The 71,404-nt window shown below is 48.7% G+C and overlaps 1 protein-coding gene across 1 annotated transcript; it reads right to left on the bottom strand.

Moving 5' to 3' along the window:
• Nucleotides 1–17,702: 17,702 nt before the first annotated feature.
• STEAP3 (STEAP3 metalloreductase) lies at nucleotides 17,703–60,801 on the bottom strand. Its single transcript, XM_060301509.1, has 5 exons — nucleotides 60,758–60,801; nucleotides 36,841–37,340; nucleotides 34,379–34,906; nucleotides 28,939–29,103; nucleotides 17,703–20,225 (listed from the first exon to the last, which is right to left on the bottom strand). Exons 2-5 carry the CDS (start codon nucleotides 37,318–37,320, stop codon nucleotides 19,944–19,946), a joined length of 1,455 nt encoding a protein of 484 aa, XP_060157492.1. The 5' UTR covers nucleotides 37,321–37,340; nucleotides 60,758–60,801; the 3' UTR covers nucleotides 17,703–19,943.
• Between the last annotated feature and the right edge of the window lie 10,603 nt (nucleotides 60,802–71,404).

The raw sequence follows: 71,404 nt of genomic DNA, 5'->3' as shown, positions 1-71,404 counted from the left end.
TCTTTGTGTGCAGATCTGATAAACACTTCATATTAACATATTTGTAAATTAAGAAACAGTAATGGGAAGTACACTGTTAACACACTACATAGCTTAAGATAAAAGCTTGTGGATACCTTCCCATCCTCCTTGCTTCCCTCTAAATAAAACCCACGCTGAATTTTGTGTTTCTCATTCCCTTGCTTTTTTTTTTTTGTGGTACGCGGGCCTCTCACTGTTGTGGCCACTCCCGTTGCGGAGCACAGGCTCCGGACGCACAGGCTCAGCGGCCACAGCTCACGGGCCCAACTGCTCCACGGCATGTGGGATCTTCCCGGACCGGGGCACGAACCCGTGTCCCCTGCATCGGCAGGCGGACTCTCAACCACTGCACCACCAGGGAAGCCCTCCCTTGCTTTTTAAAACAGTAGTTTAAAAAAATCACATATGTATGTATTCCATCCTAAATCTTCTGTTTACCACCCTTACTTCCTTAAAATAGTTTTTTAAAATCACATATGTATGTATCCCCAAACAGTGTATTGTTTAGTTTTTGCTTGGTTTCTGAAGTTTATAAAAATGCTATCATACAGCTTATTGTTTTTTGCTACTTGCTTTTTCACTCTACATTATGTTTCAAAGTTTCACTGGAGCAATAGGTGGTTTATTTTCATTGCTGAAAAATAGGGCATCATTTGAACAGTACAGTTTATTCATGCAGTCCCCTGTCAATGGAATTTAGGTTGTTTCTAGTTTGGGGCAATTATGAACAATACAGCTATGAACATTCTGTTTTTTTTTTTTTTGTGGTAGGCGGGCCTCTCACTGCTGTGGCCTCTCCCATTGCGGAGCACAGGTTCCAGATGCGCAGGCTCAGGGGCCATGGCTCACGGGCCCAGCCGCTCCGCGGCATGTGGGATCCTCCCGGACCGGGGCACGAACCCGTGTCCCCTGCATTGGCAGGCGGACTCTCAATCACTGAGCCACCAGGGAAGCCCCAGCTATGAACATTCTTAAAAAATTTTTTAACTGTTAAAATAACATTATACACACATACGTGTACATATAGCATAAAAAATGAAAAGTTCATGAATTAAAAAGTGAGCCCCTCTGAATACCACATGGCAAGGAGACTTGACTCTGACCGCAAAGCCGGCAATGCTCACAGTGCCCTCCCTCCTCCAGCCTGACTTGCGTGCTAATCAGCTCTTCACTTTTCTTTGTTGTACTGTCGCCATTCCTAAACACTACAATTTAGCTTTGCTTGTTCTTTTTTTCCTTTCTTCAGACATCTTTTTTAGATCTCTTTTAATCTGTAGGCGCCCTTTCCATCTCTTCTTCCTCTTGCCATGTTGAAATATTAGGCTATTGTTTTCATCTGTGCATTTCATCTGGCATGCTTTTATTATCTGCTGGGATGTTATTCTGCTCCTTATTTTTTCTTTAAATAACTGCATGGGATTTGACTTCAATCCTTTTCTGTTACTTAGGCATACATAATATTAGATTTCCCTAACTTATAGAAAGGAGGTATAATTTAAGTTGTTCTACTTTTACAGCTTTAGAATATCCTCTTCCGCGGTTTTAAGTCTTAAAGAACTGTGGTACCTCACTTCCTGAGATCTCCTGACTACTTTTAACAGGATCCTCTTTTTTTCCCCCCTTTTCTCTATTTTCCTGACCTGCTCCCTTTGTATTCTATTCCTGGCAGTCCCTCCTCAGTTGGCATTTGTCCTAGATGGGAGCCTGAGCTTGTCAGCTCTGAGTGTTTCTCAGGTCCTGTCTCCACTGGCCCCTTCAGACTCCGCCCTTGTACTACTGCTCTGGGGGTAAGCAGACCCCTCCCTGCATCTAGTGCCCTTCTACAGTTGGCCTGCTGGATTACTTATTTGAGGTTCTTAGGTCTGTCACATGCTCTGTTGCTTCCTCTGACACAGCTGCTGGGATGTGCAGGTCTTGTAGGTGTGTCTCCACCCAGTCAGGTTTTAGGGTTTGTGGGTTCTGTGTCATTTAGTTTGTAGTAGTGATTGCCCTTGGGTTTTCAGTTTGGCCAATCCTGGCTGCTCTGTGTATCCTTATGGAGAATTTGAAGAGATTAAACAGTTACACTACCAAGGTTACTGCCTTCCCAGAATCCCCATGAATATTTTTATAGAGTTTATTGTTGTATACCTATAAGAATTTTTCTGAGTATACTTATGGGAGAAATTACAGGTTCTTAGGGCAAATATCTGATATTACAAGGTAATTGTAAATTGTTTTCTAGCGATGTTGTATCAATTTATGCTGTCATTGTCGGAATACAAAAGTCCTTGTTGATCCACATGCTTGCCAATACTTGGTATTGTCAGACTTCTTGATTTTTCATATTTGCTAGATGGAAATGGTTCATCTTCGTTTGCATTTCCCTGAATCATAATGAGGTCAGACATCTTTTCATATGTTTATTTATCCTGCATTCATTTTTTTCAATGAATTGCCTTTCATGTCTTTTGTCCAGTTTTCTTTTGGGTAGTCATTTTTTAAAATTAATTTTAGTTCTTAGAGAATATACTTTTCTCTGTTTTTACTTCACATATTTATGGTGCCTTTGATAAGAGTTCTTGATATTTTACTCAGGTAAAATTCATATAACATAAAATTCACCATTTTAACATGTGCAATGCAGTGACTTTAAAAATTTTACTCTAGTTGAATATATCACTATTTTCTATTATGCTTAGTGCCTTTTTTGTCTTGTTAAAGAATCTTTCTCTGCCCCTTTGTCATAAAGATGTTCTGTACTTTCTCCTTTGAAACTTGAGTCTTTATCTGGAATTGTTTTTAGTAAGTAGTGTGAGGTGGGATTCAATTTTTCCCTATATGTGTAACCAATTATCCCAGCACAATTTATTGATAATTACCTTCTTTTTTCCAGTAACCTGTGATGCTACTTCTGTCATACCATATTTCACTGACTCTAAGAAGCTATCCATGTAACATGTAACATTATTTTGGTGCAGCTAAAAAAGAAAAATTGCTGTCAATTAAAAGATGACATAATGCTTTCTTATTACTTAACATGGTCTATTTTATCCTTTTTTGAAAAGCATTTTTATCATCTATCACTCTTTTGAATCCACATAAGTAAAATATATGTGAATTAAATTGGTTAAAGTAGTCCTAAAATTTATTCACATTTACTTCTGAATCACTTTCTTTTAATTGGGATATAATTCACACACCATGAAATTTACCCTTAGGGCTTCCCCTGGTGGCGCAGTGGTTGAGAGTCCGCCTGCCGATTCAGGGGACATGGGTTCGTGCCCCGGTCCGGGAAGATCCCACATGCCGTGGAGCGGCTGGGCCCGTGAGCCATGGCCGCTGAGCCTGCGCGTCCGGAGCCTGTGCTCCGCAATGGGAGAGGCCACAACAGTGAGAGGCCCGCGTAACGCAAAAAAAAAAAAAAAAAAAATTACCCCTTAAAGGGTACAATCCAGTGGTCTTTCAGCACATCACAAGGTTGTATGACCATCACTAACATCCAATTCTAGAACATTTTCATCACCCTGAAAAGAAATCTTGTACCTATTTGCAGTCATTCCCCATTCCCACTCCCTTCAGCCTAGATTTCCATTCTGGACACATAATATAAAAGGAATCAATGTGATATGTGGCATTTTGTGTCTGGCTTCTTTCACTCAGTATAATGCTTTTTAAGGTTCATCCATGTTGTAGCATGTATCAGTACTTCATTCTTTCTTATGGTTGAATAATGTTCCATTGTATGGATATACCACATTTTTGTTTGTTTAGTCCATTTGATGGACATTTTGGGTGATTTCCACTTTTTTGCTATTATAATGCTGCTATAAGCATTCATATACAAATTTTTGTATAAACATGTGTTTTCAATTTTGGGGGGTGTATACCTAGGAGTGGAATTGCTGGGTCATATGGTAACTCTGCGTTTAACTTTTTGAAGTACTGCCAAACCGTTTTCTAGATGTCTAGGTCTTTTGCCTATTTAGATCCAAAAAACTGGGTTATTTGTCTTTTTATTGGTGAGTTGTAAGAGCTCTTTATAGGGGACTTCCCTCGTGGTCCAGTGGGTAAGACACCACACTCCCAATGCAGGGGCCTGGGTTTGATCCCTGGTCGGGGAACTAGATCTCGCATGCATGCCTCAACTAAGAGTTCACATGCTGCAACTAAGAGTCCACACGCTGCAACTAAGAAACCTGTATGCCACAACTAAAGATCCCGCATGCTGCAACTAAGACCCAGGGCAGCCAAAATAAATATAAATAAATAAGTATTTAAAAAAAAGAGTTCTTTATATATTCTGGATATAAGTTCCACATCAGATAAATTATTTGCAAACATTATCGCCCATACCGTGGATTGTTTTTTCACTTCTTGGTGATGTCCTTTGAAGTACAGAAGTTTTTTATTTCAATTCATCTATTGTCTTGTGTTGCTGTGCTTTACATGCCATATCAAAGAAACCATTGCCTAATCCGTGGTCATGAAGATTCACATGTATGTTTTAAGAGTTTTATCGTTTAGCTCTTTTCTTTAGGTCTTTGATCCGTCTGAGTTAATTTTTATCTGTGATGTGAGCTAAAGGTCTAATTTCTTTCTTTTGTGTGTGACTATCCAGTTGTCCAAGCACCATTTGTTGAAAAGACTATTCTTTCACCATTCAATAGGCACCCTTGTTTCAAATCAATTGACCATAGGTGTATGGGTTTATTTCTGGATTCTAAATTCTATTTCACTGATCTGTATGTCTATCTTTATGCCAGTCTTGTTTACTGTAGCTTTGTAGTAAGTTTTTGAAAGTCCTCCAACTTTGTTCTTTTCAAAATTGTTTTGGCTATTCTGTGCTCTTTGCATTTGCATATGAATTTTAGGATCTGCTTGTCAATTTCTGCAAAAAAAAAAGCTGGATGGAATTTTGATAGGGATTGCATTGAATCTGTAGATCAGTTTGGGGAATATTGTCATCTTAAAAACGTTAAGTCTCTAATCCATGAAGATGGGGCGTCTTTCTGCTTATTTAGGTCTTCTTTAATTACTTTCAATGATGTTTTATAGTTTTCAGTGTACTTAAGTGTACTCACACCTTTTTGCTAAATTTATTCTTAAGTATTTTAGTCTTTTTGGTGGTATTATTAATGGAATTGTTTAATTTTTGTATTGTTCATTGGTAGGACATAGAAGTACAACTGATTTTCACATAGTGATCTTATATCCTATAACTTTGCTGAATTCATTTATTAGCTCTAATTGTTTCGTGGATTCCTTAGGATTTCCTATATACAAGATCATGTCATCTGTAAACAGAGGTAGTTTTACTTCTTCCTTTCTCATCTGGATGCCTTCTATTTCTCTTCTTGCCTAATTGCCCTGGAAAGACTCCAATACAATGTTGGTAAGAGTGAACATCCTTGTTTTCTTCCTGATCTTAGGAGAAAATCAAGTAGTCTTTCACCACTATGTTAGCTATGGGTTTTTCATAGTTTCCCTCTATCAGGTTGAGGAAGTTCGCTTCTATTCCTAATCAATTGTGTGGTTTTTTCGTTTTTTGTTTTTGCGGTACGCGGGCCTCTCATTGCTGTGGCCTCTCCCGTTGCAGAGCACAGGCTCCGGACGCGCAGGTTCAGTGGCCATGGCTCATGGGCCCAGCCGCTCCGCGGCATGTGGGATCTTCCCGGACCGGGGCACGAAGCCGTGTCCCCTGCATCGGCAGGCGGACTCTCAACCACTGCACCACCAGGGAAGCCCAGTTGTGTGTTTTTATCATGAAAGGATGTTGGCTTTTGTCATATGCTTTTTCTTCTGTTTATATCTAGTGAGATAGTTATGTGATCTTTGTCCTTTATTAATATGGTGTATTACACTGCTTTTCCACTTGGTCATGATCTATAACTCTTTTTTATACGTTACTGGATTCAATTTTCTAGTATTTTATTGAGAATGTTTTGTGTCTATATTTATAGAAAGGATACTGGTCTGTAGTTTTCTTGTGATATCTTTGTATGGTTTTGGTATCATGGTCATACTGGCTTCACAGAATGTGTTGGGAAATATCGAAGTTTGCTAGAGCTGCTGTAACGAACTACTACCAACTGGGTGGCTTAAACAATAGACATTTATTGTCTTATAATTCTGGAGGTAGAAGTCCAAAATCGAGGTGGCAGCAGTGTTGGTTCCTTCTGAGGGCTCTGAGGGATGGTCTATACTAGGCCTATTCCTTGGCTTGTAGATGACCATGTTCTCCCTATGCCTCTTCATATTATCTTCCTCCTATGTGTATAACTATGTCCACATTTCCCCTTTTTATAAGGACACAATGATATGTTACATACAACTATAATAAGTAATCCATACATATTGGATTACGATCCACCCTAATGACCTCGCTTTAACTTATTACCTCTGTAAAGACTATATCCTAATAAGGTCATATTCTGAGGTCCTGGGGGCTTAGAAATTCAACATGTGAATTTTGGGGGGACAGAGTTCAACCCATAATAGGAAGTGTTCACATATTTTTTTATATCTGGGAAGAGTTTGTGAAGGATTATTGTTAATTTTCTTTAAACATTAGGTAGAATCCATTAATGAAGCCTCCTTGTCAGGGGCTTTTTTTAAAAAATAACTTTTATTTATTTATTTGGCTGCATCAGGTCTTAGTTGCGGCGTGTAGGATCTTTTGTTGCGGCGTGCGGGCTCTTCATAGCGGTGCGCGGGTTTCTCTCCAGCTGTGGTGTGCAGGCTCCAGAGTGCATGGGCTCAGTAGTTTCAGTGCGTGGGCTCTCTAGTTGTGGCGCAGGCTGTAGAGCACATGGGCTTAGTTGCCCCTCATCATGTGGGATCTTAGTTCCCCGACCAGGGATTGAATCTGCGTCCCTTGCATTGGAAGGTGGATTCTTAACTACTGGACCACCAGGGAAGTTCCAGGGGCTTTTTTTTTTTTTTTTTTTTGTAGGAAGTTGTTTTGATTACTAATTCAATCTTTTTACTTGTTACAGGTCTGTTCAGATTTTGTTTCTTCTTGACTCGGTGTCAGTAGTTTGTGACTTTCTAGGAATTTGTCCTAGAAGGCTATCTAATTTGTTGGCATACAGTTGCTTATAGTATTCCCTTATAATTTGTTTTATTTCTGTAAGATCAGTAGTAATGTGCCTGCTTTCATTTGTGATTTTAATAATTTAAGGCTTCTGTGTTTTATTTTTGATCAGTCTGTGTTTGTCGATTTTGTTGATCTTTTCAAAGAGCCAATTTTTTTGGTTTTGTTGATTCTATTGTTTTTCTATTCTCTATTTCATTTATTTCCACTCTAGTCTTTATTTTTCCTTCCTTCTGCTTTCTTGGAGTTTTGTTTGCTCTTGCTCTTCTAGTTTACTCAGATTATTGATTTGAGATCTTCTTTTTAAATATAAGTATTTACAACTATAATTTTCCTCTAAGCACTGCTTTAGCTATATCCTATAAGCTTTGGTATGTTATGTTTCTATTTTCATTCATCTCAAAATATTTTCTAATGTCCTGTGTTATTTTATTTGACTCATTGATATGTTATTTAATTTCCAGATATTTGTGAATTCCCAAAATATATTTTTGTTATTGATTTCTAATTTCTTTCCATTGTGGTTGGAGAACATACTTTGTATAATTTTAGTCTTTTAAAATTTATTGGAACTGGTTTTATAGTCTACTGTATAGTCTGTCCTGGAGAATATTCCCTGTGTACTTGAGAAGAAGGTGTACACTGCTGCTGTTGGAGTGTTCTATAGATCTGTGTTAAGTCTAGTTGGTTTATAGTGTTCAAATCTTGGATTTTCTTATTGCTCTTTTGTCAAGTTTTCTATCCATCACTGAAAGTGGGCTATTGAAGTCTCCAACTATCATTTTTGAATTGTCTGTTTTTCTCTTCAATTCTGACAGTTTTTACTTCATGTATTTGAGGGGTTGTTAGGTGCATATATGTTTATAACTGTTATATATATTTGATATATTGACTCTTTTATTGTTTTAAAATGTTGTCTCCATTAACTAATTTTGTCTTAAATCTATTTGTCTTTTTTCAGAGAGTCATGCTAGTTCACTTCTGGTTACTGTTTGCATAGAATATCTTTTTCTATCCTTTTACTTTCAATCTATTTGTGGTTTTGAATCTAAAGTATTTCTCTTTCAGCCAACAGATAGTTGGGTCATTTAAAGAAAATCCAGTCTGCCTTTTAAATGGAGTGTTCGGTCTTTTTACATATAATGTAATTATTGATAAATTAGGATTTATGTCTCCATCTGGCTGTTTGTTTTCTATATATCTTCTTTTTTGTGCCTCAATTTCAGCATTATTTCTTTGTTTTGTGTTAAATAGACATTTTCTAGTGTACCATTTTAATTCCCTTGTCATTTCTTTTACTATATATTATTTTCTTACTGGTTGTTTTTAGAATTGTGATTAACATATTAACTTATAACAATTTAGTTTGGGTTAATACCAACTTAATTTCAGTATTATACAAAACTTTGCCCCTATATGCTCCTTTCCATCCCCCCTCCTTTGTGCTGTTATTGTTGTATAAATTACATCATTATACACTGTGTGCCCATCAACTCAGATGATAATTACTGCTTTACACATTGTCTTTTAAATCAGATGGGAGAAAATTACAAATAAAAAATACATTTATATATTTACCTCTGTAGTTACCTTTATTGGTGTTCTTTGTTTTTCATCTGGGTTTGAGTTACTGTCTAGTGTCCTTTCAGTTCAGCCTGAAAAACTTCCTTTAGTATATCTTGCAGGGCTGGTCAGCTAGTGATGAATTATCTCAGTTTTTATTACCTGTGAATGTCTTCTTTTTTCCTTCATATTTGAACATATTTATAATGGGTATTTTGAGGTCTTTTCTGTAAAATCTGATATCCAGTTGTTTCCAGAGGCAGCTTTTGTTGCTTTTTTCCCATGGTGTGTGGGTTACATTTTCCTGTTTCTTGCATGCCTCATCATTTTTTGTTGGAAACTGGACATTTTAGATAATATACTGTAGCAACTCTGGGTTCTGGGTTCCCCCTTCCCGCCACCAAGATTTGTTATTTTTGTTTGTTTTTTAGTGACTAGATTATTTTAGTGACATTTATTTTCTCCCTCCCATAAAGTGTGAAGCCTCTGACGTTGCTCCTCAGGCAGTGAAACCAAGCAGGACCCTACAGGGCTCCTGGGCTCAGAAGCCTTTCTGTGTCCCCCATTCCTTGTTTGTAGGGAACAGACTCCAGCTTCCATGACCTTCCCTGAGTCCCAAAGGGCAGATTCAAACAGTTGCTAATCAGGGAAGGGAGGGGATGCAGAAACAAGGGAGGAACAGACAAGAAACAATAGTGCAGCCTTGGGGCAGGGTCCTCAAGAGATACACATAACAATATCTTTATAGAATGGAAACCCCCAACAAATGGAAGATGTCAACATTCTTCATTCCAGAGAAGACCACCTGAGGCCAGATTAAAGGAACCAGAGAAGCTCATCAAGAGATTATCTGAGACCAGATTAAAGGAGGGCAGGCCCTGCACACACCCTTATCTTGTCAGGAACCCCACCCTTGAACTATTTCTATAACACTCCTCACCAAATCCTCCCAGGTTGGGACACACAGTTTTCAAGGGCAGGAGCCCGCTGTGTCCCCCTTTGCCTGGCAAAGCAATAAAGCTATTCTTTTCTACTTCACCCAAAACTCTGTCTCCAAGATTCAATTAGGCACTGGTGCACAGAGGCTGAGGAGGCCCAATTTGGATATTCCCACAGTCACCTTGGGATGATAGTGGTATTTGTAGGGTTCTCCTTCTCTCTTTCCCTGACCACACCCAGTTGTTAAACCCCACTCATTGCTAGCTTATTGATCTATTGTTTCCAATAATGCCCCAGGGCATAAATGTTCTACAAACTAATCCAATCAAAGTGTGGCTCCTTTGAAAGAATAGTTTCTGAGGTCTGTGTTTGATATTTGTTCTGACTCCAAGAGGGTTCCTCCCAGCAGTCTTATTCCATAGTTCTCTCGTAAACTAGCCACCCTACAGTCTAGGTTGTGTTTTCTTTTAATTTTTTAAAAAATATTTATTTATTTATTTGGCTGTACCGGCTCTTAGTTGTGGCATGCAGGATCTTTTTTTTTTTTTAGCTGTGGTATGCAGGATCTTTTTTTTTTTAGTTGTGGAATGAAAGCTCTTTAGTTGCAGCATGTGGGATCTTTTTAGTTGCAGCATGTGGGATCTAGTTCCCTGACCAGGGATCGAACTCAGGCCCCCTGCATTGGGAGCACAGACTCTTAGCCATTGGACCACCAAGGAGGTCCCTAGGTTGTGTTTTCTTAAAAATCCATGAATCTCTCCCTCATTGCATTTCACCTAAACCTTCACTGTTCTTGACAGTGCTCTTAGGTTTGAAGTTTTCCATGCTCTGTTGAAAATCAGTTCCTTTGGGAAGAGATTAAGAGCTACCTATTTTACAGCCTGCTTCTCCACCCAGGCAAAATCTCTGAGCCAGGGCTCTAGAGCCGCAGGTGGGGATGATGACAAACTTCTCTTTGATCATACCCCTTCTCTAGGAGCTGAGCAATCACTGGAATGTGATGGCGGCAGCCTGAAGTCCCTTTGTCTTGTCTCTCCTGGCATGAAGCCACCCACCTCATCAGTTGGGGCAAGGGCAGTTGGCCCCCAGTGTTCTCAGCATGCCACAACCAAGGTACAACCTCTATTCTATAAGTGGGGGCTGAACAGAAGAAGGGAGCTCCCACCTCTCAACGACACTTGCTTGGAATCAGCCTCAGCAATAGGCAGCTGGGGATAGGATGAGAAACACTGAAGTTCCTTCAACTGAGTTTGAGGAGAGGGGGCCCTGTGTCCTTGGCTGCAGGAGTCTGGAGTCTTTACCTCACGGAGCTGGGAGAGGGAGGGAGGGAGTGGTCTTCGTTCAAGGACTGCACATTCTTGCCTTTCTTACCAATTTTGGGGGGAAGGTTTTCTTAAACACATGCTTCTCCATTTGCTATTTGCCTTTAGGACCATTTTCAGAGGCTTTACATGCTTGTTTAAATAATTTTCACAGTTTCACTGGGGAGTGGGAGCTCTTCACACTGATGCTGGAAGTTGATCTCCTTCATTTTTCAAGGATAGTTTTATTGGATTTAGGATTCTTGGTTGACTGTCTTTATCTTCTAGCAATTTAAATATATCATCTTTCTGCCTTCTTGCCTCCATGGTTATCTCAGTAAGGTCAGGCTTCCATAACAAATACCATAGACTGGGTGGCATAAACAATAGAAACTAATTTTCTCATAGTTCTGGAGGCTGGAAAGTCCAAGATCAAAGTCCAGTATGGTCATTTTCTATCTCTTTATTGATACTATTTGATGAGATACAATTCTCATGCTTTCTTTTAGTTATTTAGACATAGTTTCCCATTAAAAGAGAGTTAGCTATTAAAAAATAGCTAAATTCTCTTATTATAATTTGTAGATTCTTTTGGGTTTCTAGTATATGCAATTATATTATCGGTAAATAATGACAGTTTTGTGTCTTCCTTTCCTGTTCTATATACCATTTATTTCTTTTATTATTTTCTTTTTTTGCACTGGCTAGTACCTCTGGTACAATCTTAAATAGGAGTGGTGACAGCAGACATCCTTACTTCTGATTTTAAGTGAACTGCTACTAACATTTCACCATTAAGAATGATATTTGCTATAAGTTTTTAATAGATTACATTTATCAGGTTAAGAAAGTTCCCTTTGATTACTATTTTGCTAAGAAATTTAAAAATTAAATCATGAATAGGTATTGAATTTTATCTTTTTCTGTATCTATTGAGATGATAAAAATTTTAATGCAGTGAATGATATTTATAGAATTTATATTAAACTATACTTGTATTCCTGGAAAAAGTCAAACTTAGTCATGATGTATGACCTTTTTATATATCACAAGGTTAAGTTTGCTAATATTTTCATTTAGGAGTTTTGCATTTATGTTTAGGAGTGAGACTGACCTATAATTTTTCTTTCTTATATAATTCTTGTCTCTTTTTATTATTACTCATTCCCTCTTAGAATAAGTTGGGGAGTAGTTTATCTTTTTATAATATTTGGGAGGGTTTATGTAAGATGGAATTATTTGTTCCTTGAAAGTTTAGTAGAATTTTGCTGATAAATCATCTGGGCCTTGGGTTTCTTGAGGGGGTGTTTTGGTGGGAAAATTTTAAACTACTGATATGAATTCTTTAATGACTTTAGGAATATTCAGACTTTCTTCTTTTGGTAAGTTATATTTTGTCCATTCTAAGTTGTCCAATTTAATCACATAAACTCTGTAGTATTCTTTTATCATCTCTTAAATTTCTGTTTCATCTATAGTTTTGTCTTTTTATACTTAAAATTATTCCTTTGAGGCTTTTCTGTTTTCTTTTTCCCATGACCAGCCTTATCAAAGATTTATCTGTTTGATTAGTTTTATCAAAAAATCAACATTTGGCTTTGTCAGTCCTCTTGAATGATCTTTGTTTTCTATTTCACCAGTTTCAGCTCTTATATGTAGTATATTTCTCTTTTTACTTTTTCTGGGTTGGATTCTTAGTGCATTATTTCCTATTGAGATTATTGATTTCCTTCTAAGTAATATTTTTTGCTGCATCCTCAAATTTTTGGTATGGAGATATTTAATTACCATTTAGTTTTAAATTTTTGAAAAATTTCCATTATAATTTCCTCTTTGATTAATGATTTATTTAGAAATGTAATTTCAAAATGTGTGGGTATTTAAAATATAGCCTTTATTCTTGATTTCTAACTTTTTTGCACAATGTTTAGAGAATATATTCTATATGATATTTATTCTTTGAAATTTATTGAGATTTGCTCAGGTCTAATATGTTTTGAATTTGTTTTCTTGAGGGGAATATAAGTTCCCTATTTTTTATATGAAGCTTGTTGTGTTGTACACACACGTACACACATAATTTTTTGTATGATGATGGATTTGTCCACAGTGTTTTTCTTCTTTATGATTTTGAAGCTATATTATTAAATGCATACAATTATAAAATATTTAATTCTTCCTTTTATCATTCCATAGTGACTCTTTCTATCCCTAATAATGTCCCTTGTCATAAAGTATACTTTATGTGATTATAACCTAGCTACCTCAACTTTCATTTAGTTTACTTTTGTCTAACATCTTTTATTATACCTTTATCTTTACCTAAAGATAAAAATAAATAGCATATAATTATATTGAAAATCCAATCTAGTCATCTCTATCTTTTAATTCAAGGGTTTAATTCATTTATATTGATTGTGATTATTGATATATATATGTGGATTTGTTTCTAACACCTACTTTTTGATTTCAACATGTCCTGCCTTTTCTATGCTATTTTTCTCTTTTCTTGATTTTCAAGAATTGTTTGTTTGCTTTCTTATTTCATTTTTCCCCTCTTAAGGTTTTGGATGTTTTATTTTTAGCTTTTTAGTGATTTCCCCTGACATTTTTCCAGGCTTATTGAACAAAATCTAAATTAGTCCATAATTTTCCCCTGCTCCCAAATACAAGGGTCTCAGAACATTTTAACTCAATCCTTTACTCAATCAACTTACACGTCATTGTTATCTGTCTTTTAGTGTGCCCTTAAAAAAAAAACTACATAAATAAACATTATTATAATTTAAATAGATAAGGCTTATTTATATTTACCTTCACAGTCACCATGTCTTTACTCACCATACCTTCTTGCTTTTCAGATTCCCCCTTTAGGATCATTTTCCTTCTACATGAAGTGTACTTTTTAGAAGTTCTTTAGGTAAGAACTATTGGTAAACTCTCTAAATTTTTGTATTTTTCCTTCTTTCTTGAAAATCAGTTTTTCTAGATTTACAATTTTAAGTTGACAATTATTTCCTCTCTGTACTTTCAAGATATTAGTTTGCTATTTTCTGATTTCCATTAATTTGTTAAGAAGTCTGTTATAATTTCACAATTTTAAATGACCTGTCATTCTTCTCTGGCTACTTTTAAGGGCTCCTTAGTGTGTCTAAGTGTGGTTTTATTTTTAAAGTTTGCTTTCCTGCTTGGTGGTATGCATTGTTTTTTCTGGTTTTTTGGATTTCAGTCTTTATTACCTTTGGAAAATCCTTAGCCTTTATTTTTTAAAATTTGCCTCTCCTCCATTCTTTCTTTCTGGAGCTCCAGTTATTTTCATGTTAATCTTTTTATTTTAACCTCTGTCTTTTAACCTTTTATATTTTTTAATCCATTTGTCTCTTTTTTGCAATCTGGGTAATTTCTTCAGCTCCATTTTAGAATTCATTAATTTTCTTTAGTCTGTTGTTAAATCTCTCAAATTAGGTTTGTTTCCAACAGTTTTTCATTTCTGAAGGTTCTATTTTTCATCATGCCTGGTCCTTTCATAGTGTCTCATTGCTTACTTATTTTCATGACTCTACTTTTTAATTCCTTAGATATTTAGTATATCATTATTCTATTTTGATAATTCTTTTCCTTGGAGCTGTGTTTCTGCTGATTCTCCCCTGTGGTTTGTGGCTCTTAGATACTGAGTTCCTATTTGGTTAATCTGAACTGAGTTTGCTTTTCTCCAGAAAGGACTTAAATTTGCTTCTGCCAGGAGCCACAGAGAGCATTGTTTTGTTCATTTATTTGCATGTGCATGTGTATTCCCATTTATTTTCTGCCTGGTGATTTCCCTTACCTCCTGAGAGTTCAGCAGTGTATTAAAAAGTATGTTTTGTTTTGTTTTTTTGTCCAGGAACTAGTTGCTTTATAACAGATAGACTCTTCAGGAAGTTAAGCCCTAATAAATTCTTTAGTTGGGGAAAAGTTTCAACTGTTGGGTAAAATTAGATTTTCGAGAGTAGGCTCTGCATATGACGGATATTATAGAAATAAGCTAGGTTTCTGATCCAATAAATAAAATCAACACTCAATAAGCAAGGGGTTGATTATTCACTTTATGGGAGAATTAGCAGTGGAAGCTTTTGGTGGCCAGGTACATCAAAGGTTCCATTTATGACTGTTCATTTCTGAACAGAGAAAGCAAAAATGAAGCCAAAGCATTTTGAGTAACTATTGGAGATCAAAGTGAACTAAGATAAACTGTCTGGAACTATTACAGAAATTGGTGGGGGAAAATAGAATTTAACTGAACAAAAATTCTACTTTGCACACTCTCCAGGAAACACAATTAGTATGTTTCATCTTAGACAAAAACTGTTCTAAACAAGGTGTTTTGTTTTAGGTTAATCTTACCATGTTTCTCTGGTCAGGTCCCTTTCACTTTCTCCAACAATTACTTTTAAACTTCTCCTCCCTCTTCAACCCTCAGGGCCAAAACAACTTCCTTCCCTGTCACTCTCAACAGATGGCATTGACTACTTTTCTACGAAGGGTATAGACATCATCAGAAGAGAACTTCCACACCTTACATCACCAGGAGTAAATCCTTCCCTCATTGGCCCCTATTCTTTTCTCCTAATTTTAAAAGACAAGCTGGCACTCCTCGCTAAAGCCACCTGTTCTCTGGACCTCATCTCTTCCCATACCTTCTAGGACTTTGATCTTTCTCTCTCTCTCTCTCTCTCTCTCTCTCTCTCTCATCTTCAACCACTCCAGGTCATCTTGTTCTTTTCCAGAAACATTTAAAACAGGTTCAGGTCAGAACCATGGGAAAAAAATAACCAGCTCTCCTTCTAACCCCCTATATCTACAATCCTCTCTTCCCCCACTTCACAGCCAAATCTCAAGAGTATCTAGAACTAGCCTCCATTTCCTTACTTCTCACTCATACCCAATCTTGATTTTATCCCCAACATTCCATTGAAATTCTTACCCTAAAGTTTCCATATTTCAAATTCTGTGGACATTTACTGGTCTTCACCCTACTTGACTTCTCCATAGGATTCAACACTGTTTCACAAACTCACGTGAGCGCACACACACTCTCTTACACTTCTTTAGCCTTTATTTTAAAATGTCATTTAAAAAGAGGGTCAACAGTGTTTAGCTGAATATCGTTGTATTTCTCTCAATACCAACTTATTTATTGTAAGATTATTACTTATAATAATTACTACTCATTATTAGTATTATATGCATGTTAGTGTAAATTAGACTTTGGATTTATTTATACTTTATATTTGAATCAAGACCTTATATTGATTAAAAGAACTACACACATAAGTAGGTTATATTATTTCTGAATTTCGTCTTAGGTTAGTAGAAAGGAATTTTCAACATATTTGTTAGAAAAAGTTGGTGCTAGTCTGGTGGGATTGAGAGTTTCTGCTCTAGTGATGCCAACTTCCTCTTTCTAAAGAGATCCAGGGCAAGTGGGCTTCTGTACTTCCAAGGGTCCCCCTTCATCGCTTTTGAAACAGATTCAGCTTTTCAAGTAGCTGAATGATAATTCTTCTCTTTAACTAATATGAGTTATTTTGGTTGTTCTTTAGTTCTTATGTGAACTACCAAAATAATGGATACTTTTTCATTGATTTTATCATTTCTTTTTAAACTTAACTCTCCCAGCATTATGCGTGGGAGGATGCAGAGTAGAAAAACAAACCTTCAAGCGCAAGATTTTGTTTTCTTTTTGAAAATTATTTGTTGTGAAGTTTTTTTCTGCCCATGTTTCTTATTTTGGAAAACTCTTTCCATGGGCTCAACATGGCAAAACCATCTTTTGGTTATTATTCCCAAGAAATGGTTTTTAGTCACTAGGCTGCTTTCTGCATGTAGGTTTCCTTCTTATTTCCCAGTACAGTACGACACTTCTGGTTGCTTCAGTAGAAAAGCAACTGACTGCATGACAGGTGGGTGTTCTGTGAAGAGTTCCTGTTTTCCTGATGGACCCAGGGCTGATGTGTGGGTCTACCTGGAGGCATCCTACATGGAGCACACGGAGTGCAAGGCTGTGGCTCTGGTGGAGTGTTTTCTCCCTCTGCCTTTAAGAGAACAAGGGGCTTGCAGCAGCATCAGCAGTGTACAGAGGCATATCTCACCAGGGCAGCCAGGGAACCAGAGTCCAGAGGAAGCTTCATGGGGCAGAGATGCACTGGTCTGTGGGCCATAGACTATAGCACAGCAGAGACAAAGGAAGCTGTCTAAGCCCTTGTTACTCTGTCTGAGGATCAATACCATGTGTGTAACCTGGGAACTTATTAGAGATGCACAGTCTCGGGCCTCATCACTGAGCCATGAATCCAAACCTGTGTTTGAACAAGATCCTTATGCAACTCCTGTGCGCATGACAGTTTGAGAGGCACTGCTGCTGTAACCTACATTAAAGCCACAGCCTTCAGACCACAGCACAGACACTGCTCCCTCCAGGAAGCCTTCCTGGTACTCCTTTCACATATCTTGGCACTTCGTCACCTGGATCTCGTCCATATCCTTACTGGCCTTGTCTCTGCGGGTCTGCATGTCCCTTCCTCAGAGGTGAGCTCTAGCCCAGATCACTCTGTGCTCACTTTGCACGCTGCCTGACTCAGAGCAAACGCCGATCAGGAGGCTCACCAGGCCAACGAACGAATGAATGGGCGGGTGATCAGTGCAACAGAAATAAAAGCCTGAAACTCACGGGAAGTTAGGTGTTTATTTTCGCTGCTTCTCCGACAAGCTCTACAAGGTAAAAACAAAATACACAAACAGTTCCAGTAGCATAGATTTTAAATGTTCAACCTCAGACCATGGCATTTAGGGTTTCCAGAGCACTTTGGTTCAGGCACTTTTGTACCCAGAGGCACATAGAATGTCCCAGGCTGTAAGGGAGTGACTTGCTCTCATGGGGGTGCTGTTGCCAGCTGCCTGATGAGGTAGGGGACAGCAGCAGACACCAGGTCAAGGCCAAGCACACAGCCCACCCTGCCTCTCATGAGTTGACTGTCCAGTTTGGGGGTGGCCAGGTCCTCTGCTGCACCTGTCCCCGCCTGAGGAGCACCTGCGGCAGGGGGTGGGCGGGGAAGGGAAGGGAGCACATTAAACTTGGCTCTGTGTCAGCATCTTTGGTATAAGGAAACATCCTGGGCCTGGGGAGGGCCAGAGAAAAAGGGCAGCCAATACCAACCGGGGTTGATAATCCTTGGTGGGTCTCAGCTGCCCATGTTCTCCCTGCTTCCTTTCCAGCAAGCCTCTCTGAGGCCAAGGTTGCCACTCCATCAGGGCCCATCTGGGAGGCAAGCTTGTGCCGCTCAGCCTTTGAGCTGCAGATGGAACGCATCTGCAGGAAGCAGGCAGCTTTGCCTGCACTGCCTCGCCTCCATCAGTCACTGGCCCAATGAGATACGCTTGCACTTGGCTCTTTTCCCTTTTCGCTAAAGGACCCTAATGCGCTTCACAGTCATGAGCTAGTGCAGTCTCTGTGGGGAGGCAGGAGCATCCTCTCCTGTGGCGCTCTTGGGTCAGCTTTTGCCAGCTGCCTCTATTCCATCCTGAGATGCCCTCTGGCCCAGGAGACCTAAGAACATAAGCGTGACCAACACCCCCATCCTGGGTACGTCTCACTGATGTCCTCCATCAGGGCCGCACCCCTCTGTGTTCAAAGATGACACATCATCCTGATTCTGCCATGGGCTGGGGGTCAGCCGAGAACAGCTGATTCTCTCTACAGGGGAAATAAAAACAGTTTCAGTAGGAATCAGTGAGGGATGGCATGTGATTCAAGGATACACGTCCTGCAGCCTCTTGTGCTTTGGAGCAGCAGTGTTTCAGATTTGTGGCTTTGGAGGAAAAGGCCCTTCCAGCTGTTTTGAAACATAACCCTGCATTAGGAGGAACTTGGAGCCAGTGTGGTTTTCAGGGTGCTTGGAAGGCAGGCTCTCTGCCCGGTAGCAGCAGAAGGTATTTGAAGAGGTCCCCAGTGTCCTTCCACAGAACCAGTTCAGTGAGGACAAACCATCCTTCAGCCCTCTGGATGGGGTCCCAAGAAGGGCGGGGCTGTCACTCTCAGCGCTCTGGGTCTTGTTTTCCCCTCCCCCTGAACCAACTTTTAAAGGGTCTGCTCTAGGTCTTCCTGGGAGACATTCAAACTAATGATTTACAAGGTGAGAAGGCACAGCGGTTTAAAGAACGGGCATCACCAACTTAAAGGAAGGAAAGAAATTACACTTGTTCTCAAGACAGGGTTCATTAGTGGTTCTGGCAAGGAGGTGACTTCAACACTCCCAATTTGCAGCTGCCGTGGTGACTTCTGACTTTCAGGAAAAGATCTCCCAGCTCCGGGAGAATTAGGGGGAGCACGTTCAGCTCCAATCCCTCCCCCTTCCGATCCCCCAACCTGGCAAAGGATGGACCTTCAGGTGGCACCCAGGACAGACACAGGCTCACCCCCAGTGCCCTCAATCCCGCCTGGCCTCCTGCTGCAGCCAAAGAAGGAGCTGCACCCACTGCTCACTGGTGACTCGTCAGCCCTGTGCACCCAAATTGGGCTCCAGGCAGAGCTCCTGTCTGTCCTGCCACCTTGTAGCCCCAGTTCTGCAAAAGCCTTGGGAAAGTAGCAAAAAGGGGCAGGCGGGGAGGTGCACAAATGGATGGAAGCCACCAAAGTGCAAGCCTCTCACTGCCTTTTCTGTGCAAAAAGTCTGTGCATCTCTCTGTCAATGTCACAGTAGTGTGAGCTGCTGTTTTCCTAACATCTGACACTTGCTTTTAAATCTACAGGTTGAAATCTCAGGGACTCAACTTTTTAGCTAAGTAAGATAATTGCAAATCCTGTTTTATATATATGAAATACATATGGACATACATATCACACACAGGTGTGTCATTCTGAATACTACCACACACGTCCCAGGAATTCAGACCTCAACCCACCAATCCGTGTGTAATTCTGCTGTCCTGCATGATCAAGGCGAGAAGTCCTGAGAGACTCTGGGCACTGTCCTGCCTGTGTCTGGCAGCTGCCTGTGTCAGGCACCTCACACATGGCTTGTCTTCTGGGCCAGGGCGCAGTCCACTGGCAGCGTGAACTTGACGGCGCCATCCTTCTCCCAGCCCCTCCGGATCCTGGAGAGTCTGCGGCTGAAGCAGGGCAGGAGAAACAGGCCTTTGGCCAGGATGACAACACAGGGCACCAGCAGGGTTAGTGTGAAGGTGGGGGGCAGGTAGAACTTGTAGCGACTCTCCTCGAAGGCGCGGGTCCAGCCGTAGGTGAGCGTATGCAGGGTGCTCAGAACCAGGCCCACAAAGCCCAGAGTGGACTGCCGGAGAAAAGAAGGCTAGAATGAGGGCCAGGGTGAGGACGGACACAGTGATCCTACCAATGGCTCGTCTGCTTATCTGGCAGAGGGGAAGGAAGGAGGGCAGCTTTAGTGGGGCTCTGTGTTCAAATCCCAGCCCCGTCACTTACTCTCTGTGTGATCTTATTACTGTCTAAACTCTCTGAGCCTCAGTTTCCCCAAGAGAACAATGCTCATACATCAAAGTATATAAGGACTCATTGATTCATAAGAATGCTATAAAATAACAATGCTTGGGGACTTCCCTGGTGGTGCAGAACCCGCCTGCCAATGCAGGGAACACGGGTTCGAGCCCTGGTCAGGGAGGATCCCACATGCCACGGAGCAACTGAGCCTGTGCGCCACAACTACTAAGCCCTCGTACCACAACTACTGAGCCCGCGTGTCTAGAGCCCGTGCTCCGCAACAAGAGAAGCCACCACAATGAGAAGCCCGCGCACCGCAATGAAGAGTAGTCCCCGCTCGCCGCAACTAGAGAAAGCCCGCACGCAGCAACAAAGACCCAACGCAGCCAAAAATAAATAAATTTATTAAAAAACAGAAACAAAAAAACCCAATGCTTTTCTCCAAACTGTACTGTTCATAACTCTGGTGGCTGCCAGAGGACTTAAGATGGAATTAAATTTAAAGAAGTTTAAAAACATGTTACTAGTTTTGTGTATCTTTTCATGTGTACAGAGTCATGTGTCTGCTGGCATATCAAAATCATAATTTCACAGATAATATTTGGCACAAGATACAGCCAGGTAAAAAGTGAGTGGATCTTAAGTTGGTTTAAAGATAAACACAAAGGGGCTTCCCTGGTGGCGCAGTGGTTGAGAGTCCGCCTGCCGATGCAGGGGACGCGGGTTCGTGCCCCGGTCCGGGAAGATCCCACATGCCGTGGAGCGGCTGGGCCCGTGAGCCATGGCCGCCGAGCCTGCACGTCCGGAGCCTGTGCTCCGCAATGGGAGGGGCCACAACAGTGAGAGGCCCACGTACCGAAAAAAAAAAAAACACACAAAGGAAAAATTTACTTGGCACATGGATTTGGCACCAATGGTGAAGGTGACTCACAAGGGCTCGCAGGCTAGTTGTCCTGACGCTGTATATCAAGCCCACAGCATCACAAAGATGCTTTCTGTGGGTGCTGGTCCCTCACCTCCTGCCCATGCTCTGAGCTATGAACACCCCAGGTACAAACCCCGCCAGGATCACTCTCCTGCCTGGAAGGAGATTAGCGATGCTGGGGAGATCAAGACCGTCACACATCCAAATGGAAATGGTCCAAGCCGTCGAGCGGCAGAGCACCTTGCCCCTTGAGCCAGGTGTGGGCTTTTGTGGGTCACTTCCAGCCATGAGCAGCTCCTTGTCACCCCAAGTGCTATACAATCATGACTTTCTATGGGAAGTGTGATGTGAAAATAGCCAGGAAGTGATGATCTGTAACTCTAGCCTCTGGGAATCTTTTGCACGTAGGGCTTCTTGCAAACTACAAATGATGCCTTCCGGATTCTACTGTTGGCGCTAGTCTCAACTGACACTGTGACCCTCAGCAAGTTGCTTAATTAGTCTCAGTGAGAAGGAAGTGATTACAAAAGTAAAGTCAGAATTGTAGGGAAAGTGCTGTATAGATGCAGCATTCTCCAGCCCCCAGACCCGGCAGGCAGTGGTGCAGAGCAGAGGGCAGCCGGGGTTAGGACTTCGTGGAGGGTCGAGAGGAGGGGCACAGGGCACCAAGAGATTCCGGGCGGGAGAGACCTGTGTTTATTACACAAGGAATGAAGAGAGCAGTGACCCATCAGGCGATGAACACATCCGCATTTTCTCCAACGAGACACTGCAAGGGTTTAATTGAAACGTGGCAGCATGACGATCCCTCAGGGTGCTCTTTACGGGTTGGTTTTGAGCTTTCCACAGAGAAACTGTAATCAGGCCTCCTGGATTTCCTTCCAGCCCAGCTTGTCAGCATCAATCCAGGGGCTTGGTTGAGGGACACTGTCTTGTTTGCACTCCCCCCAGACACGGCTCTAAGTGGGTCTGATTCTGCTACCATGTCTCATTCTCAGTCCTCCCTAGCATGAGGGTCGCTTTGCTGCTTACACCTTCTCCGGTATAAACACCAGGGCGGTGAACCTCAGTAAGTGGAAGCACATGGTTCAGAAGAATTGTTTGTAATGCTTTTACTAAAAATAATAATGGCTATACATACAAGTTCATAGACAGGTTCACAAGTATAACATTTTTGACCCTAAACAAAATGCTAGCTGCCACAAGATCCCCAGTCTCTATCCTTCCTAGCCATCTCTGGTTCTCTTTGGCTTTGTGACCACTTAAGGATATGTTTATTACATCCTTAACAACTTCCTGGCTCAGCACAGCCTGTTGGGAAAGGCCATGGTTGGCTCTATGCTCCTATCCACGGCTACTTCACATGTCATGTGCAAACGGTCAGCCCCCAAATGGAAGCCTCTTTGACTGTGAGTCACGTGTAACCAAATCCTTCTCACCTCCAGACGTGTCTATCAAGATTCCAAATCTCGTAGCAACTTCTGAACTACACCAACTTGTTCTAAGTTCTGATCTATTGAAAATGAAGTCTGGGGTTAAAAAAGTCCCCAGCATTGAGAAAATATTTGGGATTAATATCCAGACTGTATAGAGAACTCTTAAATTCAACAACGACAAAAACAAACAACCCAATTCAAAAATAGGCAAAGGACTTGAATAGAAATTTCTCCAAAGAAGATATATGAATGGCCAATAAACACATGAAGAGATGCTCAACATCGCTCATCGTTAGGGAAATGCAAATCAAAATCACTTCACACCCATTAGGATGGCTACTGTTAAGAAAACAAGTGTTGGCGCAGATGTGGAGAAATTAAAACCCTTATGCACTGCTAGTGGGGATGTAGAAGGGCGCCGCTACTATGGAAAATGGTAATGGAGGATCCTCAGTGAATTAAAAATACAATCACCGTGTGCTCCCGCAATCCCACGTCTGGTATACACCCCAAATAACTGAAAGCAGGGTCTTGAAGGGTTATTTATACACCCATGTCCACAGTAGCATTATTCATAATAGCTCAAATATAGAAGCAACCCCAGTGTCCACTGACAGACAGATAAGCAAAATGTAGTATCTCTATACAATGGAATACTATTCAGCCTTAAATAAGAATAAACTGCTGTCACATGCTACAATATGGATGAACTTTGAGGACATCATGCTAAGTGAAATAGGCCAGTCACAAAAAGACGAGTACTGGATAATTCCACTTATATAAGGTGCCTGTATGAGGTAGTAAAAATCACTGGCCCAGAATGTAGAATGGTAATTGCCAGAGGCTGGGAGAAGAGAGGAATGGGGAGTTAGTGTTTAACGGGGACAGAGTTTCAGTTCTGCAAGATGAAAAGAGCTCTGGAGATAGATGGTGGTGACGATTGCACAACAAAGTGAATATACTTAATATTACTGAACCGCACACTTCAAAACGGTTAAGGTGATAAATTTTGTTATGTTACTTTACCACAATTAAAAAAAAAAATTGGGGGGCTTCCCTGGTGGCGCAGTGGTTGAGAGTCCGCCTGCCGATGCAGGGGACGCGGGTTCGTGCCCCGGTCCGGGAAGATCCCACGTGCCGCGGAGCGGCTGGGCCCGTGAGCCATGGCCGCTGAGCCTGCGCGTCCGGAGCCTGTGCTCCGCAACGGGAGAGGCCACGACAGTGAGAGGCCCGCGTACCACAAAAAAAAAAAAAAAAAATTGGGGAAGGAAAGGCCCCAGCATTGACCATCCGGAATAAATCTTGAACTAGCCTGACAACCACCTTGCTATTCCCTCACCAGCTTCCAAGCCCCAAACTGCTGCTCCCCTCACTCAGGCGAATTTACTGGGCTTTGCTGAGATGGCTGGGACGTGCCTTTTTACCCCTGAGAGTATAGCGGCCTGAGGCGTGGTTTGCAAATCTGGCTACGTGGTAAAATCATCTGGGGAGCATGGGGAAAATCTTAATGCCCAGGCGCCGGTCCCAGAAAATCGGATTAAATTGGATAGGGGTGGAGCTCAGGCATGGTAGCTCTTATAGGCTCAGAGATGATGCTGACATGCAGACAGGACTAAGAACCACTAATTTAGGAGACTCTTATCACCTGAGTCCTTCTAACTTCAGGTTCAGAAGTCTTCAGGGTCCCTCTGCCCAGGCTATTTGACTGGGGTGGACCCGGTCCTTCCTGTTCCTTAGACAAAGACCCATTGAGGGCCTGAACGGGCTCACACTCTGCATCGTGAAGCTCTCCCAGATGCTGCAGCAGTGAGAAGCCACCCAGGCCTGGGAACTGAGTCCTGGTGGCCCCAGAAAGGCCTTAGCACCTCCCTCAGTGACCTGCCCTGGGGCGCCAGTGTTTGGCCCATGTTCACCACTGTCCCCTGCCCTAATCTGGAGAGCGATGGACTGTGCTGGGCAAACAAGACCTGCCCTGGGAGAGTATGAAGACCTTCTCCCGCCCATATATCCGCTTCCCTTTGCCATCCAGAATCCCGTGTGATTCCAGATGGCAGGAGGCCCCAAAGACCAGCCAGTAACAAAGGGCCTTCTGACTTTCCAATCCCAATGGGAAGCCTGGGTGATTCCAGCACGTTTGTTTCCCTAAAACTCTCTCTCCTTGGGAACAATTTTTAAAATCCCATAACAGTCAAAGGAAGCCAAAAGAAAGGGAGGCATCCTCACGGGGCAATTAATAACGCCCACAACAAGCTAGGGCCATTTTTATTATATGTAAGCTTGTTAGCAAAAAAGAAACAGCCAGGTTGTTGTTGGCCGCTGGTGGTGATCCATTACCGTGGCGGGAAGGGGCTTTGGACAATTGCTCACAAAGCTGGAGTCAGCACAGGGTTCTGTTATTATCTCAGGCAGGTGGCAGGAGTGGGCAAGGCCCCAGGAAGCTCCTCTAATGGTGGGGCAGAACCGAGGTGCTAAGAGCCGAACACTAATTTCTCTGTCCAGGGGAGCTGCACCGACCCGGGTATTTGGCAATCGAAGAATGTTTAACTGGCTTAATTAGGAGCAGTTAGCACAGCCGAAAGCAAACCAAAACAGTAGGAACAAAAACACCCAGACAAACAAAACCCCCAATTAAAAACTTCGAAAACAGCCTCAGGAACAAAAGGATACACGTAAGCACAGGTCACGTCTGTGGAATCCACACCCTGTTTTGATGGCTTTCTAGCTCAATAAATCATTACAGACCCAGGGGTCAGGCCAGGCCCACTGAGAACCACGGTGTCTCCACAGCCACTTTCTAAGCCCTGGTGACCTGTCGCAGTCATTCGTGGCTGGGAAAGGAAATGGGGTCCAGGTAGTTCCTTGTTCTAAAGCAGCGCTCACCTTATAGGAGAAGGTTGCAGCTCACCTCAAAACCTGTACGGCCACTACTGGGTGCATGTATACATGTCGTCAGCACAAATCCTCCCAACGACTACAGGAGGTGGATACAGACAGGTCAGGATGCAGATGCTTGGAGACGCTAAGGAACTGTCTAGTGGTGCAGGGCTGGTAAGTGTGGTCTTGGGACTGAAACCCAGGTCTGCCGGCTCCACAGCCTGCGTCCCCCACCCCAGAGATTGTCACCTACTGCATCACGTGCACTTAAGTCACCCAAGGAGCCTATAAAAATAGACTCCAGAGCCGACCCCGGGCATCTGAGTCCACAGGTCAAGGGGAGTCCTGGGTATCTGCATTTCTCCAAGAGCTCCGTGACTTCAAACTTTTCGATGGCGGCTCACATTAAGAATCACATTTTCATTACTGCCCAGTACACAGTGAAGTATGCCCACATATGTATATATAACTACTGAATTGATACAACTGAAAAAATGTCTGTGCTTAGAGCATGTAAAGAACTCTGACATTTTTGGAGACGTTCTACTCTATTTCATGTTTAAAAAGCTTGTTGTGGGCTTCCCTGGTGGTGCAGTGGTTGAGAGTCCGCCTGCCGATGCAGGGGACACGGGTTCGTGCCCCGGTCTGGGAAGACCCCACATACCGCGGAGCGGCTGGGCCCGTGAGCCATGGCCGCTGAGCCTGTGCGTCCCGAGCCTGTGCTCCGCAACGGGAGAGGCCACAAAAGTGAGAGGCCCGCGTACCGCAAAAAAAAAAAAAAAAAAAAGCTTGTTGTGGTCCACAAAAATTGATTTCATAACCCACCAACAAGTGTCAACTACAGTTTGCAAACACTGCCCCGGACCATTCTGCGGCTCTGGGTGGGAGTCTCTTGCCTGTCTCTTGCTGCCTCCTACTGACTCAGAAATGGGTGGCTTAGTCAGAGATCATGGAAATGTGGCTACATGCCCCGAGAATCACAGCAAATTGCTTTGTATTTTTCTTTTACACATAATCTTGCACAGTGGCTCACAACACATCTGTAGGGAACTAACTCCATTTTACAAGAGCGTAAAGTGAGGCTTGGGGAGCGCACGTGATCTGCTAATGGTTACAGAGCTGGGATGTGCCGGTTCCTCCTCTGTATCAGCACTCCAGGGAGATAGAGCATTTGTGGACAGAATGTGGGCATTTGATTTCCTCACGTAAACCCCTGTCTTTCTACCCATCTCTCGGCTTTCCTTGCAGCAGCATAGGACTTTCCTATTTGTATTTCGACTCTTCAGTATGTAAAGTAGAACAGCTGCTGAATCCCAGTCAGCTTTTGCTAACAAAACCAAATTCTCCGGCTTTCTCTGGCAGCTGGAGCTGGAGCTTGTAATCTACAGCTGCTTAAGGGAGCAACTTTCCGGTGAGGGGAGCGAACTGCAGTCTGTTTTAGTTGTGGATAAACTATGCACCCCAGCATACTCCAGGCAGGAACACGAAAATCCCAGATTTGGGTGTGCGACACGTGAGGATTAGTGGCAGATAAATAAAATTCTTTCTTCCCCCTTTTGCCGGCATGTGTCAGGCCTGAGCACACCTCCAGAGACCTTCCGAGATGAGCAGAGCCAGTGAGATTCAGAAACAGACACACTTAAAAAAAACCCCAAAACCCACAACTCTGTTTGTTCTAGGGTACGCATGCATCCCCAATGAGGGATAATTAATTGGATTACATAAGAGTGCTGCCCTGTTGGTGTCCCTCTTGGAATCCCGTCCTGTGTCCTTGCTGCACAGAGAAGATATGGGACAGATTTTTTGTTGACATCGGGGGTGGGTGTGATATCTGTTCCCTGCCCTGATACCATATGGATGGCAGAACCCAGTATTAGTCAGCACCCATCAATGGAGGGGATGAGTTAATCTGCCAGCACCTGGGTGCTGAGCACGTGCTCTGTGTGGAGAACAGTGGGAGATGCCAAAGGAATGTAAAAAATGTCCCTGCCCCAGTGGTCCTTATAATTAAAGCGTGGCTATACCTGTCTCGTTCTGTCTTGCATCCCAGGTCTAGCATGACGCTGGGCATGCAGTATGTGTTCAATAAACACTGAGTGAATAAATGCATAAAGAACCTTTGCCACTAGTAGCATCTTCCAAAGTGTGTTCTGTGGAGTGTAGACAGTGAAAGAAAAATGGGGGTGGGGGGGAGGACGCCAATACCGAAATAAGTCTGCTTAACAAGGTTTGCTTGTTGTAGACAGTACTTGATGTGCCAAAGTACATTGTGACTCGCTGAGCGGGAAGCAAATCTTTTCCCAGATTTATTTTATTTATTTTATTTTTTATTTTTTGCGGTGCGCGGGCCTCTCACTGTTGTGGCCTCTCCCGCTGTGGAGCACAGGCTCCGGACGCGCAGGCTCAGCGACCATGGCTCACGGGCCCAGCCGCTCCGCGGTATGTGGGATCTTTCCGGACTGGGGCACGAACCCGTGTGCCCTGCCTCAGCAGGCGGACTCTCAACCACTGCGCCACCAGGGAAGCCCTGGTTCAGTTTATTTTTTTATTTTTTATTTTATTTTTTATTTTTTGTGGCCACTGTTGTGGCCTCTCCCGCTGCGGAGCACAGGCTCCGGATGCGCAGGCTCAGCGGCCATGGCTCACGGGCCCAGCCGCTCCGCGGCATGTGGGATCTTTCCGGACCGGGGCACGAACCCGTGTCCCCTGCATCGGCAGGCGGACTCTCAACCACTGCACCACCAGGGAAGCCCTCCCAGATTTATTTGACTCTACATGTCCTTTTTAATATGAATGGTGTCCTTCGGGAAATGCTGTGTTTTATTTCCTATAAACTGAAGGTCCTAATCTCACCTCCCATCCACCCTGCATGAATCCAGAGGTTAAAGGAAACAACAGGGCCGGGTTCAGCTGAGGGTGCTGGCTGGGCAGTTCGGCTCACCCAAGGGCTCACTGCCCAGACAGATCAGCGACACATCCAGTGACTATGTATTATGGGATTTTGTTTGGGAAGACCAAGAATTGTAGATACTGAGAATGTGTAGTCCAGGGTTCAGCATTCTGCTGTCTGAATTTTACACATGCCTAAATCTGGCATCTCCCGGTGTCACGAGGATGAGCTCGTCCCAGGCAGCCCCTTTAGCAGGAGACTTGGGTGAGCCTGCCAGCCTTGGGGAGGCCCGGGCACCTGACTGGGCGGTTCTGTTGCACAGATTACGAAAGCCCAGGTGGCGCATGGGTGGGAAGGTGCTTGCACAGGAGAGGCAGGGCCAGGGCCGCGCCGAGGCTCACCAGCAGAGACAGAACTACTTTACCTGAACAAAGCTGAACTCCCTCCAGTTGAGTGAGTTTGCGATGGATGGCAGAGAGGTGACAGCCAGCAGGGACAGCGTGCCGAGGGCCAGCACTCCCAGGGACAGGTAGATCTCCATCCGCCAGACTTCCTCCTCGATCCAGAGGTGACTTTTATTGGTCAAGACCTGGTGTGGATGGAAAGGAAACCATGAACACTGTGGCCAAGGTCGATGCCCTGGGATTTGGGCGAGCAAGGAATTTAGGACGGGAAAAACGCAGTAACGACCAACGTTCCCAATTTCCACTCCGTGTAACGTGTGTCTGCCTCTGTTTTAAGCACTTCTCAGGTATCAGCTCACCTGAGCCTTACAGCAACCCCGTGAGGCAGAGGTCACTATTGTCCCCATTTTCCAGATGAGGGAAATGAGGCACAGAGATCAAGAAACCTTTCCATGGTCACACACAGCTTAGGAGATGGCAGAGCTGAGATCAGGACCCAGGCAGCTGGCTCGGAAGACAAGGCTCCTCCCTCCCCACGGCTTTCACAAATCTGTCTGGGGCCAGTCGACCAGAACAGTCACAATCCAAGAGTAAGGAGCCAGAGAATTTGACAAGACATAAAGAACCTTCAAATATGACCATCTCACAAGGTTTTCTGGTGCCCAAATCCCCAGCAGGAAGGAGGCGCTCTCTTAACTCAGAATCCCTTCAGCCAGACAGGCTGCTGCCTCTGCTACCTTCAGCCTGTCTCACCCTGGATCCTTGGTCCCCCAAGCTGCCCCTGTCACTGGCTCATATTCCAGACACACATACACCAAACCCCTCAACGTTTCCTAACTAGCCCCCAGCTCCCATCTTCCCACCCAGCTCCCCATTTCTGTCTGAGGAATGTAGCTTTGAGTCAACCACTGCCAGGCAACAGAGGCCGATATCCATTCGCCAAGCAGGCCCATGAGCACTTACGAAGCACCCAGCACACAGTAGGTGCTTCATAAGCACCTACTGTGTGCTAGGCCCTGGGCTGCAGAGAGCAAAGATACCTGCCCTCACAGAGTTCTGGAATCCCCCAGTGAGCCCCAGGCACGCACCAATGGGGGAGCCCCTGCAGGCCCAGAGGTTTCCACCCCCTCCCTCTCCACTCAGAGACCCCTTGCACCTCAGCCCCACCTTTCCCCCTCAGCCTGGCCAACGCTCACTCGTACCGTGCACACGAGGAAGAGCTTTTATCAAGATCCTTCTGTCAGAACCATCATTTCCGAACTAGACCACATTGCAGAGTTCCTGGACGTCAAGATGTTTTCTGAGAAACACCAGGAAACGCTGCTGCTTCAATTCTACCCACACAACAAGGAACAGCATTTCCATTAGGATATGTGACTAGGCTTTAGTAGGGAGGTCTCTGCTTTGCAAAACAGAGTGACTCATACAGGTTTTTGAGAAACTATTTCAGCAGGAAAAAAATAACCCAAGTGCAGTTAGAAGGTATAATATTAAAAATGAATCTAGTGGTCTGAGCAAAAATGGTTGAAAGGCTTATGAGAGAACGTTGAAAGGAACTGAGAAAATGCCATCCACTGGGTACTTTTCCTGCAATTTGAGAGAAACGAGGGCCTCTGTTCTATTTCAGGGCAGGCTGGCTCTCACTGGTGCCTTTAAGCCACAAAAGGACCAGGAGTCTCACCCTGACCATGAGTCCTGTGAGACTCTGGGCAGCTCCATCTCTGGGCCTCCGCTTCTCCACTGACAGAGCTGGAAGAGGTCACGTCTAAAATCCTGTGATTTTGCTGTGTGCCAAGCGAAGGTCAGCACTAACGAGAGAGGCGGGGCCGACGCTACCCTGCAGGGGGCAGGGGGGTCTCCCACGTAACTGAGCCCAGAGAAGGCTAACTCGTACCTTCCCTGCACTAACGACGGCCGCTCAGTGGGCCATCCCCGAGTTGTAAGTTGTTTGTCCTTCAAATATACTTCATTAGTCGCTCCCTTCTGCATTTTGGTAAGATCAGGAAGTTAATGTCCCAAGTCAGAGCTTGGACGATTACACACACCACATCTGCTTGCAAAATGTCTTGTCTTTTCCTCTAATACTTCCACTCAGCCGCGACACTGGGAAGGGGTGGGATGAGGTACCTGCATAAGCGTCTGGCTCCCGGCCACCTTCGGTAGCCTGTGGGAGTCTCACCCCACTGACTGAACTACAGTGCTGTTCTCAGGGCTCCCCAGCGACCAGCGTCACAGACGGCAAACTGGGACGTGGGTGAAACAGCTCTCCACTCCCCTACTGACGCTCTCATGTTCAGAGCTAATCAAGCTGGCTGCCTCGAGCACCACCAGGACAGTGCTCGTCAACAAGAGATGGAACGCTGCCATCCCCGTGTGGGGTTTCCTTTCCCTGTAGGTTGCAAGCTCGAAGCTGAAGGGCCCAAGGGCAGGAGGCTCAGATGTGAGATTTCGACGGTTCTCTCTGACAGCCTGGACTAGATTTGGGGTGACAGGGCGGAGCACACAGTGTGTGGGTAAAACACTTTCTTTGATCCTTATTTGATTTCGGATTTTGATCTTGACATGCGTTTCTAAGGCACCACTGATGTACTTTTTGGCCGCCCACCCCTCTTCTGGGCTGCTCTGCTCTGTTAACCCCTCCCCCCCATTTCCACGCCCCTCCCTGACAAGCCGCATCAGCCCTGGCTCTGCCCTCCAGAACTCTGCAGAACAAGGTTCAGCCCCTTTGCCTGACAGGCCTTGCTGTCTGTCTCTGATCCCGTCCTCTGGGAGCGATGGTTGCCTGGCAACCTCCACGGGGGCCTGCAGCCTTACAGGGCTTTGGAACTCAGGGAAAATTACCTCACATGGGCCTCAATGTGCCCTGGTATTTGCATCATGGCAAAACGATATTAACGTAATATCAAGGAGAGCCTTGGCAGGGTGGAGAATTTGGAGAATGGCAGTCAGAGGGTGGGCACGGGGAGGAGAGGGCAGGCGTTTTGCCTTGTGCTCTAGTGGGGAGGGGGCGTTACCTTCTTCCCCATCCACTGCCTGGAACACCCGCCACCTCCTGGGCAGCAAACATTGCTCCACTCTCCGAGGAGCCACGCAGAGCTTCCTGCCCAGCAGGCTGACTCTTCTTAGGAGTAAGAAAATATCATGAAAGAGCATCAAAAAACATTAGCACTGGGTGAGACCTCCATCTACACCAGGGCCCTGAGGACCAAAGAGGGGTTGTGACTTGCTTATTAAGGTCAAGCTCTTTGTTCCAGTCAGTGATGCTGGAGGACAGGAGTCTAGGGCTCTGGCCTGCAGGCCTCCACGCCACCCCACGCCAGCTGAGGTGAGGGACGAGACTGTCTGATTTCATCCCGTGGCCTCAGGGCCCGGTAGAGTAGAACTCAGAGAATGAATGAGTTCCGGGATCATTCATTCAACTGTTAATTTGGACTTGTTTTCCCCGTAGAAAGCAGTACGGGCATGAACACGGATTTGGAGGAGATTGGCTGGACCTGGATCCCAGCTCAGCCACTTACTGGCTGAGTGACTTTGACCAAGTTACTTAACCTCTCTGTGCCTCAGTTTTATCATCTGTAAAATAAGGGTAGTACAGCACCTGCCTTATAGGGATAAGAGTTCAATGAATTCACACTGGGTATGTAAAGCTCTTAGATGGTACCTGGAACACACTAAGCGCTTTTTAAGCGTTAGCGACTATTATTTTTTCCCTTCCTCTCTCATTTCCAGCAGGTGGCTTGCTGCTTTGCCTGAAGTCTGGGGTTCCTCCTTTCTCTTATGAAAGCCCAAGCCAACAGATGGAATGGTGCCAGGTGTCCATGGGCGGGGAATGACGAGGGCATTTGAGGAGCTGCCAGCAAGGAAGCAGGAACTAGAGTGAACAGGGACTGAGGTCTGTGATTCCCAGGAAGTGGCCCAGCCTTGCCTCCTGGCTCTGCTCTGGGAAGTGGTCAGGCCTCCGAGGGGATGGCCGCATGGTGGGGGTACCTGGGGAGGGCCCAGCCTCTGTAAGATCCCTGCTTCCCAAGCAAGAACAAAACGGCAGCTGGAACCAGGGGTAGAAGAGAAGCGTCTCATTGGGCGGCTGAGTGTCCCGGAGTGGGTAGGACCCTCGCACCAGGCCAGAGGCTAGGGCTAGAGGTGGAATTAAGCAGGTCGGGGAAAATAAAGGCAGGGTTGCTTGCAGACCTGAGCTTGGGACTCAGAATCAGGCCCCGTGAGCTTGTGAACCCAGAGCAAGCATCTGGGGGGACTATTTCTGTGGGTACAGGTGCCAGAGGATGCTGCCTGCGATACCACCTGGCTTGACCCGAAGGCCCTCCATTCCCAGGAATCCCGCTGGCAAAAGAGCACCCTACGGCTTTCCTAAATGAATAATTACTGTGCCCTTCCACCCCCTCAAAATACACATGCTGGGCTTCCCTGGTGGCGCAGCGGTTGAGAGTCCGCCTGCCGATGCAGGGGACGCGGGTTCGTGCCCCGGTCCGGGAAGATCTCACATGCCGCGGAGCGGCTGGGCCCGTGAGCCATGGCCACTGAGCCTGCGCGTCCGGGGCCTGCGCTCCGCAACGGGAGAGGCCACAACAGTGAGAGGTCCGCGTACCGCAAAAAAAAAAAACAAAAAACCCCACATGCTCCTGCAGCCTTTCCCGTCTCAGGGGATGGCAACTCCATCCCTCCAGGTGCTCAGGCTGAAAACCCAGAGTCGTCCTGCACCACCTCATGAACCCCATGTCTATTACAGCAGTTCTGTGTACCCTGGCTTCAGAATACGCCTTCAACACCTTCTTGTCTCTCTGCTGCTCCCAGCCCACTCCAAGCCTCCGTGGCCTCTCATCTGGGTTCCCGCACAGCCTCCTAACTGGTTTCCCAGCATGTGCGTTTGATCTTTGATTGTCTGTTCTCCATCCGGCAGCAGAGTGAGCCAGCTAAAACCCCAGACGGCGCATCACTCCTCTACTCAAAACCTTTGCTCGGCTTCAAGTCGAAGGCCCAAGCCCTTCCTCAGCCTTTAAGGCTTCTCTGGTGTGGCTTCCGCCTCCCAGGCCCCGCCCACCACCCCGTCCCCTGGCTCCACCAAGAGGGCCTCCTTGCCGATCCTCAAAGGTGCCAGACAGCTCCTGTCCTCCTGTCCTTCCGACCTGGGCTCACATGTCCCCCGCTCAGCCAGGCCTCCCTCACCACCCTTTAATACTGCACCCCCCGCCCCCCCTTGATCTTCCTCCTTAGCACTTCGCTACGTTCTACATACCCTCTGTCACTCACAGCTGCGCTTTAAGTCTCCCTGGCTTGGGGGCAGAGCGCTTTTCACGTTCTGTTCGCTGATACGCCAAACCTCGGACAGCAGGATGTGGGCGTGATCCAGTCCGGGCAGGATCGGCAGGTGACAACTGGCGGGCTGCACCCACGGGCGCCCCCACCCCGGCGCTGTGATTGGCAGGAAGCAGGCGAGCACCGTACCTGCTTGACGGCCTGGTTGACCAGCTCGTAGCGGTGGGAGCGGCGCAGCGGCAGGCAGAAGCTGTAGAGCGCGTGCAGGGCGGCGCAGAAGAAGCTGAGCAGCCCCATCTGCTTGCGGTGCTGCAGCCAGTGGTCCAGCCAGTCGGGGAAGCGGCGGTACTTGGTGCCGCGGCGCAGCTGCAGGGCCGCCGCCACCACGCCGGGCAGGTACACCAGCGACAGCAGCACATAGGCCACGCAGGGCAGCGTTGTGTTGACCACGGACACGGGCAGCTGGTAGAACTTGTTCTTGCCCTCCTGCAGGTAGGGCTGCAGCACATCCCGGATGAAGTTGTAGGTGTAGAAGAAGACGAAGAGCCCCAGGGCCAGGAGAGCAGGCACCTTCCAGCCTGGGAGGAGGCGCAGGGGCATGGCCTCCACCTCCCGGGCCGAGGCCAGGGACCCCATGTCCACGGGGGTGAAGCCCATGGCCTGCGCCAGCTCCAAGATGGCGCGTTTGGCTTCTGGCTGGTCACTGCAGATGGGCACCTGCGGGGAGGAAGGTGGGGGGGGGGTCAGGTGGGGTCCCCGGAGGGTTGAGCGGGGCCTCGGAGAGCATCTTGGCCAAGCTCCTCACGGAGCAGCTGAGGAAACTGAGGCCCAGCGATCTGCCAGGTAAGGGTACGGCTGGAGCACAAGGAGGCCCTGAATCCCGGCCCGGGGCCTTTCCTTGGCTCCCTGTGGGCTCCTAGTCTCTGGCCCAGCAATGCCCGCTTCTCGAGGAAAACAGCCAACGCTCACCCAACAGTGAGCATCTCGCCCAGTTCACTGCCATCGGCATCCACAAGAAAAACGCCCATCTAGGCGGCCCCCGGGGGCCCTTGGAGTAGGTGCCTCAAAGGACTGCGGCCTGCCCTGGGGGTCGTTCAGCACCTGGGCTTTGCATATGGCCCAGCAAGTGCAGCTGTGGCTGCAGCTCCATCCCTCAGTCCAGAAGTGTCCCCTCTGACCATGTCCTCTGGCCCCTCACAGCCCTCAACACAAGGCCTTCCACAAGCCAGCCCCAGCCTCGTAGCCCACTGCTCCCCTCCACGAGCCCCAACGCAGGCCCACTGGGGTTCTCTGATCCCTGAACACTCCATGGGTCTTCCTGACACCGCTGTGGTCAGATGGTCTACCAACACTGACTCAGCACCCGCTATGTGCCAGGCGTTACACGTGTGAACCCTCAGCCTCATCACAAGCCTGCACGTAGGTACTATTGTCCCAGTGGGAACATCGTTTGGGAACACTGTTCCCCACCTCTGTGCCTCTGTGGGTTGTCCCCTCAGCTTGGAATGCCCTTCCTGTTCCTTGTGCCTGACAACCTAAGGTAGGGCAAAGGCCAAGGCTGATCTCAAAGTCTTCCCCAGCCAGCCTCTAGCTCTGCTCCCTCCCAGGCCCTGCTACCCTACACTCCCCCGCTGTTCCTTGCCTGTCCAAATGTAGGAGTCCCAAGATGCAGGCTGCATGGAGGGCCCTCCAGTCAGGGGTGGCTGGGTACCTGTGGGCTCCCCACAGCCTGGCATGGAGCTGGGCAGAGAAGGCATCTGAGCTGGACTCATTGGTGGAAGTTCTCAAACACATGTGGAGCCTAGCATGCTTCCCTGAGGCAAGTACAGGTTGCCTCTTGGCATTAAAAACCACCTTGTTGGGCTTCCCTGGTGGCGCAGTGGTTGGGAGTCCGCCTGCCGATGCAGGGGACACGGGTTCGTGCCCCGGTCTGGGAAGATCCCACATGCCGCGGAGCGGCTGGGCCCGTGAGCCATGGCCGCTGAGCCTGCGCGTCCGGAGCCTGAGCTCCGCAACGGGAGAGGCCACAGCAGTGAGAGGCCCGCGTACTGCAAAAAAACCCCACAAAAATACAAACAAAAAGACCACCTTGTCTTGGTTAGAGCTCCTCCTGCCAACAACAGTATGCAGCAATGGCTGTTTTCTGGAGCCATTTTCCACCCTCAGAAAAACCTGCTGTTGACTATTCTGAGAAATCCACACAGTTTTTGGAAGCCCCTGGAATAAATGAGATAAAGTTTGGGACATGCCTGCTTCCTTAGGACCTGGCACATGAGTGTGTTACCTTCTTCTTTCTAAGCGCAATCCTAAAAGCAAAATCTCTCCTCTTCTTGACTCCAAATAGTAAAAAGAAAACCATCAACCTTTTCCTCCTTGCCTTCTTGGAAATCAAATTACCATAGAAGAAAGAACATGATTTCAGGTTCCTAGGAACTGGGTTCAAATCCCAGTTCACCAAGCTGTGAGACCTAGTGTGAGTAAGTTCATTAACATCTCTGAGCCTCAGTTTCCTGCTCTGTAAAATGGAACTTTGCAGGGCTATGAGATGAGCTGAGATAATGTACATAAAAAGCCTGGTACACCAAGGGCCCTCAATGGAAGTTAGCCGTTTACATTTATTGTTATGTGACTGGCATTCCTCCAGCACCTACCTGCCTGTTTCCATCCCTTGGGCCAGCCTGCAGGGTCCAGGCAGAGATGACATTGAAGGCCTTGACCACTGTGCAGGTGGGGAAGAGGGAGGCCAGGTACTCAGCATTGGACTCATGGTGCCGAAGGTGCTCCTGCTGTGTGGGGTTGCTCACGTCCACCAGGATCTTGCCGGCCAGCTGGTCACTGAGACCACATAGCGTGGAGTAGTGTTCCCGGAACATAGCCACGAAGATGACCTCTGGAGACCCCACTGCCTCCTCCTGGAGAGTCACTTGTGCTGCTGAGGGGAACAGCCCAGCCGTGCGTTTGGGGTTGCGGCTCCCCACCACCACGCTGAAGCCGGAGCCCACCAGGCGTGTGGCCAGGGAGCGGGCAAAGTCCCCGCTGCCCAGGATGCCCACTTTGGGAACCTCCCTGGGGGCCTCGGCAAGGCTGCCGTCACTGTCCACCAGGTGGCGGCTGATGAGTGGCTTGTCCATCTCTCCTGATGTTCTGGTGGCTAGAAGAGAAAACAGGAACTTGATCAGTGGAGGGCTTCTGGACTGCCCCTCCTACCAGCTCCCTCTCTTGTCCGCTGGAGCTGCACGGGGGTCCAACATTCACCCAACAGGACTTTATGAGTATTAACATGTGTGAGCACGGGGGCACAAGCTGAACAAGACCCAGCCCCTTCCTGAGGAGGACACAGCCTCCAGAAAAGGAGAGGAAAGGACCTCTGCCCTCCACACTCTGTCCTTTGTCCTGAGTTATTTCCTTGGTACAAATCTGCAAGCGTGAGAGTGCTGAGAAAGAAGGGTATGGAATTTCTGTGATCGATGCTATGCAGGGCCATACGTCTTCTCAAAAGGCTTATGTAATGGCCAGTGTTACTACCCAGGAGTGACCCAACCTCAGCATCACTGGGTTTATCCGATTACCAGGAAGGGTAGACATGTTCCTGTGCTTGTTTACATTTTGCATTTTGGGATGGTGTCTCTGATGCTCTTCTTTAAGTAGATGACGAGCAGCTTAAAGGCAGGGACCTCATCTTATTTGACTTTGGATCTCACCATTTGTCCCAAGGCCTGGCACAGAGCTAGTGTTCAATGTTTGCTGAATGAATGAACACTGAAATCCTACTGTCTGAGGGTGGGATTGGAGTGGGACATGACAGTGAATGGGACCCTAAGATTGGGTGGGTGCCCTGGGAGCTCCTTTACTAAGTCTGAGATATGAGGGGACATGGAGGAAACCCTGGACTTGGGCCACGAATTTATAGTAAACTTGGGTGGGAAAATTATTTGTTTTAATGGTCACCAACTTCTAACTGAAAGTTGCTATTTTCTTCAAGTATGAATGTGAGCAGCAACACAGTAGTATTAGCCTACCTGTGAGTTTGTCACCATTAATGACCAATGTCACATCACAAATTTAATTGTGAAAGAACTCTACAAATACAATTTAAACTCATCATTATTTCAAAATTATGGTACGTGCAACACTTAAATACAGAAAGCAAATATTAACATATCTGAAGGGAAAATAGACAACTTTATAAATAACAGTAGGGGACTTCCCTACCCCACTTTCAACCATGGATGGATCAGACAAAAAAAAAATCAGTATGGGAACATTGAACTTGAACTGTACTTTAGACCAAATGAACCTAACAGACATATAGAGAACGTTCTATCCAATAGCAGCACAATACACTTTCTCCTCATGTGTCACAGAATATTCTCCAGGACAGAGCATATGTTAGGTCATAAAACACATCTTAACAATTTTAAAAAGACTGAAATCATATCAGGTATATTTTCTGACCACAATAGTATGAAACTAGAAATCAATAACAGGAGGAAAATTAGATAATTCACAAATATGTGGAAATTAGTACACTCCTGAACAACAAATGAGCCAAAGAAGAAATCAAAAGGGAAATAAAAAAAAAACTATCTGAAACAAGCAAAAATTGAAGTACAACATACCAAAAAGTATGGGATGAAGCAAAAGCAGCTCTAAAAGGAAAGTTTATAGCTTAATGGCAAAATGAAGAAAAAAGAAAGATCTCAAACAACTTAACTTTACACCTCAAGGAACTAGGAAAAGAACAACAAACTAAGTCCAAAGATAACAGAAGGAAGGATATAACAAAGATCAGAGTGGAAACAATTGCAATAAAGGCTAGAAACACAAGAGAAAAAAAAAATCAATAAAATTAAGACCTGGTTTTTTGAAAAGGTAACACTGACAAACCTTTAGCTAGATTCACAAAGAAAAAAAAGACTCAAATAAGATAAAAAAAGAGAGACATTACAACGGATAACACAGAAATACAAAAGATCATGAGACTATTATGAACAATTATATGACAACAAACTGGACAACCCAGAAGAAATGGATAAATTCCTAAAAACATACCATCTACCAAGATTGACTCATGAAGAAATAAAAAATCTGAACAGGCCAGTAATGAGTAAGGAGATTGAATCAGTGATGTAAAACACTCCCCCAACAAAGAAAGGCCTAGGACTGGGGGGCTTCACTGGTGAATTCTTCCAAACATTTCATGAAGAGTTAATGCTAATCCTTCTCCCACTCTTTCATAAAACTGAAGAGGAGGGAACACTTCCAAGCTCATTTTATGAGGCCATCATTACTCTGATATCAAAGACAGATAAGGACACTACATGAAAAGCAAATTACAGGTCAATATCCCTGATGAACATAGATGCAAAAATCCTCAATGAAACACTAGCAAACTGAATTCAACAGCACATTAAAAGGATCCTACACCATGATCAAAGTGGGATTTATCTCTGAGATGCAAGGATGGTTCAACATAAGCAAACCATTAAATGTGAAACACCACATTAACAGAAGAGGGACGAAAATGATATGATCATCTCAATAGATGCAGAAAAAAACATTTACCAGAATTGAACATACTTTCATGATAAAAACTCTCAACAAATTAGACACAGAACTAGGAATGTACTTCAGTATAATAAAGGCCATATATGACAAGCTCACACCTAACATCATACTCAATGATGAGAAGCTGAAAGCTTTTTCCTCTAAGATCAGGAACAACACAAGGGTGCCCACTCTTGCCGCTTCTATTCAACATATACTGGAAGTCCTAGCTTGAGCAATCAGACAAGAAAAAGAACAAAGGCATCCAAATTGGTAAGGAAGAAATAAAATTATCTTTGTTTGCAGTTGATGTGATCTTATATATAGAAAACTCTAAAGACTCCACCAAAAAACTGTTACAACTAAGAAATTAATCCAGTAAAGCTGCAGGATACAAAATCAACATACAGGGCTTCCCTGGTGGAACACTGGTTAAAGAATCTGCCTGCCAATGCCGGGGACACGGCTTCGAGCCCTGGTCCAGGAAGATCCCACGTGCCGCAGAGCACCAAAGCCCATGCACCACAACTACTGAGCCTGCGAGCCACAACTACTGAAGCCCTCATGCCTAGAGCCCGTGCTCCGCAACAAGAGAAGAATCAACGTACAAAAGTCGGCTGTGTTTCTATATGCCAACAATTAACTATCTGAAAAAGAAATTAATAAAACAATCTCATTTACAATACCACCAAAAAGAATAAAATACTTAGGAATAAATTTAACCAAGGAGGTGAAAGAGCTGTACACTTAAAACTACGGAACACTGATGAAAGAAATTGAAGAAGACACAAATAAATGGAAAGACATTCAGATCCAAAGCAATCTATATAAAACTCCCAATAGCATTTTTCACAGATACAGGAAAAAAATCCTAAGATTTGTATAGAACCACAAAAGACCCCAAAGGGCTGAAGCAGTCCTGAGCAGGAAGAACAAAGCTGGAAGCATCACACTTCCTAATTTCAAATTGTATTACAAAGCTATAGTAATCAAAGCAATATGGTACTGACATAAAAACAGACATAAACCAACGGAACAGAATAGAGAGCCCCAGAAATAAACCCATGCATATATGGTCAATTAATCTTCAGCACAGGTGCCAAGAATACCCAGTGGGGAAATGACAATCTCTTCAATAAATGGCATTGGGAAAACTGGACATCCCCATGGAAAAGAATGAAACTGGACCCACATCTCATGTCATACACAAAAATCAACTCAAAATGGATTCAAGACTTAAACTCAAAAAAAAAAAAAAAAAAAGGTAAGACCTGAAACTGTATTACTGTCTTAGAAGAAAACACTGGTCTTATCAATGACTTTTTTTGGATTTGACACCAAAAGTACAGGCAACAAAAGTAAAAGCAAACAAGTCTAGTCTGACTTAAGTCAAACTAAAATGTTTTTGCACAGCAAAGGAAATAATCAACAACATGAAAAGGTAACCTATAGAATGGGAGCAAATATTTGTAAACCATATATCCAATAAGGGGTTAATTTCCAAAATATATAAGGAAATCATATAACTCAATAGTTAAAAACCCAAATAATCCAATTAAAAATGCAAAGGAACTGAACAGACATTTTTCTAAGGAAGACATACAAAGTCTGAAGTACTGGAAGTCCTAGCTTGAGCAATCAGACAAGAAAAAGAACAAAGGCATCCAAATTGGTAAGGAAGAAATAAAATTATCTTTGTGGTCAACAAGTATTATAAATGGTCAACAAGTATTATAAAAAGATGCTTATCATCAGGAAAATGTAAATCAAAACCTCACACCTTTTAGGATGACTAGTGTCAAAAAGTCAAAAGATAATAAGTGTTGGCACACATGTAGAGAAAAGGGAACCCTTGTGCGTTGCTGGTGGGAATGTAAATTTGTACAGCCATTATGGAAAACAGCATGGCGGCTCCTCAAAATATTAAAAATAGAACTACCATATGATCCAGCAATCCACTACTGGGTATTCACCCAAAGGAGATAAAATCACTATCTTGAAGAGATCTGCACCCCATGTTTACTGCAGCATAATTCATAGTAGACAAGATAGGGAAACAACCTCAGTGTCTGTTGATGGATGAATGGGTAATGCAAATGTGGTGCATACGTACAATGAAATATTATTCAACCTTAAAAAAGAAGGAAATCCTGACATTTGCATCAACGTAATGAACCTGGAGGATATTACACTAAGTGGAATGGACATTACACTAACAAACGCTGCATGATCCCACTTACATGTGGTTCTGAAAAAGTCAAACTTAGAAGCAGAGAGTGGAAAGAACGGTGACCAGGAGAAAAGGGGAGATGTTGGTCAAAGGGTACAAACTTTCAGTTATAAGATGAGAGATCTAATGAATATTATGGTGGCTACAGTTGATAATACTGTATTATATACCTGAAATTTTCTAAGAGAGTAATTCTCAAGTGTGCCCAACACACACAAAAATGGAAACTATGTGAGGTGACGGATATGCTAATTAGCTTTATTGTGGTAGTTAGTTCACAATGTATATGTATATCAAAATATCACATTGTATACCTTAAATATACACAATTTTATTTGTCTTTCATAACTCAATAAGGGTGGGGGGAAATTAAAAACTAAAATTATAGTAAATAATAGATTCTGTCACTAGATCTTGTGACTTAACATAAAGAATCATGCATGTTACTATTACACGTCTTTTAAAAATATATTTTAGGGACTGTGTTTCAATATAGTAGGTATTCTTTGTAACCCTATGTAATTTTATGTATGTAAGAAGAGCGTTATTCTGAGCAGAAGTTTAGGGGCTTCACCAGTCAATGAATTCACGGGGGTCCTCGGCATAGGAGGGTTAAGAATCCCTGCCTGGAACCAGTGGAGCTGCAGGGATGGCTTTTTAACACCCTCTTCCCACTTTCCACAGAAGCCTCCTGGCACGTGCTACACACTGGGTGAGGTGGGAGGCACAAGATCTAACACAAGGGGGTGCAGGGGAACCAGGAGGCTGTGTCCTGGCTCTCCCACGAACCAGCTGTGTGTCCTTGGACAAGCCCCTGTGCCTCTCTGGGCCCCAGCTTCCACCTTTGTAAATGGAGGTCACAATCTCTGCTCCGAGATGGCAGACAATGCAATCTTAAAATGCTTTGAAAACTGACCTGGACGTTTTACAAGGGGGCAGCAGCAGCTCCTAGCTATGGGATGGCCACCACGTGCCAGACACTGCTGTAGGTGATGTGTGACGCGTTGACGAGTGGCGGTCATCCAGTCCTCACAGAACCCCATGAAGTAGGGCCATTATTATCCCCAACTTAAAGAAGACGAAATGGAGGCTCAGAGAGGTTGAGAAACCTGCTTCAGGTGGCACAGAGGGGAAGCGGAGGAAGGAAGAATGGGACACAGGTCTGTCGGCCTCTGTAGTCTGAACTTCCCCAAGAGTCTTACTGCCCAGATGGAGGACACTGACCTGTCCAGCAAGTAGCAGAGCTGGGACCACTCTGGCTGAGAAGAGAGGGTCAGTGTGGAAGTGGACGCAGTGACCGAGAGTCAGGGACACGTGTTGCTGTCCTGCGTCCGCCAAATACAGGCAACTCCCCTAGCGTCTCGCGCCTCTTAAGTGGTTTCAGAGCATCGCCCTGTCTCTATCACAGACACCAGGGACCAGCTGAGCTAAGCCCCTTCAGGGTCATTTTTTGGGGGACACACAAATGGAGGGGCCATGACCACACAGACATACAAGCACTAGCCAGGGCCTCCACGCTGCTCAGGCCAGGCTGACTGTGGGCTCAGACGGGGATTGCCACTCCCTGAAAAACGGGAAAGAGCGTCTTCTGCCTGGTCTGGGTACAGGATATTTTTCCAAGTGGTGATGATCTATGCTTTGTAGACACAAATGGGCCTCCCGAGGATCCCCGGAGCCCAGGCTTAGAGTCCACGGGCTGCCTTAGCACCCGACTTACCGTCGGGTAAGCCTGGGTTCTAATTCTCACTCTGCCACCTTGGGCCTGTCAGTGCCTCAGTTCCCCAGCTATAAAAGGGAGAGATCACAGTACCTTCCTTATGGGGAGGTTGTAGGAATGAAGCCAGTGTGGGTATAGCACTCAGAACAGAGCTCTCGGTATGTCGTAAGCACTGGGTGGATGGCTGTCGGCAATGACGCAGACACTGGTTGCCAGCACTGTCCCAGCAGCGGGGGTGAGGCAAAGTAAGGATGTACAGACCCTGTCAGCACCTCTGCAGCCCTGGGAAGAGGGGCGAGTGGTGACAGGGGCCTTGCAGGTGGCCTCAGACTCCCAGGCCAGAGCCAGGGATTTGGGCCAAGGTAACTGTAAATCCCTCCCCAGGGACTCCAGCCCTCCCTATGGGTCAGTCATGACTGGGACAGATACCCCAGGGCTTTCCCCAGTCCCTGCCTCAGCCACCTGGAGACACCAGTCCTGGGGCAGGTTTTGTCCCTACGGGGAGGGAGAGTCACCACGCTGAGGCCTTCAGGTCGTCTTCACGTTTGCTAGCAATTTGGAGGATCCCAAGTAGATCCCCTCCTGGACAGAAGCCTCTCCTCCGGCTTTGCTCTCTCTCTTCTCCCTCCCATCTCCTGGGCAACTACCACGTGCTGAACACTTAGGAACATAAGGATGAACAAGATGTGCTTCCCACTTTAGGATGGTTTATAATCCTGTGCGTGTTGGGTGGCATGTCCACCCATGAGTGGATGCAGGGAAGGAAGGGATGGGGCTGCCAAAGGGGCAGCCAGGGAGGGCTTCATGGCACACACAGCATCTGCTGGTCCTTGCAGAGCCCCGAATGATTTACAGCCTCACGGCAAACCTGAACCAGCCCAAAGAGAAAGCCAATGAGACCTGGACCCTCCTGTCCTCGTTTATCTCGAGACTTAGCATCACGACGGGGAGAGGAAGGGTTTGGGGCTGGTACTCAAGGCTCACTGTTGAGAACCTCATTCGGTCCCCTTTTGGGGACCCCAGACGAGGCAGCTGCAGCAGAGGGAAGCCAAGGGCATGGGCCTGACGGCCTGGGGCTTGTCCCAGCTTTGCCCCAAACTGGCCCTGGGACATGAGAGCATCTGGGGACCCTATTAAACATCCCAGACTTATGGTCCTACGGGGCCCTGCTTTTAGCGGCAGGGTAAATGGAAATTAAACGTAAAGCACCTCTAAAGTGCTTGCTACCAAAATTTGATCCTTGGGACAGGAAAACGCCAGGTTGTAACGCCTCCTTCCCCTCCAGCTCGGACGCAGGGACACAGCCACCTGGGCAGAGGTGCTGGGTTCTAATCATAGCCACGCCCATCACTCACTACCCAGGTGCCTCTGCACCTTAGTCCCCTCACGTTTAAAATGGGGACACGAATTGTACCTCTACCATGCCTTGTTGTGAGGATGGAACTAGTTAACGAGACCTCAGAGCCACCTTTTCTGGCTGGTGCTATGTGTACACGTGCGTGCGTGCGTGCGTGCGTGTGTGTGTGTGTGTGTATTCTCTGAAGTGCTTCACGGGCCTTTCAAAATTCTTCCACCCTCCCAGTGCCCAGCACAAGGCCTGCTGCTGGCGTGATGCTGGTGAGGGTAGGACAGGTGGTAGAGTCCTAGAGGCCCCAAAGGTCCAGCAGACTCCTTGTTGCCTGTCCATGTGGCCCAAAGGTGAGAGTGCCTAATCCTGGCTGGGCCCTGGCTCCCTGGCTGTTCTAGTTACAGATCTGGGGGTGGGGGGAGGAATCCAACAGCTGCTGGGCTTGGGGGGCCTGCGGCCTGCACACACAAACCTGCCCGTTTCCCCCTCCCAGGTTGCGGACGAAGCAGCACGGAGGCCCGGACGTGCAGGCACTGGCACCAGCTACGGTTCCCAGTCCTCTCTGGGTCTCTGCCTGCCTTGCCCGGTCTCGCCTCCTTCCCGGCAGGGCCCTGACATGGGCTGTTTGTGGCTGGGAGCCACGCCTGGCCCACTGGCCTACCTGCCAGCTCCCGTCCGCTCTTGGGCAGGCCAGCGGGCCAGGCGTGGCCCCCAGGCACGTGGGCAGGCAGGGCGTGGACAAGCCCGCAGCCTGTTCTGCACGGGCAGCACGCAGCCCTTCAGACCCCAGTGGCCGGAGCAGGCCACGGCCGGGAAGGGATCACCATGGAGTTGGGTGTGGGTAGGTGGCGGTGGGGTGACCAGCTGGGCAGCCGGCGGCCGGATGGTCTACAAGCCAACTGGGGTGCCGCCCACCCCCTCCCAGCCTCCCAGAGGCTGACTTAGCTAGCACTTCTGGCCTCAGGGACTGACAGAGGAATATGGCCCAGTTCTTGTCCTCAAGCAGCCCACAGTTATCTTCAAACTTTAGTTTTAACATTAAATCTGGGGGGACACATTCCTATTACTGCTCTATTTATTTATAAATATATTTAAATATGACTGGTGCACTATAATGTTATATACAGAATAAATCGTATATAAACAAATGTAAAGAGATAAGTCTAAAATTTAAATACAGACAGAAGCTCTGAGCTTTCTTCCTGCTCCCAGGGATGACCCCTTACCACCCCTGGGGAGGTCCACACCCTCCTAGACACCTGGGTCCCTGCGGAGTGACAGGCGCAAGACGCAATTGAACAAGGTCTCCTGAGAGAGGACGCTGCCTTCAGGCAGGGCAGCTGGGCGGCTTCCTGCAGGAGGTGGGCCTGAGCTGAGCCTTGAAGGATGTGAGAGGGAGCCTGGAAAAGCCTTCTAGAAAGAAGAGCCTGTGTGAGCAAAGGCCCAGGGGCCGAACAGCAGGTGTCCACGGACAGCTTGCGGCCCCGGGGGCAAACTGGTGTGTACCTACAGCCAGCACCCGGGAGTTGGCAAGCCATAAATGAAAACACAATTCTTGACCAGAACTTTTTTTTAAACCTAAAAATTACAGGGATGAAAAGAGTATGGATCCGAGAGGCTGAAACTCTGGGTTCTATCCCGACGATTTCCTCACCAGTAGACACTGGACAAGTTACATCTTCCCTCTAGCTTCATCATCTGTAAAATGACTGAGGGCTGCCCGGCTTCGCTCAGTGAGCATGGGGTAGTTAAGGGCCTGGGGCTTTGCCTGTTGGCTTCTCTGTGCACCCCTGTGCCGCCCCACTCCCAGTCAGCTTTGGGAGGGTAGATAGAGATCACCATGCTTGTTCCATGGCGCGACTCCAAAACCCAGCTCTGTGCCTGGCACACTGCAGAAGTTCCGTGCATGTTTGTGGCCAGAGATACACATCACGGGAGCTTACAGCTTCAAACCTTACTCTATTTTGTCCTTTGGGGGCAGAAATCCTTCCAAAATGCAGTGTATATTTCAAGAGAAGGCAGTCAGGTCCTCACCCAGAACCCAGAGATCAACCTGAGCTGCAAGAAGGGATGTTCTTGAGTCTCGTCTTGTTTCCATAGGAAAGTTCTATAGCCTTATATCCTCCCTCACTGTCAGGATATTTATCACAGCTGTCAGCCTGCTGGCCTCTTAATTAAAGCCCTCCCGGGTCCTGCTCACTTGCTGTGGACAAGAAATACAGATAACACACTATCAAGAAAGTGAAAAGACAACCCACAGAATGAGAGACCAATTTTACAAATCATATATCTGGTAAGGGACTTGTTTCTAAACATATAAAGAACGCTTACAACTCAATATTAAAAAGACAACCTATATAAAAATGGGCAAAGGATTTGAGTAGACATTTCTCCAATGATATACTAGCTGTCAATAAGCACATAAAAGGATGCTCAACGTAATAGCCCCCAGGGAAATGCAAATTAAAACCATGGGATACCTCTTTACACCCAGTAGGACGGCTTAATCAAAACAAGACAGAGAAAATAAGTGTTGGTGAGGATGTAGAGAAACCAGAACCCTCATCCACTGCTAGTGGGAAAGTAAAATGGTGTAGCCACTATAGGGAAAAGAGTCTGGAAGTTCCTCAAAAAGTTAAACACAGAGTTTCTATATGCCCCAGCAATCCCACTCCTAGGAACATATATAACCTAGAGAAATGAAAGCATATGTACACACAAAAATATGTGCACCCGGGCTTCCCTGGTGGCGCAGTGGTTGAGAATCTGCCTGCTAACGCAGGGGACACGGGTTCGAGCCCTGGTCTGGGAAGATCCCACATGCCGCGGAGCAACTAGGCCCGTGAGCCACAACTACTAAGCCTGCGCGTCTGGAGCCTGTGCTCCGCAACAAAAGAGACCGCGATAGTGAGAGGCCCGCGAACCACGATGAAGAGTGGCCCCCGCTGGCCACAATTAGAGAAAGCCCTCGCACAGAAACAAAGACCCAACACAGCCAAAAATAAATAAATAAACACATGTGGGGTTAAAAAAAAAAAAAAGGTTGGCCCAGTTTAAAAAAAAAAAAAAATAGGTGCACCAATATTCCTAGTAGCACATTCACAATACCCAGAGTGGAAACAACACAAAGACCATCAACTGACGGATGCTTCAACAACATGCGGTTTATGCACACAATAGAATAATATTCAGTAATGAAAAGGAATGAGGTACTGATACATGCCACAACACGATGAACCCTGAAAATATTACGCTAAATGAAAGGAGCCAGTCACAAAAGGTCACCTATTGTATGATTCCATTTATAGGAAATGCCTAGAAATAGGCAAATCTATAGAAACAGAAAGTAGAAGAGAGGCTGCCAGGGAGTAAGGGGAGAAGGGGTGGGGGAAATGGTACAGGGTTTCTTTTTGGAAGGGATGAAAATGTTCTAAAATTGACTGTAGTGGTGGTTGTACAGCTCTGTGCATACACGAAAAACCACTGGTTGTTTACTTTAAATGGATGAATTATATAGCATGTGAATTATAGCTCATTAAAGTTGTTACAGAAAAGCTGAGGGCTTCCCTGGTGGCGCAGTGAGTGGTTGAGAGTCCGCCTGCCGATGCAGGGGACACGGGTTCATGCCCCAGTCCGGGAGGATCCCACATGCCACGGAGCGTCTGGGCCCGTGAGCCATGGCCGCTGAGCCTGCGCGTCTGGAGCCTGTGCTCCGCAACGGGAGAGGCCGCAGCAGTGAGAGGCCCGCGTACCGCAAAAAAAAAAAAAAAAAAAGCGGAGATACCACACAGCCTGTTATTAATGTGTGTAAACTAAGAATAAACATGCTTTGGTGAGAGTTTAAGGACTCTTCAGTGAGCTTAATGCGTGAATTTTGTGACATCAATGCTGGTGATTCTGCAACCTTCCAAAGTTATTTCTTAGCTGTTTTCCAAAATTTGAGGTTTCTAAGCCCCAGGACCTCTAGCAAAGTGAGGCTTATGTTGGTGTAGGGGAGATGGTACCATGGGCTAAACAGCCCTCTTGGCTCCTGAGTGGGCCCTGCAGCTTCTGCCCACACAGCTACTTCTCTGCACTCCACCCCATGCCAGCAGACAGCTGTCCTAGAGCCACACTGGACGGCATGCGAGGAAGGGTACTGAGGCCTGCGGCCCACCCTGCCAGCTCCCAGGGTGGGTCAGTGAATAGGACAGATGTGTTCCAGTGAGAGGGGACTGGCAGGCATCCTCTGCTACTCACCCAAGTGGCTGAGGGTTTATATAAAGACATATGGCTAGAAACTGGCACACAACTGCAAATCTGCTTGCGTTAGGTCCGATCCATTCGTCTTTCCCCACCAAACGCATTCCCTCCTTAACGAGGCAGCAGATCAGCCCCCGAGAGCCATCACTGGTCATGGGGAAGCTCGTCCAGCAGAATGTGGTCTCGGGAAAACATCTGGATGCTCTAGGTTTACTCAGGATCAGACGCCTTCGTAAACTGCGAGACAGGCCAGCAAGAACCCAGGCAGCTATGGGGTCATAGTTCAGCTGCGTCCCTTATTAGCTGGGTGGCTTTGGCAAGTCACTTTACCCCTCTGAGCCTCAGTTTCCTCATCTGTACAATGGAGTGATGTTACTTACCTGAATGAAATGTAGGAAGGATTAGATGAGATAAGCCAAGTGCCATGGTCTGAACCTGTTAAAGTCACACAATTTTCAAGATGTTCCTTTCTGCCCAGGAGTTTTAAAAACCTTTGGTCTGTGTAACGCATACATAGAAGCGCCTAAATCAATACACGGTGTTCTCTGCTGAACGGAAAAATTTACTCTGAAATTTTCTAAAAATAAGCTCTGAGATAATGGTCTGATCCGCACACAGTTCTCACCAAGACAACTGGAGGAAAAGACTTGCTGCTCTTTGGGACTCGGGAAGAGGTAAGAAGAGGGGGGCAGTAGAGCAGGGAGGGGTATAGTAGGGAGAGGCTGGTGGTCAGGGGCAGGGCACCAGGGTGGTCTGGGACTGGGCAGTGAGCCCTCTAGGGGTTGCTAGTCCCAACACCGGGCTCCCTGCTGGGCTCCCTAATGGCTCCTCATGCCGTTGAGGTCCCCGGCCACCCTTCCTCACCAGCATCCCCAGCTCCTGGATCAAACCCTACTAGCTGCCTCTCTGCCTTCCCACCCCTTGAGAACAGCCCTTTCCCACTGACAGTATTTCTCTCCTTCCTGCCTGTCTCCTCCCCGGACTCCAAGTTCCTTGAGGGCGAGAAAAGAGTGAAACTCACTTCTGTAATCCCAGCACTTAGCCCAGGGCCATGAGGTCAAGCCTGAGCTACACTGGAGTCATCTGGTGGGCCTGTTAAAACATACTGCTGGGCTGCATCCCCAGGAATTTTTTTTTTTTTTTTTTTTTTGCGGTACGTGGGCCTCTCACTGTTGTGGCCTCTCCCGTTGCGGAGCACAGGCTCCGGACGCGCAGGCTCAGCGGCCATGGCTCACGGGCCCAGCCGCTCCGCGGCGTGTGGGATACTCTCGGACCGGGGCATGAACCCGTGTCCCCTGCATTGGCAGGTGGACTCTCAACCACTGCGCCACCAGGGAAGCCCTTCCCCAGGATTTCTGATGCTGCCGGTCATAGGACCCCCGGCTGAAAATCACTGCAGTAGATGTTCACAAAAGGTCTATGTGAGGGGTGAGTGAATTAATGCATCACTTCTCGAATTCTTATAGTCGGGCCCAGCTCTCCATAAAGCCCTCCCTGACCCACAGGGCCCCTGGTATCAGTATCTCCCCTTATGTTCCTCTTGGTCTTGAGGGTCAGGTGTGTGTGCCCCATTGCTGCACACCCTGGCCTCCCAAAGCTGGCTCCTTCTGGTAAGGAGAAGGTGGTCCAGGCCATGGCGGCATTGCCCACTCAGCCAACGAGGCAAACCCTCCAGGAGAGTCGCTCCCACGGTCCCCTCCCCTCCTGTACGTGGGTCACCAGGCCCACTGCAGGCTGAGGGTGAAGAGAGTAGTAGAACTGGGAGACCACACAGATCCTGGGGACCCAGGAGCCCCCAACACAACAACTGGGGTGATTATCCCAGAGTACGAGTTTCCTGGATGACCTAGAATTCAGACGGCCTGACACCATATTCATGACTTTCTTTCACTAAGATTTAATAGCCAGGCCTGGAGCAAGTGCTCACGGGCACAGAGGCAGGAGGGTGGTCAGTGCTGGTTGCGAGGGGGAGGGAGTCGGTGGTCAGCGCCAAGACCAGGGGCGCAAAGCGGGAAGATGCTAGGGCCCCCGTGCTGCCCAACCCCAGGGGCGTGATTTACACTGTGATCCGTGTGAACAGGGCCCTCTGGAGATGTACAGTGCACAGCCTGTACAGTTTGATGCAAAGGTTGGTCCTGCCAATGCTCATCTGAAAAATCTCCTCATTTGTTATTCCCTGAGTACCCACTGTGTACCCAGCAGGTGTTCTGGCAGGTGGCTAGAAGACGGCTTGTCCTCTTGGGACTCTTGGAAAGGCCAGCTACACCCCGCAGCCAAGAGAGAAGTGCTTGCAAGAGGGCGTGCCCAGCTCTCGGTAGCCAGGGAGGAATGCCTGTCTCTGCCCAGGGAGGTCAGGGCGCTGGCGTCTGGAAGCAGCCAGGACCCCTTAATCCCACCAGGCTAGAGGCTGTCGGCAGTGGCCGCTGAACCTGCAGCCTCAGCACCTGGGGTTGGGTGGCTTCTTGCTTTCTGGGGACACCCGCTGCTGCAACCCCTGGGACCAGATGGGTCTCGTGGGATGTTGCTGTCCCCACCTTCCCCCTTGCCGTGGCGTAAATCTGCGGATTCAGCAATGGGCACCCTGCTCCTGGGGAGGCTGGAGGACGGGAAAGGGGCAGAGGCAGGCAGCCGAGCCAGAGAGAGGCAGCTCCTGGGGCTCCTGCCGAGGAGCTCAGCCCGCCTCACGTGGCCAGTTTCTTGGGTTGGGGTGCCTAGGCTTCCCCAGCTCTGCCCTGCTGATGGGCCACCTTTTCCAGGTGGCCTCCGCACTCCTGTCACATTACCACTGACTGCACACACCGGTTCACTCATCTGTCACCCCGCCAGACTGGGGGCCACTTCCAACTCATTTCTGTGTCTCTAGCATCCAGCCTGGGGCCTGGCACCATGTAGGTGCTCGATCAATGTTTGTGGCTTGAATGACTTAACTGCTAGATTCTGTGCCTGAGGGCAGAGTGCGCTTGAGTGAGTCCTGGCTGTTATCCCCAGAACCTAACTGGGGTCCTCCTGCACCCAGTGGGGATTCAATCATACAATGCGTTTCGAGTCCCTCTGGTAGCCTGGTCATACTGTTAGAACTGGGCAGACATTTCACTATTTGACGAACTTTGTAACACAGAAGACCAAGGCACAGCTGTGCTTAAACACTGCAAATAAACAGAATAACACAAATGCAGCTTAGCTTATGCAACTCTGGCAAAAGTAGGAAATCAAACCCCATACCTGAGGCACATCAGGGTGCAGCCTGGTAAGTGCATACCCAGGGAAGGAGGCTTCAGGGATGCTGGGTCGATGGCTCCAGGGCCCAATGAGCCTCTGAGCCAGGGGGTGGAGCGGTCTGCCCAGTCTCCATCAGGGAGAAGCGTCTGGGGCAGGTGAGGCCCAGCTGCGGCTTCCGGCAGATGGCCTCCGTGGCTTTTCCCAACCAAGGCCCGCCTGATCTATAGTCTCGACTCTGGCCATCCCCCCTTATGCTTTTTTCTCCCGCTCAAGTCATAGATTTAATCTCTGTGCCTGGAAATTCCTTTTCCTCCAAAGGACAAAATTCACAGTGCAGCAGAAAGGCCACTCCTCTGTGAAGTCCTCACCCTACCTCCCCTTCAAGGCAGGATGAATGCCCCTCCCCTAGTTCCCTTGGCTCTCTGCAGCACAGGTAACAGGATGGAACCAGCACACGATGGCAGGTACTTTCCTTAGTACCTACTTGGACTTAGAGGTCCAAGGGGTGGATGGCGGTGGGGTCCCTAGCCCCCTTTAATCTCCGTCACCCCTCCCCATGTGCTAATGTTAGTATGAAAACGAATACCCTTGGTATGAATAATTTACATTTCCCAGTCAGGTAAAGTGAATAACACCTCCTACAAAATCGTTCCCATTTTATAGATCTGAAGCAAATAATCTAAGTAAAAAGCCGGCTACTTGCTATGCAAATAGAAGCAGCTTTCAGGGAAGTCCCCTAGTTCCCCCTTCCCTCCACATGACTGGCCCTGAAGCCACATCATGGAGAAATCCCGGGACTCCCCGGGGCTCTGAGGTTCGCCTGCCCTCCCCTACCGGGATGCAGCTGGGAGGTCACATCCCGGCACCCAACTAGTGCCTGGCAGCTGCCACATCACCGTCGATCAGGAGTCAAAGAAGAGAACTTACTGTGAGGCGGGGCCCGACTCAAACGGTGGGGAGACTCTGACTGTGGACTTGTACACTCAGGGGATCATTACTTCCATTTTACAGATGAGAAAACTGAGGTTGAGGCCCCACTGTTGGCTCTTGCTCTAGTCCCGTCCAGTCCCTGCATTCAAGCTGCCTCTGGGGCAGTGAGGCTGGGCAGCTCGTGGCCGTGGGCATGAGTTGTAGCCGGTTACCTGGTCTACATGGGGCTCTGAGGTGGTCTTGGCTTCCTTGTGGCTCTCCCTCTGCCCTGCTGAGCTGCCCAAACTCATACTTTCCAGCCTCTCGTTCTCAGGCTGTATCTGCAAATCTGGGGCTGCCCTCTTCTCCTAGATTCTAAACCAAGGCAGCGCAGGCCTTCCCTCGCTGATCTCAGGTGAATGGGTCCAGGGGGCAAGAAGGAGGTGCTACCTGAGTCCAGGTGCCCCTCACACACACACACCCTCCCCGCCGACAGCTAACTTGAGGGGAGACAGCATAGAAGATGCCAGTCTCAAATCCAGGTTTAAAAGCTGGGTCATAGCCATACACATCTTAATTGGTGCATTTCTATTTTCTCTGTGGGCATTTTGCCTTTCTGATGGACTCTTACAAACATTTTACTGTTACATTTCTTGTAAGACTGCCTGGAATCGTTATTTAGACATCATTAAAAAATCATTATAGTTTTAAAAAGAAGGCTGAGGAGCTCCTACAAAAGAGAATACGAGAAGCACGGGTGCATACACGCTCATACAAGCCTGTACACACACAGATACACGCATGTGCAAGTGTGGTTGGACAGAAAGGAGAGGTTTATCACCACACCGCTTGCAAAATAGAAGTGAATGAATAATTTTTAGGGCTTTATACAGACATTTAGATTTTTGGAACATTCTAGAGAAATCCGGTTTGATTACTTACACCAGTCGTTCTCTGATAAACCAACCCAGAAGTGGTTACCGATAAGTAAAATTTACAATTCCCAAATGGACCTGCCTTCCACAGAAATACATCATAAACACGAACCTTTTTTTTTTTTTGTAACACACCAGAACCCGCAAAGCTCTTGTTCTCATTAACTGAAGGCACTGTGTGTGATAAATCCTTAAACCCCTTATTCTGAAAAGGTTCCTGACTTAACGTGCACGTGATAAGATCTCCCATCTTGGCAAGAACTTCACCAGACTGTGCTCTTTGGTGCCAGTTGCCAAACGGGGGCTCCCTGAGGTGCCGGGGTCCACTTAAGCAGGCCAGGGGCTCGTGGGGCTGGAGGGAGGGGCCCACACACTGCCCAGGCCACCTTGGCTCTCACCGGACTCACCCACGACAGGCTGATGTGAGGGTCTGAAGCACGGGTCCTTGACAGCCTCACTGTGATCTGGCCACCCGTTCCTGCTGGGGTCTCCCTCTGACCTGCGCGCAGCCTGACTTTGGTTTTGAAGACAGGCGGATGCTGAGAAGGCGTGGGACCTGCCACGGGCCAGGCTGCCGGCCTCCTCAACCTGCACTCCAGTCCCTGGCTGCAGGGAGTGGACGGGGTAGTGACTGCTGCTCGGTTTCAGAGTGCACTGCGGGAGAGTGGCTCTGTCTTCATACTTCCTGTTTAGGGAGGAAACCTCACTGGTGGTAATTAGTGGCTCAGAGTCAAGTCTCTTTGCTACAGGAACTGAGGCGGGACAGACAGCAGAACCCAGGATACATAAAATGAATAAACGTCATCCACTGCAGGGCGGACTGCCTCACCACAGGGCTGTGTGTGTGTGTGTGTGTGTGTGTGTGTGAGAGAGAGAGAGAGAGAGAGAGAGAGAGAGAAGGAGAAAGAGAAAGAGAAAGAGAGGGACGCCTTTACTTCTCGGATACAAAGCCGAACGTAATGGCTGCAGACAATGGCAATCTACCAGTTGCTGGGTGGGTGACGCATTGCAATCACTGTGGCTGTCACTGGCTTAGTGATAACTCGTTACGTTTTGTACCAGCAAAGGCTTCACAGTCGTCTTTACTTGCTAGTCTGTGCCCATGGTGCGGAGAAAGACAGACAGACAGGAGGACCCACAGAAAGACAACCCTGTTCGGAGGGCAAAGCATGGATGGGGTGGGCCTGCCCGTGCCGGTGACCCTGCTCTGCCAGCGACCCTGGAGGCCACACCAACAGCACAGAGGGAGGCTAGAGGTTTGGAGGCTTTCGTATCATTAAAGTTAATTATGCCAAGTTCAGTCTCACGACAGGTGTATTTGTTTGTTTTCAACTGGTTGGAAAACTGATTCCCGATCTTGGGAAACTAGCTCTGAGTAAGCCTGGGCATCCGGGCCTTTGATGACCAGAATACATCACCCTGGGCTCCTGACAGGTTTACTCTTATTACCAGCAACAGATCGGGGCCTGCACGGTTCTCCGCTGTGCCTCCTAGGACTTGTCACTTCTGCTCGAGCGCACCCGCCTGTGGGCAGGGGCATTCTGGCATCTTCTGTAGTCCAGCCTAGGCCAGCACGTGCAGACCGACTTTCCCCTACTCAGCTCACCCTGCCTCCTTCAGTCCCCGCTGCCCCCCACTTCTGCCAGGGCTGCTACCTCCACCTGAAGTCCTGACAGCCTCATGGCCATCCAAATGCCCCTTCCCTAAAGACCCAGCCTGGGCCCTTGGGCCTGCCAGTTACCTCCCAGCCCCCCAGAGTCCTGAAACCCTCTCCCCCGCTCTGAATACAGAGGCAGCTGTTCAGGTGGGAGATCTAGTTAGACAGACCTAGGTGTGAATTCAGGTTTGGCCGTGTACCAGCAGTGTGAGCTTGGGCAGGCTATTTTCCTCCTCTGTTCTGATGGTTAAGTGAGACAGCGAACATGAAAGCCCCAAACCCACATCTTAGCGTTGCTCTTACTTACGCATGTCCTGCGTTCCACTGTGGGCCACCAGCCACAGGCAGCCCTGGCCTCTTCTCCCTCTGCCGCCTGGTAGCATTCTGTATCTTCACTCAGCTTCCCAATTGACTACAAGCTCCCTGAGGCCTCTCCACTCCTGTGTACCTACCCAGCCCCCAGCCTCAGTGAGGCTGGTAGACGCCTGCGGGCTGGGGGCTCTCGGCAGTGCTCTAGAACAGTGAACACCAAATCGCCCAGGAGTTTCGGCAGCGGACTTCCGGGCAGCTCTGTGCGTGGAGCCGCTGCCTGATGCAGTAGTTGGGGTGGGCTCAGCACGCTCTGTTCCCATCAGAGCTACCGGCTGGTCTCCTAGCCCCTTGGAGAAGCTGCAGAGTCAGGAAACCGCACTTCCTTCTGAAAGCAAACCCGCCAGGTATGAGCAGACAGGATGTCCTGGCACACCCCCATGGCTCCAGCTGTGATGTCCTGTCCCCTGGGGTTCTCCCTGAGCTCCCCCCAGTCTTGGGATGCCCCCTCTCCCCTCGCTTGCCACACATAGCCACGCCGGATCAGAATGTTCAAGAAGAGTTGTAGCAAAAGTTACGGGAGGACAAAAGGCAGCCAAGCCAGAACTCACAAAGCAGTCAGGTCTCCAGCCTCCAGGCTTCTAATCCAGCAACACCAGGAGGGCGGGGCTTCCCCGGATGGAACGCCCTGAGCCCCATCACAACCCTTGGCCACCTGGCCCGGCACGTCTTGCTTTCTCCCCTTCCAGTTCCAGGCGCCACCTGACTTCCAGCCAGAGTGGAGCCATCTCCGCAGACCAGCCGCAAAGGGCGTGCGTGCCCTGACCTGCAGCGGCGGCTCAGGCCGCATCCAGTGCGTTACCGACCCAGGTACACGTCCGACTGGGCGCTCGGGCTCAGCACAGGCCCCTTGGATCCCAAAAGGCCCGTTTGGGTGACTCCACACGCCCTGTGTTTGGCCGTCCTGTCTTTGCGCAGACTCCCCCTGGGGGGCCCGTCTCACAGGGCCACCTGAAGCCCCCTAACATCCTCAGCTGTGAGCCCTGAGTCATTCAGCTTCAGAGAGACCTTCACCCCGACTGCAGGGCATGCTGTCCCCCTCCCAAGCCCGCCAGTCAAATCACAGGCCTACCCTTCCCACAGCCTGACGGCCACCATAGGCATCGGACGCTCCAGGAACAGGAACGGTCCTCCCGTCACAGAGCCGGCACACCGGCTCTGGGAAACCTGCTGTCTACACGTGAACCAAGAAAGCTTAGGCCCACTCCCCGTGGAAAGCTTAGGAAGCCCATTCACCAGCCCCTAAATTCCTCTCCATTTACCTGTGACTGATTTGATAGTCTTGGGGCTGCATTTTTCACAGTTTAATCTCCTAATCGGAGAGCTCCAAAAGGCTGAAAACTGTGTTGTGCCCCGACCCCACCTGGCTCTCGTTAAGCAGAAGAGGGAACAAGGAGTAAGTTACTGCCTGATTGCAGGACAATCAGGGCTCACCCGTCGCACGTTCTGCCCGGTGACTGTGGTGACCGATGAGGACAGACTGATTGGAAAGAGTAATTCTCTAGTGACAGTTTTCTGCACCTGAGGAGGAGGGAAACATTTTGCTCTGGGTTGGAGTGCCAATGCAGGGGTTTAGGATCCTGCATAAATTAGCAGCCACCGATCCCACCCTGACAGCAGGCACAGTGGTCAATACCTCCAGCTAGGCGGGAGCCGTCTCCGCTTTGGAATCCTGACTGGCATTAGCTGTGGGACCTGGGCCTCAGCTGCCCCACTTGTGTTCAGACATAAGTGGAGGGCGTGGGTTTTCGTGGGATGATAAATGGCAACCGACACTCATCCTGCCAGAAGTGGGACTCAGCCAGGTCCTGAGTGCCTGGCACCAAGTCAGTGCTCAGTAAATGCTGAAAGAATAAACGATGAGGCAGAATTTGGACAAGCATAGAGTTAGTGGTTAGGAGCACAAGTCTGGGCTCAAAAGAATGGAGCCTCGTGTTCTTGGGAAAGTTACATGGCTGGGAGAACAGCACCGTCTACTCGTAAGAGAGTCGGAAGGTTTAAGTGTGCTCACACACATAACATGCTTGGCGTGTGGGAAGCGGGACGCTCAGTGATGGTGACAATTGCCGTTTCAGGTGTGAAGGAAGAGGTGCTCACGGCACGTCAAGGATGTGAAGGGCTGACATGCAGAGGTCTGGGAAGAGCGGGGCAGGCTGGACGGGCAGGTGGGTCCAGCTGCAGCGAGCAGGCAGAAGGAAGTCAGACTTGAAAATCACCTAGAGCGCCCTGTCCCCCCAACCCTTGCCTCCCCACCTCCAAGTTCTGTAATCTCCACAGCTCCCAAATTGAGGCCTGGGCCCGAGGTCAGGTCTGCGACAGAGAAGGGGAGCATGGAGGCCACGCTCTAGTGAGCCGAGGGATTCAGAGCCGAAGAGCAATGGGCCTGGAAGGTCCCCAGCCGACTTTAACACAAACTCTGGGGGAAGGGGGAGGGATCTGATATTTACTGCACTCCTAAAACCCAGCGCTTCACACAGTGCACATACACCACCCCCGGCAGGCATTATTGTTCCTGTTTTACAGGAAGATTATGTCCCAAGCCCTTAGCAAGGTTTCGTAGACGAAGCAGGTTCAGAGAACTGAGGACTTGGCCAAGGCCACATGGTAAAGAGCTGTGATTCAGACTTGGGGGTCCACCTGACTGCAAAGCCAGGTGCCCGCCCCTGCAGGCAGCCTCTCCACTGCTCAGGTGTGCGGTTGGGCTTTAGTCCTTAAATTTCCCTTTTCAACTACCTGAAGCCCTGCGCAATACTCTGAGACGTCCAGCGAGGGAAGGGCCCTGAGTTAAGGACGGGAAACTTGAAGGGGAGAGGAATTTACCTGTTCGGCATCTCTAGGCTGGAGAGGGCACACCTATGGTCCCCGTGTGACCAGGCCCGGTCCTGGGGAGCTCAGCGGGCTTGGGGCTGGCTGTCCAACCCTCCAGTGAACAAATGGCCCGGCCTGAGCTCCCTGCGAGCTCTGAGGCCAGGGTCACCCCATGCCAACTCCAGGCCTTCCTCCCCCAGGCCTGGCTGAGGCTACCTGTCCACCATTCAAGGCCTCCTTCGGGGAAACCTTTCTACCCCAGTGATAGCCCCTGCCCCACTACGTCCATTCATCCATCAGACATTGATTAAACACCTGCTCCAAGGTGACCCCTCTGCCGGCCACTGTGGATGAGTTAGATACAGTGCCAGCCCTCCAGGCACTCCTGACTGGATGTAGGAGGGGTTCACTCTGCAGAATTGGATTCAGCCAGCTGTGGGTAGGACCTAGGCACCTGTTTTTTTTTTTTTTTTTTTTTAAGAAACCATGCAGGTGACTGAAGGGGCACACCCAGGTGAGACTCTTTGGTCTTGTGGCTATTCTGACCCCCAGTACTGCATCCTTCAGGCTGCCACAGTCCTCTGAGAACATGGCCTGTCTCTTCTCCCACTAGCAGGCTCCTCTGGGCTCTCAAGTCAGATAAATCCTACTTTTGCAACTTGCTACCCGGGTATCCTTGCAAAATACCCATGCTCTCTGAGGCTCAGTTTCCCCGTCTTAAACGAGATAACTGGTGCCTTCCTATGCTGAGGATTAACTGGGATATTGTGTGCAAAGCAAGATGTCTGGCACAGATGAGCGCACAATAAATGTCTGCTATTAATTATATCATCACTGCACTCTGATGGACAGAAATATTTCCCTGTGGCTATTTCCAGAATCCCTACTTCTGGAGCTGGAGAGGCGGCCCTGGAAACCCGCAAGGCCTCTCCGCGGAGTCCTCTGCCGGGGCTCCAACGAGACCTGTCTGCATTTTCCCCCGTGGACCCAGCCTCCTGGCCCTCAAAGGAAATATCAGCTTGTCGTACCCTCCCCTTCACCTATCCAGAGTGAACAAAGTTCCAACCACACCTCTCTGGGCAGCCTGCCCCCGATTTCGGGGAAACGGGCAAGGGAAATGGGGTAAGTCTGCCAGGCTCCGCGGGCAGAGCACACTGGTGCGTCCAGCCGCCTCCCGATCAAGGTCGGGAGCCCCCGCCCCTGCCGCCTGCCTAGCCCGCCCACCGCTCCCCCGCTCCTCGGAGACCGCGGGCCCGAAGCTGCGGGGAACTGGGGGCCGGAGGACTTGGCGGGTCCGCGGGCTGGGGCGCGAGAGGCAGCAGCCCGGGGGCTAGCGTGGCCCCTTCAGTCTGGCCCCCGGCGCAGGCCGCGTCCGGCCTGCCCGGCCAGAGTGGCGCCTGAGGTTTGCGTCCCTGGGGAAGGAAGGCGCCCACGGAGTGGGGGACCCAGGACCCGGGTTCGCTGCCGCCGGGCACACGTGGCTCGGTCCCAGGGGCCCAGGTCTCCAGCACGCGCGCGCCGGCGCGCGACGAGGGCGCTCCGGGGCGGGCTCCGGGGCGGGGGGCGAGCGGGCGACGGGTCACTCACCTCTCAGGCCCGCCGCTCGGAGCAGCGGCGGCGGCAGAAGGTCCGCGGCGGCGGCGCTGGCGCTGCCCGGAGGCTCCTCCTCTCCCCCCGCCCCACCTGCCCGCGGGGCCGGACCTGCGGGGGAGGTGGCCGCCCGCCAGGCCGCTGCTGCTTATCCGGCTCGGCCGCCTCCCCTGGGGCCACAATCGGAGAGCCGCAGGGTCCTCGGGCGGCAGGCACCGACGATCCTCCGCCCCTCAGCCCCTGGCCTGAGCTTCGGACACGTGTTGATCGGCGCCCCCTTCCCCGATTTAAAGGGTGCAGAACTCCCGGACCAACTCTTAACCGGGACGAGGGGGGCTTGTGGAGACCAGGGTAACTTCTGGAACCCCCTCGCTCCCTTCACCTGAGGGACATCTCAAATCCACGTCCATTGTATAACCGAGGTTGAGTGGCAGGCCAAGTTCACACAGGTGGCAAGAGGCCAGGGCACCAGAGTCAACCTGGCTTCCTTCCTTCCTTCCTTCCTGCAAGGGGAGCAGGCAGTACAGGCCCCTCCTGGACGAGGCTGCATCCCGGCCTTTGGTTCCTTGTTTCTCCTCTGTCCCTTGTCTACCCTTAGGACAGAACTCTGACCCTCCTGAAGTCCTCAGTTTCAGGTCCTGGGAGCTGGTGGAGGGCCCTTAGGAGCTTGTCTCTATGTCTAGACTTCCTGGGCTTCAAACCACCCCTCTGCCCCTGAGAAAGATGACCTCCAGCCCTGGGCACTGTCCTCCCCTCCCCCATGCTAGTGGCATCCCGCACAGCAGTGAGTCAGGTGCAAGTTAAGGATATCTTTTGGGTACCTTTCTAGAGGTGTGTGCCTTCACCTGAAGCCCTTTCTCACCTACAACCTCACATCATGTGCTGCTGACAGCTCTACCTCCCCCTTTTACAGGTGAGGACATGGGGACCCTGATGGTTGTAGGGCACCAATGTCACTCATCTTCTGGGAGGCTGACTGGGGGTTACCTGAGTCCTGTGACTCTTTCTGGATTATTCCTGTAGTACATATTCCGCCAGCCCTTGATAAAGAGCTTCAAATTACTCCAGGATAACAACCTGTTCTGGAGAGATAAGTCCTAGGGAGGGGTTATCTGATCCCTGAGACCAGAGAGGCAGGGGGCTGGGCCTCGGGAATGGCCCCACAGCTAGACCACAATGGGGGAGGGGCAGACCTGGCGGGGTGGTGGCGTGAGGGGCCTCTCCTCCATCCTCCGACCCTGTGGAGACCCACCCATGAGCATCCAATGCTTCCTCACTTCCACGGGTTTCCTCCTGCCTAAAATACCTTCCTTCCCCAGCTCGCTGCTCTGCCGGGCCCCAAGGCCCAGGTCCGCTCCCACCTCCTTCGGTGACCCTCCTGCCCCACCCTGCCCCAGGACCTCTCTGAGCTCCTGTGACAGTTCTCATAGGTCTTCATGCATTCAACACTCAGGGAACCCCACCATACCAGTGTTCCAGGTGCTGGGGACACAGATGCCCCATGCTTGGTTCTGGCCCTTGGATGGCAAGTTGCCTCTGCAGTGGGTTGTAGACTTTGGGGAGACAAGAATGAGCACCTAGCCCTCTTTGGTGCCCTTAGCATGGTGCCCCGCACATAGTAGGTACTCTTTAAGTATCTGCTCTGGCTTATGGGGGAGTCTCTGAGCACCCTTCCTGCAACTCCAAAGGGAGGCACAGGGAGATAAAGCTTGGGAAATGGAGACACTGAGAGGTCTTCCAGCATTCTCAAAGGATCTGTCCAGAATCCTTCCAAAGAGACCTGGTGGGCCTCTGAGGGGCTCCCAATGAGTTGGAGAGCGAGCTGAAGGCTGGAGTGGCAGAGAGGCACCGAGGCATGTCCTAGTAGAGCATGAACTTCTGCAAGAGAACAATCAGGGCCTTGAAAGCCACAGCGAGGGAGGGAGGTGAACACCTGCTGAGGCCAAGCACCGTTGGGCCCAAGCACGCCGTTGGGCTTTGGTGCTTTGCCTGTCTGTCTCCCTATCTCGCCTGGCATGGGGACTGGTGAGGGTGAGAGCTCAATACATGTTTCCTGGGGCCAAACTCCCGGGAGGCGGACGAGCCCTCTGCTGAGCAGGGAGGGAGAGTGGCACCGACACTGGTTGAGCACTTCCTCTGTGCCAGACTCGTGTCCTTGGCCAGGCCAAGGGCAGAGCATTTGGAGCCATCTTTCTGAGACATTTGTCAGATCATGTTACTCCTCGGCTCAAAACCTGCCCTGGCTCCCTGGTCTCTCGGAGTCAAAGCAAAGTCCTGGTAATGGCGACCAGGCCCAGTGGGACCTTGTGTCCGGTTCCCCTCTCTCTGCTCTCTCAGCCCTGGGGCGCTGGCCTTTTCCCTCCCTCCTCTGGAGCCTTGCAGAATAATATCACCTCCACGAGACCCACGCCCCAATCATCCCCATCCGTCATCTGTGTACCCTGCCCTGTTTCGTTTCTTTTCACTTAGCCTTTTTTCCTTCGAACACACTATAAAACACACCTTCTCTGTTTGCTGTTTATTAACTGTCTGCCCCCACAGAAATGTGAGCTCCCCCAGGGAAGGGAGTTTTATCTGCTTCCTTCACTTCTGTGTTCCCAGTGCGTGGATCAGAGCCTGGCATGTAGTCGGTGCTCTGTAAATAGTTGTTGAATGAATGCACTGCCATTCTCAACCTTCTGCATCTCCCAGCATCTCTGGGAAGCTTCCCCAGGGCTCCTGCCCACCTCTGGTCTCCCCCCTTGCTTGCCCCAGAGCTAGCACACTGCAGGCACACAGGAGGCGCTCAGTACACGCACTGGTGGACATCTGGACCTGGAGCCCCTGGGTGTCAGTCTCCTGAGATTGCCCTTTTTCCTGAAGACAAGGCTACTCCTTTGGCTAAGAAAATGAGAGTATTCAGGAAGAGAATCTAGATTTGTCTCCTTCTTGGGCCAGAGAGAAGGACAGGAGCTCCGCTTCTTGGATTGATCCCGCACTTATAGGCTGAGACAGAGCACATCCATTTCACAAAATAAATACTCTAAATGACTACTAAATCAAGATGGTCACAAGTGCTGGATATATTCTGATAGCCTGGCTGGGAGCCAGGCGACCTGAACCTAGCCCTGCCCAGGCCGGGCTGTGGGCCCAGGGAAGGTGCCCTGGCCTCCACTGCCCAGCCCAGGCCAGGTAAGACTCCTCCGACCAAGCGTCTGGGCCCAGGGAGCTGCTTCTTCCTGTGAAGGACGGAGAGGGGCTGCGGCTTGGAGTAGGGATTCTGAGGGAAAACGGAGGGGTTGTCTCTTCCTCCTCGAAGACCCAGTGGATGAAGCCATGTCTAAGGCGCCAGAGGTGAGGCAGGGCAGCGGGCGACGGGCATGGTCTGTGAGGGGCAGGCACTGGATGGGGAGGCAGGCTGCAAAAGTGTGCTCAGGGCCTGGCATTTAAGCTTAGACTCTTGCACGTGGCAGTTTACTTCGAGGCAATATTGTAAGGCGTTATAAGGCATGGCTAACAGAGCACCGGGCACCGCCCCTGCCCCTGCACCCCAGGGCTTGGTACTCTGCTTTCGCATAAGGCTCGCCCTCCTTCTAGTTCTCTATTGAAACATGAGCTCTCTCCAGAAGAAAAGCCCTCTGAGCTCAGTGGGATGAGAAACTGCGCATCCACAAGAGAGTTAACTGTGGCGGCACTAGAGTGTGGACAAGGTTTGAAAGGCAGATGCTTTCAGGGGGAGGGGTGGGCAGATAAAGGACTAGGGGAGGGGTGGGCTGCAGCAACCATTCTGCTAAGGAAGCTCTGGCACATGGTATGTACTTAATCTCTGTGTGAGACCAGGCATCTTGGCTTGTGACTGGACATCCGTGGCCAGCGGGAACTGTGGTAGCACTGCGTTGCCCTCAGTGGGAGATTGCACAGGTGCACAACTAGAGAAGTCTGGGCTTTAGCCCCTTGCTCCAAGGGTGGTGCACGTGGTGGCCTGGGAGGTTTTTACAATGGCAGAGTCTCAGACCCACCCCAGATCTGAATCAGAAATGCATTTTCACAAGACCCGCCAGAGACGGTATGCACATTAAAGTTTGAGAAATCAGGGTCTACAGCACAGATGAGAAAACGGACAACTCCCTGAACACCTGGGCCAGGGCAGATCATCAGAACCCTGTACTGGGCTGCCTTCACCCTCACTGGCTGGTTCTTTAATATCATCCCCTTTGCTTTCTCAAAGGTCCTTGTGAACCAAATAACCTGATTTCATGTGCTTCTGAATTCTTATAAATATGAAGTAAGTGACCTGTCCTGCACAATACTCAATGCCTATTATACAAAGCTCTGAGAAAAAAATATAAGACTAGTATGCCTATTCCTTTCCAATTGCTGATCTTATTTCCCTTTTTTTTTTTTTTTTTAACATCTTTATTGGGGTATAATTGCTTTACAGTGGTGCTTATTTCCCTTTTTACCATGGCGACTAGGATACTCAGACTTATATTCATGACTATATTATCCTTACTAAATGTATTTAAGTTCTGCTTTATTTTCCCCCAGCCCATGATTTTCTGTGTCTAGTTTACTATTAACTGTATTGTGAAGCTCTTCGTTATAAGGTGTTCTAAGCTGCTTTTGGAAAAAGCCAATTGTTTAAGCAAAATAAATAGGTAACATCTGTGTGCTACAGTGGCAAATTCTTTTTCCCCTGGGTGGCCATTACCCTTTCATGGCAAGAACAGGGTCATTCCTATCCTCCGCTGGATTTTTGAGAAGAGGACGGAGGGCTTGGGAGAAGGATGAGTCCATGGACTTCTGCCCAAAGTTACTGAGAAAAGAAAGCCCAAAAAGCTAGGCGACACTGGGGAGGTGGCGGTGGGGTATTGTGACACTCACCCTGTGCTCCTGCCTGCTCTCTCCCTGCCAGTCAGTTCCCAGCTCACCTGATTGGGGGTGCAAGGTGCTGTCCTCCATGTCAGGCGACTTTTCCCAGCCCGGGGCAGGGGCCCTGCTCACCAGGGGCCCCAGTGGCAGGCTCTCCAAGTGCTGCTTCTTCTGCTGCTAGGTCCCCTATTGGGTGGCCAGCGCTCACTCGGCATGGCGTGGGGGGTGGGGCGTGGGGAGAGTCAGCTGAGACTGCTCAAGGGCAGGAGGGTCAGAGCCCGGCCCAGCCCAGATGGGCGTCACTGACCTCAGGGTTATCTGCAAACACACTGTGGTCAGCAGCCCAGATAGGCCCTCCCTCCAGCCCTGGGGATGTTTTCAACCGGCTTAATTCTCCGCTTCCTGGATCTTGGCTCCCAAGGGGAGGAGGGAAGTGGCATTTTTGAAGACCCACCTTGAGCCAAAGACTGTGCTACGTTTAAATCACCTGCTTTAAGCCCCATCCAGACGTTGTGAGGTGAATGGAATCAGCCTCATTTTCAGATGAGGAAAGCATCCTGCAGTGAGGATATGGTAGAGCTGGGACTCGAACCAGGTCTGCCTGGCCACCGGGCAGGCTACCTCTGCCTCACGAGGTGGACGGCTCCTGTGGGCAGTGGCCAGCACACCTTGCGCCGAGGACCGGGGCCAGCTCAGTGTGGGGGGAGAGCAGGGGCGGTCCATGCAGCGTGACCAAAGGCGAGACGAACCTGGGTCACTCCCAAACGCTTGCAGCCCTGTCCCACCTAGGTGAGAGCCTATGAGCCACACCTCCCCGGCCTCTCAGAGGCGACGGCTCCACCAATGTGTCTACCTGAGATCTGCACAGCCTGGAAGCAGGTCTGTGGAATGTGAGGTAGGATTTCAAGAGTCTGGTTCTTTCCAGTGTACTGCCTGACTTCATTGACATGCACAAGCGAGCCGTCATCTCAGAGTCATGTGTAGATGTTTGCTGGTCCCTGGCAGCATGTGAGAAGCCAGGTCCCTGCAGGACAAATAAGGGAGATAGTGGGCCAAATCTGGTACATGTGCCAAGGGCCACGGCCACAGTCAGCCAGGTACTGGGGCCTCCAGGGAGGAGAGGGACCAGGCCTTGGTCTTTGGAGAAATCTGCAGGGCAGAGCAGCACATTGACCTGGGTCCCAACGTGGTCTCTCCACTGAACCTTGGTTTCCTCAGCTGCAGGATGAGAGTATATACCTCCTCAGGTGGTTGTGAGAAAGAGGTGATAAACTGCCAGGAAAGTGCCTGGCGCTTAGCAGTTGCTCAATAAATGTAGTCAGCCATTAAGGAAGAGTGAGAAGGGCAGACGGCTGGAAGAGCCATTTCCATAAGAACTGCACCTATTGTCAGGCCCCTCTCTTCCCCCTTCGAAAAGTCTTCCTTCTGTGTCCTGATCTAAACTCTCCCTGCCTCTGAGAAGCCCTCAGGGAACTGCCTCTCCTCTGACCCCATGTCGAGGACCCCCAGGGGGGCAATGAATACCAGCTACGTCTGCCCCGTCCGGCGGTCAGCGGGCACATGGGCCCCCTAGTCAGCCTCCGGGCCGACTGTAGAATCTTCTTCCTGGGTCTTCTGCCCCTGTCAGCTCGAGGTGTCTGAAAACATAGTGTCTGAAAGTTCCCCCACTGCCTTGAGAGTCCTGTGAACAGGCCCTGCCCTGTGCATGATCTGGGGGTCTCTGAAAAGTGCTGCAGCAGATGGGGCTGAGGACGAAGGGGACAGATGAAGAGAGGCCTGGTTTGCCTATGGGTGAAAATCGAGGCTTTATCCTGCTGGCCCCGGGGGGCCAGGAGGATTTGAAGAGGCATGAGTGTGTGTGATAATAATAGCTAACAGTTTTTGAGGCATCCTGTATACCAGGCACTGTTCTAAGCATGTTAACTGTATTAACTCATTTAATCCTCGTATGGTCAGGCCATTCAAGATGGCTGTTCTCTTGTTCTCTGTATGTCCCCTCCTCAACCAGGCCTGCTCCACTTACATGACTAACTAATCGTTTTAATTATGGGGCTTAATTAGTCCCTGGTAACTGATAAGCCCACCTGACTTCAATTCCCCTATAAATGGTAGCCTCCTTCTCCCCTGAGTAGCAAAGACTGCTGTCATGTCCCTTCTACCATCTGCCACATGTGGTGGGGTGTCACTCCAGGACCCTTTGTGTAAGATCCCCCTGTCCAATAAACTCTCTTATTTAATTAATTAGTTTTTTTGGCTGCATCGGGTCTTAGTTGCAGCACGTGGGGTCTTCGTTGAGGCGTGCGGTTTCTTTCATTGCGGCATAGGCTCTTCCCTGTGGCGTGTAAGCTTCTCTCTAGCTGTGGCGTGTGGGTTTCCTCTCTCTAGTTGTGGCACGTGGGCTCCAGGGCGCATGGGCTCTGTAGTTGAGGCGCTCGAGCTCAGTAGTTACGGCACATGGTCTTAGTTGCCCCGTGGCATGTGGGATCTTAGTTCCCCGACCAGGGATCGAACCCACGTCCCCTTCATTGGAAGGCGGATTCTTTACCACTGGACCACCACGGAAGTCCTTGTCTAATAAACTTTTGATATCTCTGTTGCTGTCTCTGGGCTCTTTCTTTGGTCTCGAGGCTGGGCAGCTGCAAGGCTTGTAGGCCTGCAGGGTGCAGCCCAACAGTCTTCATGGTACATTTTCCCCATTTTCAAATGAGGAAACAGGTATGGGGAGGTTAAGTCACCTGCTGAATGGGAAACAGATAGTGGTAGAGCTGGGATTGAAACGCCGTGGATGTGTTTTGTGCCCACCCCCTACCTCTACCTTCCTGTTGTCCGGAAGCTGTTCATTTCCAAAGCTCCTCTCTCTCTGGCAGCCGTGGGGCTGGATCATAAAAGGCACATGAGAGGCTCGGAGGGGCTGTGTTTTGAAGTCTACTTAGAGGACACAGTAAGTCTAGTGAATCTTGTGTGTTGGGAGGCCTAAGGGCTGCACATTCAATCAGAGTTCAGAGCAACTGCCCAAGCAGGCCTCTGCCTGGGGGTATAAAGGGGGTTCAGAAGGGTCATTTTGCCGAGGTCAAATCTCTTGCCTTCAGGGGTCCAGGAAGGGAAGTGACTGCAGGACCCGTGGTCCACCTCCTGACTTTGATACCTGGTGAGAACAAGGCTTTTGAAGTGACAAGGATCTAGGTTTGATTCCTGAGCCTCAGTTTTCTCATCTGTAAAATGGAGACGATGACAGCAGGGGAGTAAACCAAGCGCAGATGGTACAGTTAGGCTTGAACACAGGTTAATTCCCCACCACCCCTCACCTATACTCCTGGGTTCCTTATTCTCCTCTGCCTCAATCAATCCCCTGGATTCCAGTGCCTGAGGGGATGGAAGGCGGATGCTAGGACGCAGGCTACACTCTGTCCCTTGGCCCCGGCCCAGTCCTGGCCGGAAGGCCTGAATTGGGTGGCTGCAAGGCCCAGTCTTCCCTCAGCTCTCCCCTCACAATCTTTCCCGAAGTTCCAGGAGCCCTCATCCTCCAAGGGTGGGAAGCAGGGAGGGACCCATCTTTCCCCTTTCTGCTCCAGGCTCAGCTGGCTACTCTGCCTCTGGAACTGCTCTCTGAAGCCTGGAGCCTCCTGGGCATGTTCTCCAGCTCTGCTGGAGTTGTTGAACCCAAGTTCATGGGCCCGACACACAGTGAGGCCAAGCAAATCAAAACGTCGGAGTTTGGAGCAGAGAGAGGTTTATTGCAGGGCCGAGCAAAGAGACCGGGGACTCATGCTCAGAAGACCTGAACTCCCTGATTGTTTTCAGGGAATAGTTTTTATAGGCAACACTGGGGGGAGGGCTGCAGGGTGCGTGACTTTCTTCTGATTGATTGGCGGTGAGGTAGCAGGGTGGTGTTCCAGAATCTTGCGCTGAGCATGGAGTCACCATCCTCCACATGGAAGGGGTGAGGGCTTAGTTCCTGTAGAACACTCAAAGATGTGTATCAGGTCGTTATCCCTTGAGGAGGAACTAGGACTCTGCTTTATCACTGCACTGTTGTTTCTCGACTGCTTTTCCTCTGATTCTGCATTCCCTTACTTCTCTAATGAGTAACTGTTTGAATCCGCCCTTTGGAACTCACAGAAGGTCTAGAAGGCTGAAGCCTTTCTCTACAAATAAGAAATGGAGAACATGGAAAGGCTTTCGTACGCGGGAGGACCCTGCAGGATCCTGCTCAGTTTTTCAATCCTCCCTTTTCTTTCTTTTTTTTTTTTTTTGCGGTACGCGGGCCTCCCCTCTCCACCGTTGCAGAACGCAGGCTCAGCGTCCATGGCTCACAGGCCCAGCCGCTCCGCGGCATGTGAGATCTTCCTGGACCGGGGCACGAACCCGTGTCCCCTGCATCGGCAGGCGGACTCTCAACCACTGCGTCACCAGGGAAGCCCCCCCTCCCTTTTCTTTAATACTCCTCCATCTTGAGGAGAACATGTGCAAGACAAGAAAGGGAATAAAGTCTTGGATGGAGAGGTTAATCATGAACTTGGTAGAGGAACTGGGCTTTGGGGGAATCAGTTTCCATGGGACCAGGCACGCCAGCTCCTCTGGTCCTGGTTCCAGCTCTGCTGCAGCCACTGTGACCTTGACTGAGACTCTTCCCCTCCTTGGGCCTCTGTTTGTCCAGATATAAAATGAGGGTGGGTTTCAAACGCTCTGAGGAGCTGAAGTCCCTGCAGATGCCTCTGCGGGGTGAGAGACTAGTCCAAGGGTGGGACTCCAGGCTGCGCTCACCCTCTTCTAGAGCAGGGCCACCATTACCTGTCTCTGTGTGAAATCAAGTTGAATGCCCTTGGATTAGACATCCGGAAAGTCCCCTCCATATTTAAGATTCTAATCTGGTTAAATTAGGGCTACTGAGAAGTGGGGAATGATTGGAGTTGCCAAGTCCTGCCTCTCCCAGGTACTGGGAACTTCTGGTGGTCACAGCTAAAGGCAGTGGGTAGTAGGCCCTGATGGGGGTTCGGGGCAGCAGGTAGGTGAGGGCGAGGAGGGGAAGCGCAGGCCCGTGGGAGACATTTTCTGCTGGAGGTGGGGCAGAGACTCTGGGTACCCTCTTGACATGAAGCCCAGGGGGCCACACCTCTGCTGGTGCCCTTTCCTGGAAAGCAGAGATGCAGGAATGAAATAATTGGCTGCAAGGCACAGGATATGGTGCTTACGCAAATTTATGCAAATAACACGCGTATGAAGCTGGCCTTAGGCTGCGTTCCCTGGGATGGCAGCTGGGATGGGGTGCCTCCCCTTTACTTCTGACTTTGCCTCAGGCCCCTGAGGACCTCACAGGGAGAGGCCCATAGCCTTCCCTTTGCACAATCCCACTCCTTAGTGGGCTTAAGCCAAAGACAAACAATTATGGAGTGCCAACCATGAGTAGGTCTCACTGTGTAGGAAGGCACCAGGGCCACCGAGGGGGCACCGGAGAGGAAGATTGCAGACAGTCTGATTTGGGACAACGTCTTCATTCCATAGAAAAGGACAGTGAGGCTTGGAGAGGTGGGGTGAACTTCCCCATCACCCAGCTAGAAGTGACAGGACTGGAGTTCAGTCCAAGGCTGTCTGATTCTGACTCCATGCCCCTTCACCATGACCGCGGTCTACAGTGCTGTGCTACCTAAATACTATTCCATGTGTGCATACATGTGGGAATGGCGTCGCGTAGAGCCTCCTGCACTGGGACCCAGGCCCGACTAACGTGGTAGCCCTGGGCCACGTCCCCATTCCCAGACTCGGAGCCTGGAGCTTAGTAGGTGCTCAGTTAAT

Source organism: Globicephala melas, chromosome 7, assembly GCF_963455315.2.
Source record: "Globicephala melas chromosome 7, mGloMel1.2, whole genome shotgun sequence".
NCBI lineage: Eukaryota > Metazoa > Chordata > Mammalia > Artiodactyla > Delphinidae > Globicephala > Globicephala melas.
This window is presented reverse-complemented; position numbering and strand designations above follow the sequence as displayed.

Coding starts and splice junctions, on each gene's coding strand:
- STEAP3 (XM_060301509.1), bottom strand. CDS start 37,320: ATGGACAAGCCACTCATCAGCCGCCACCTGGTGGACAGTGACGGCAGC. Junction 34,907..36,840: donor CAAGGGATGGAAACAGGCAG/GTAGGTGCTGGA, acceptor TCCTCCCCGCAG/GTGCCCATCTGCAGTGACCA. Junction 20,226..28,938: donor GGGAGTTCAGCTTTGTTCAG/GTAAAGTAGTTC, acceptor TTTCTCCGGCAG/TCCACTCTGGGCTTTGTGGG.